The sequence below is a fragment of the Nicotiana attenuata genome, chromosome 11, assembly GCF_001879085.1.
Source record: "Nicotiana attenuata strain UT chromosome 11, NIATTr2, whole genome shotgun sequence".
In the NCBI taxonomy this organism is placed as follows: Eukaryota; Viridiplantae; Streptophyta; class Magnoliopsida; order Solanales; family Solanaceae; genus Nicotiana; species Nicotiana attenuata.
This window is the reverse complement of record NC_031999.1, coordinates 34,405,895-34,477,983: the sequence shown is the minus strand read 5'-3', so window position 1 is coordinate 34,477,983 and position 72,089 is coordinate 34,405,895. Positions and strand designations below refer to the sequence as shown.

The 72,089-nt window shown below is 36.0% G+C and overlaps 4 protein-coding genes across 9 annotated transcripts in view; 1 reads left to right on the top strand and 3 right to left on the bottom strand.

The window, feature by feature from the left end:
* LOC109234343 overlaps window positions 1-7,982 on the bottom strand; it is an 8,990-nt gene extending 1,008 nt beyond the window's left edge. The window contains exons 1-6 of the mRNA XM_019400300.1: window positions 7,582-7,982; window positions 7,287-7,357; window positions 6,405-6,524; window positions 6,221-6,299; window positions 5,914-6,000; window positions 4,042-4,104 (exon numbers count right to left, since the gene is read on the bottom strand). Coding sequence (XP_019255845.1) covers window positions 4,042-4,104; window positions 5,914-6,000; window positions 6,221-6,299; window positions 6,405-6,524; window positions 7,287-7,342 — 405 coding nt within the window. The 5' untranslated portion in view covers window positions 7,343-7,357; window positions 7,582-7,982. The remainder of the gene's footprint in view (window positions 1-4,041; window positions 4,105-5,913; window positions 6,001-6,220; window positions 6,300-6,404; window positions 6,525-7,286; window positions 7,358-7,581) is intronic.
* On the bottom strand, window positions 10,402-20,826 carry LOC109234342 (subtilisin-like protease SBT2.5). 2 transcript variants are annotated; one of them, XM_019400298.1, is made up of 11 exons: window positions 20,591-20,826; window positions 19,550-19,774; window positions 17,866-18,010; window positions 17,375-17,769; window positions 15,853-15,948; window positions 15,688-15,760; window positions 15,058-15,343; window positions 13,903-14,228; window positions 12,820-13,087; window positions 12,093-12,374; window positions 10,402-11,194 (listed from the first exon to the last, which is right to left on the bottom strand). In XM_019400298.1, exons 2-11 carry the CDS (start codon window positions 19,723-19,725, stop codon window positions 10,788-10,790), a joined length of 2,454 nt encoding a protein of 817 aa, XP_019255843.1. In that variant the 5' UTR covers window positions 19,726-19,774; window positions 20,591-20,826; the 3' UTR covers window positions 10,402-10,787. The 2 variants fall into 2 exon arrangements, with proteins under 2 accessions (XP_019255843.1, XP_019255844.1); XM_019400299.1 differs by lacking the exon at window positions 20,591-20,826 and adding an exon at window positions 20,329-20,513.
* On the top strand, window positions 45,275-49,927 carry LOC109234341 (pentatricopeptide repeat-containing protein At4g33170-like). 3 transcript variants are annotated; one of them, XM_019400294.1, is made up of 4 exons: window positions 45,275-45,509; window positions 46,416-48,558; window positions 48,632-48,702; window positions 49,606-49,927. In XM_019400294.1, exon 2 carries the CDS (start codon window positions 46,540-46,542, stop codon window positions 48,310-48,312), a length of 1,773 nt encoding a protein of 590 aa, XP_019255839.1. In that variant the 5' UTR covers window positions 45,275-45,509; window positions 46,416-46,539; the 3' UTR covers window positions 48,313-48,558; window positions 48,632-48,702; window positions 49,606-49,927. The 3 variants fall into 3 exon arrangements, with proteins under 3 accessions (XP_019255839.1, XP_019255841.1, XP_019255840.1); XM_019400295.1 differs by lacking the exon at window positions 45,275-45,509 and adding an exon at window positions 46,109-46,218; XM_019400296.1 differs by lacking the exon at window positions 48,632-48,702.
* On the bottom strand, window positions 50,268-67,766 carry LOC109234340 (pre-mRNA-processing-splicing factor 8A). 3 transcript variants are annotated; one of them, XM_019400292.1, is made up of 26 exons: window positions 67,289-67,765; window positions 61,547-61,670; window positions 61,349-61,441; window positions 60,872-61,262; window positions 59,894-60,374; window positions 59,013-59,803; window positions 58,822-58,907; window positions 58,542-58,724; window positions 58,099-58,413; window positions 57,015-57,319; window positions 56,466-56,920; window positions 56,187-56,313; window positions 55,615-55,856; window positions 55,388-55,511; window positions 55,103-55,292; window positions 54,914-55,021; window positions 54,330-54,583; window positions 53,565-54,181; window positions 53,381-53,487; window positions 53,023-53,277; window positions 52,454-52,927; window positions 52,100-52,261; window positions 51,817-52,014; window positions 51,410-51,688; window positions 51,039-51,281; window positions 50,268-50,903 (listed from the first exon to the last, which is right to left on the bottom strand). In XM_019400292.1, the coding sequence occupies exons 1-26, from the start codon at window positions 67,678-67,680 to the stop codon at window positions 50,712-50,714; spliced, it is 7,188 nt and encodes a 2,395-aa protein (XP_019255837.1). In that variant the 5' UTR covers window positions 67,681-67,765; the 3' UTR covers window positions 50,268-50,711. The 3 variants fall into 3 exon arrangements, with proteins under 3 accessions (XP_019255837.1, XP_019255835.1, XP_019255838.1); XM_019400290.1 differs by having other exon boundaries at window positions 58,822-59,803; window positions 67,289-67,766; XM_019400293.1 differs by lacking the exons at window positions 60,872-61,262; window positions 61,349-61,441; window positions 61,547-61,670; window positions 67,289-67,765 and adding an exon at window positions 60,463-60,537.

Below are 72,089 nucleotides of genomic sequence, written 5' to 3'. Positions count from 1 at the left end.
AGTACGCGACACACTACCCTCCCCAGACCCCAATTGTGGGATTTCACTGGGTCGTTGTTGTTGTTGTTGTAAAGTAAGCGACACCGCCGGACAGCAAGTGCATGACTCATGGCCTGCTGGTCAAGCACCCAATTGTGCACACGAAAGTCCAAGGTTCTAAACTGCATTGCAGGCGACAGAAGTGGTTTTAAAGTTTTTAAGCCTCTTCTGTTAAAACGTAAAGCCCCATTTGTATTTAAAAGTAGAGGCTGTAAAGATTCAAACAACAGACCGCATTTTCATCGGTAATAATCGACAAAACCAATGAGTCAAAGCTCTTCTTGGTCGCAGAAATGGTAAGGTTTAGCAGACATCTTGAGTTGCAACCAGAGGCGGATCCAGGATTTAAAGGTTGCAGGTGCCATATTATTTTGAACATAGACGTATTGTTATTTATACGGTACAAATAGAGTAAGTATTTAGTCGGTTTGATCAGCTTTGAACTTCCGCTCGAATTATTTGTCTTACGATTTATACAATCAAATCAATTAAGCGAAAAAATTAATCGTGACAACTTGTCGCGATGAGAGTTTTTGTTCTGATGGGAGAGAGAACTGAGAAGATCTTCAGAAGAAGGAAACTAATTATATATATATATATATATATAGTATACACACACACACACACACATATATATATATAGGCTAGTCGACTTTTTTTATCCTTTAAAAATAAATTTTATACTGTATAAAATTGTCATCAATTTCTTTTTAATAGTTAGAACTTTAAAATTAACTAAAAGTATGGTTGTTAACTCTTTTTTTATTTATTTGAGGTATGTAGAAAGTCCTAATATTTAGGACTTTAAATTCCAATAAGCTTACATAAATTATTTTCTTATTTAAGCTATGTAATATAGCTATAATATTTCGCATGCTCATTATCCTAATATTTATGTTATAATTCTAAGAGAATAAAATGAATTGACAATAACGAAGAATCATGAACTACCAGATACAGTGATACTCCTACTAATAATTATGAAGGTGTCCTTGATTAACCCAAATACAATTTTAAAAAAAAAAAAAAAGAAATTATAATTTTAAGATACTTTCATAGTTGTAGTCAAACTATCCTAGACATCAAACCTGTTGTGGCTATGCTGTCTATCTCATGTAGCAAGCGAAAACAGATAAAAAATGTAGCTAAGTGAGGTTCGATCCCGCGCCCTGAAGGCGGAAACTATCGGCCTCTACCACTCGCACCTTAGTACCATTTGTTATTCCGGGTGGCAACTTTTTATTTATCATATTTCTTGCATATATATATATAATTTTTACCGAAGCTTGCGGGTGGCGTACCACCCCCTCGGGCCTTAATAGATCCACCCCTGGTTGCAACATAGGCTCGTTCCCGACAACATATCTTGGGTTGCCTCTGGGTGCCAAACATAAGAACACTATAGTGTGGCAGGGAGTTGTCGAAAATTTTAAGAAGAGGCTAGCTACCTGGCAGACTCAGCACCTATCTTTTGGGGGCAAAGTTGCATTGATTAATAGTGTGTTGGATAGTATTCCAACATATTTTATGTCCCTATTCCCTATTCCATGCAAGGTTTTGCCACAGTTCGACAGAATAAGGAGAAGATTTTTGTGGGAGGGCAACAGTAATCAGCATAAATTTCATTTGGTGAGATGGAACAAAGTCACTATGCCTAAGGAAATGGGAGGAAGGGGCATCAGAAATTTACAGTTACATAATAAAAGCCTACTCATGAAGTGGTTATGGAGGTACAGCAATGACGAGAGGGCTTTATGGAGAAGAGTTGTAAAAGTTAAGCATGGAGCAGATACACATTGGCACTCTAGAATAACTTCCACCACTCATGGAGTAGGGTCTTGGAAACACATAAGTAAATTATGGCAGGAATTCAAGGAAAACACTCTGATACAGGTTGGCAATGGAGAGCACACTATGTTTTGGCTTGATAAGTGGACTGGAAATAGGTCCTTAAAGGAGGAACTCCCAAATGGCTTCAGCTTTATTAATAACCCTAATGCTACTGTGAAACAGCTTAGGGAAAATGACAACTGGAATGTCACTTCCAGAAGACAATGCCATGATTGGGAAATTGAAGAGATGCTGGAATCTTGGGCAAGGCTGCAAGATCTTAAGGTGCATATGCAGGAAAAGGACAGTATAATATGGGGCAGTAGAATTGCTATGTAGAATTGTAGAGATGATAGGCAGAGGCAACATCATTGAAGAATGGCCTTGGAAGCTTGTATGGAGAACAAAAATACCTACTAAAGTGGCCTGCTTTAGCTGGTTGGCAGTATTAGGTGCAATTTTAACAGAAGATGGTCTTCAAAAGAGAGGATTTCCTCTATGCAACAGATGCTATATGTGTGAACAAAATACTGAGAGTGTAGATCACATGTTTGTGCATTGTACAGCGGCTAGAAGTATATGGGTTTTATTCAGCAATAGTTTTGGTTTAAGTTCGGTACTGCCGAAAACTTTAAAGGAATTTTTTGTCATTTGGAGCAGTTGTGGAGTTGATAAGTCTATCAGAAGCACTTGGAAGATAATTCCCCAATGTGTAATCTGGACCATCTGGATGGAGAGGAATCAAAGATGCTTTGAAGGAAGATCAACTCCCATACATACACTAAAAGCTAGATGTTTACCAAATCTTTTGGCTTGGAGTAACCATTTTGATGCAAATAGCTCATTAGATCTATTAGATTTTGTAAGCTCCGAGCAGATAGGAGGTTTTTGCTTATCAGGAGAATTGACATTTTTGTAATCATTACATTCTCTAGATGATTGATTTAATGAAAGCTTACCTTACTTGATCAAAAAAGAATAATTTTATAGTATAAAAATAATTTTTTCGCACAATTAACTTGAGTTGATTTAGAACCCTAATGTTATTATAGTGGCTCGTTCATTTGGTCACTTCTTTAAATATTCGACACCGCTTGGAAAAATTCTGCTTACGCCCGTGGATGCGTGATGAAGCAACCGATGGATATGGAGAAGGTGGCACAAATAAGTTTTGTGAACCCGACACTAGACATTTTAAAATAACTAGTAACAAGTATGCACTCAATAGTAACAGCAACAATGACCACTCTTCTTGCAATAGGTAATATCGCAATGAGAACATGCATGGAAATGCAGGAGAAGAAAAGCGACAGTTGGACCAATTGGCAATAGAGGACTTAGCTATGCCCGAGCTAAGTTTTGGTTTGTATAGCTAAGAGTGTAGCCTAGTGGTCAATGAAGTGGATTGTGAACCATGAGGTCTCAAGGTTCCAATTCTGTGGATGCAAAAACACTAGGTGATTTCTTCCCGTCTGTCCAAGCCTTGGTCACAAAATTACGTACCTGTGCTGGTGGGAGGTAGCCGGTATCACATGGAATTAGCCGATGTGCGAGTAAGTTGGCGAACAATAAAAGATTTTTTTTTTTCATCTAAAAAAAAGTTGGTCATGGGTATCCAGTGGCTCTGTCAATAGGTGAATTTGGAAAAGCAACTAATATATTTTGTTATTTAACGTTTTACTTTGTCACTTTTATAGGAGTTGAATATCTGCTAGAATAAATGCAAGAAGGAATTACCAATCAAAATAAATAAATAAATAAATGCAAGTAGTTTTTTTTTTTGCTTAGCCACCTTTGTAGGACTTAAATTTCTGCTATAAATTTAAGTAACTGTTGATATAGCCGCAATGAATCTGATGACAAGTAAAGACATCCACAACAACTCTAGAATGCCAGTACCTAGCAATAACTCCCTAAGATGAAGAAAAAGAACAAGGCCGACTCTATAAACCATAAGGTAAGGTTTAAGACAGTGCTAACAACTCTGCTCAGTATGTGCTGATAGCTTATGGTAGTCACAATAGCTAACTTTTCAAGAGCAAGCACCATCACAAGCTAATGAAACAAATGATAGTAACTATAATTTCATGGTAGACATTGAAAAAATCTAACTTATGATAATATGTTTTACAAAAAAATCAAGGATAAAAACAATAAAAATTAAAAACTTACAGGTAAAACCTTGACAGCGTATTTGGTAATATTAGGATCAGCAACCCTTCCCTGAGCAGCTGCCTGGTAGAGAGCAAATCATAATCACTCAATTGACGACAAAAGTATAGAAAGAAATTTATGCTATCTGAAGCCACAAAGCTAACAAACATCGAAGCGGCGAGCCTCCGGTATTTACAAACCATGAGAAACATCAAAGAATGTCGCAGAGAAACATCCAATACACATGGAGAGAAAATAATAGTCTAAAATAATGCACAATTAATTTAAAACGGGGAAACAAAAAAAGGAGAAGAAATAAAAGAAATCACACTACCATTTCTGGATATAATTGAAAAGTCGACCACTCATAGTAAACGGTTAAGTATACCCCACACAAAATTCCAGCGACTCAAATTCGTTAAACAAGTTTCCCTACCAAAAAACCTAATGATCAATTCAATCATGTATTCTATGATACAGACATAAGATGAAGCTCTTAATCTTTTGTGCCCAATCAAACTAAGAAACATAAAAAGGATAAAGTGAGTAATTTTTTTATGCCGTGAAACTACAGACCAAAAAAAAAAAAAAGAGCAATCAATACATACTTGCAATTCTGTTTCAGATTATTAAGACTATTCCTTAGATAGAACAGAGAGGGAGGAGGGAATATGAGAATAACTACTGGAACTTCATGGCAATAACCTGCACAGGGAAGGCTGCTTTTAGCTCATCTTATGCTGCCTGTAGCTGGAGTTGGTAGATACAAGCTTTTAGTTTTAGGTTGGTTCGTTGTGCTTCAGCTAAGTTGCTTCTGAGGTCAAGAACATCATTGTTCTCAGCTAAGTTGCTTGGACACGGGTGCGGATCTAGAGGTCGGATCCTCGAGATTTAAATTCTAAAATTCGGGATATGGATCCTAATATGTATACGGGTGCAGGGATCCGGCTAAAAATAATTCAAAAAAATAGAAGTATAAAAATATCTCTAAATTATGAGAAATTTTGTGGAATACTTACGTATAGCTTGTAAAAGGTGGATTTCTTTTTTGTTCTCAAGTTTTAGATAAATAAAGGATTGATTTCCTAGATAAGGTATGCTATTTTCTTCAAATTTACCCTAGTTTTGATTCTGATTACGGGAATCAAATTGTATCTCGTCTCAAATTTTTTCGTCCATCGTGGTCAAAGTACCCAAAATTGTTTGAGCATATCCGGTAGGGATCCCATATCCACACCCATACTAGTGTCGTGTCGACACGGGTGCGGCACCTAAACTGCCATGTCGGATTAGACACAACAAAAGCCGACCTCTTTAAATGCTGCAGAATTCTGCATAACATAAGACATGTTTGCACCTCTTAACATTCTAACAAGTCAAGCCTTCACTGCATGCAGCATAAACAACATATGACAACCTATCATACTTCCACTACACACAAGTACAGAAGAATAAATCTACTCCCTCTCTTCACCCACAGTATTCGATATAGCCTGATACTATGCTCTATAAGTTACCCAGCACAAGGTCAATCACAAAGTAAATCTAGTAAATTCTCCCTATTGTAACATAGTGTACTTTAGCTATGCAAACCTCTCCTTCATCATGTACTTAGTTCTGAGAGACGTAAATCCGTCTGCTGCAGTTTGTACCTTTTTCACAAATTTCTTGTAAGGAATAAGTTTGTTTATAAAAAATACAACATCTCCCTTCAGTCAGTAGGCCAAATTTGAGCGCACTGATGAGGAAAGGAACCAAGATATAATCAGATTAAGGCAGTAATTTTCTATCAGATTGTAGAAAATGCATCTTATTCTCTACAACTCTCTATTAAGGCACTCATAAGCCACTTTAGTATAAACATATAATGCCATGACTCTACAGAAGTACCTGTTCTGGACTATGAAATATCTCTACAAATGGATATTCCTTTTGTTGTCTTGTTATGCAAAACCCAGGGTACTTCGGGCATTCGACCTGAAAAATACAAAATATAATGAAAACGTGCACAATGTTATGTATAAGCTGGGAAAACATCTTTATGCTATCAAAATTAGAAACAATGAGGCCTTTTGCATATCCCCAAGAGAGGTAATAAACTCATAGATGACCACAGTACAGACGCCTCAAAAGTTTTGCAGTAAACTAGCATTATATTCTATCTATACTCAAATGAGAGGTCCACGAAGTATCTTACACGTAAAAATTTTACATGTGGATAAAATTCAGCTGCAGACTCCTCTAGCACTTTGTCAAGATGTTTGGTGTAGTTACTCCTAAAGTAGCCAAAAATTTACATGAAAGATATTAATGCGATAAAACTACATAAGACAGGAGAGAAGACAGGAGAGCAGGGAAAAGAAATTACAAACTTTTATTACTTGATTGTAAATGCAACAACTACAGGGTAGCCTTGATGAAGAAGTTGGACAAATTCCCGTTCTGAGGTAAAGTGAATAACCCTCGATGGTCCAAGATCCTTAGGATAGCCTGTATAATACCTTCAAATACCAAAGACAAAGTTAACCCAGCATAAAATAACATCCAATTAAAAATAAAGCAAATGCAGCATGCGAAGGCCCAAACAATTTCTCTCCCTGCACCGCTAACACCGAGCAGCATGTCACCGCAGCAAAGCTAGCAACATTATGCAGACTACTAGACAGAGAAAGACTATCCGCCAAAAATTAACCAAGGAATAAGTGAAAGTAAACTCCCTGCCCAACCACATAAAAACGTATGCATATAATGCACTTGAGGAGCGGGTGCACAATATAAAATATGTACAACTATTAAATTTCGAACCAAGTAGCTTAAACCGCCAGTGGGTTCAGTGGCATCCCGAACTCATAAAGTTTAAATCTTGTATCCGCCTCTGATGCACTTATATCACCAATGATACTTCGTCTGTTGGCTAGTTGTCTAAGTTGGAGGTGCTGACCACAGTTTCACATCCCATCAATTACAGATTTATCACCATATTATATGCCGTTGTTCTCACTACTAGTATGCAATTGAGTTTAAGTTGTATGCACTGACATTTTAAAAAACATTTACACAATCAGATCACTTATAAGGTGATCCCAGGTAAATCTCATGATAAGCATCAACTGGTAATCTAATCTGGTAAAAATGGTAAATAACATGCTATCACACGTTAAAATTTTCTGTTAGTATAAAAAGTTCTTTACACTGTCAGCGCACATAACTTAAATCCATTAAAATTTAAAACATATACAAAAAGAGAAGGAAAAAAAACTTACTTGCAATTGGAACGAAGGTTGATAAGGAACTTGTTAAAGAATGATTGCTCCTCCATAGCGATATCCAAACCCTAATAGAAAAAACCACCAAAAATATAACAAGTGCACATGTTAATTCATCGAGCAAGCAACACTAAGAAAACAAAAATAAAAATACATTCAATTTATCTTAATTTGATGAATTAGAGACTAATAACTATAATAAGCAATTCCATTGAATACTAATACTTGGAAACTTTTGAAATTGCTGTTAGATATAAAGTTCAAGCACAGAGTTAATGGTCATGGTACTTACGGTGCTTTTGGGTGTAAGAGGCGGCGAAGAAGGTTGTGACGGTGGTCAGGGCGGAGGCAAAACCGCTTTGTCGAAAAAACCAGTTTAATATGTACCGACTAATTTGCAAATACAACTATTAAGAATAAAAACAAATGACACTATCTAATTTATAGACATCGTTGGCTTATTGGTAAAGCGCTTTAAAATTTTGTTGAGAGGTCAAGGGATCGAATCACTCATCTGATTCGAATTCTGCTATGCCGGTGCTCAAAACAAGGACGCATTGTTGATGTTATCATTGTTCATGTTGGGCTGACTCCTTTTTTTTAGGCAAGAGGACCCGACCCGATTGGCTCTCTTTCTGGTTTGGCGGAAAGGTAAAAAGCACTACATTTTTCTTCACGCTTGCTTTTACATTTTTGGGCTTTCTTCTCGAAAAATATTAAAGACAACAAGGATTGAACCCCCGACTCCTTACCCAAAACGTAATGTTGAACCTTGCACTCCAATATTTTGGCGACAAATAATTTATTATTTTAGGAATTGGATTATTCAAGCAACCCGTAAACTCTAATTTTGAAAAAATTCAGCGAGCAGAATAGTGGATGTGTATTTGAATTATGTTTTTTTAATTATAAATATAATGTGGTTGTGTAATTTATTCATTTATTTACTTTTTTTTAAATGTCGACGCCACTTAGGAAACACACTGCGTACACCCCTAACGATGAGTGTGTATTTGAATTATATTTTTTTAATTATAAATATGATGTTGTTGCCATGATTTATTTATTTATTTACTTTTTTACATATCTGACATCGCTTATGCCCCTAACGATGGTTACATGGCGGAGAATGGCGGACAGGCGAGAGAAATGACGATGGCCTAAAGGAGGAGACTAGCCGACGGCTACGTTGTAGGAAATGAGTTAGAACCAAGGGCACTTATGTCATTAGCTTAATCATAATGGATAGCGGACGAAAAATTTTGAAGAAGAAAAATCAAGGATGGTTTATGCGGGAAATATTTCATATTTTAATATTGCCAAGCAAACGATGCATTAGTTATTCAACGATAACTTTTCTTTTATATGAAATTTTTATTCAAGAATTAGTCATTCTAAACCATGACCAAACATCCCGCAAATCGTGATCTTATAGATAATATAATGGATAATAGTGTGGATAATTCTTTTAATGGAAGAGTTTTATGACCAAGGGGATATTGGTGTAACTGAGAAGAGAGAGACTGAGAATATCTACAAAAGAATTGATGATAATAAACAAATTCAAGATTAAGAATGGAGTTTCCCAATTTAGTAGATGCAAAATTTAAGTACTAAGTATCGAATAATTCTATCTATCAAGGCTTAGGTAGATAGAAAAAAATTATCTAGTATATTTTGCCTCCGTCATATTCTGAAGTTGAAACCTCATGATTCTCAACCCACTTTATTGATCACTAGTCTTACACCGAAGCAGGATTGGACAAATTGTCTGCAACATGCACAGTTGTGGCCATCATCATGCTAAAGAATAGAGAAGTAGAATCACTTTCAAAGGAATGCATCACTGGGCTGTCTGTCATTTTTGACGTCCCATATCCCACTAGTGAAATTATACTGGTTGTTATTGTTGTTGTAGACGTTCCATATCTGAAAATCTATTGGCCTAACTAATCCAGATAGACGTCAAATATTCCTGCTAATGGCTGAGTACACATTTTTCTCTAATTTATTTCAGTACATCAGAAATGCATTTTGTAAGAAGATAGGTATGCGGCCAGCCAAAGTTGCTACATAACCATTCAGTTTATGTGTATTTTGGTCTTCAGCATTATTTTCATTAAATTCAACATTCCTTACCTCTGACGCCCCACAAATTGGTCTACGAAGACTATTTCCCCTCTAGCAATATCATTGGACTTGTTAATATAAAGAACACAAAAAGGAAAGCAAGATCTGCAAAAGAATTGGTTTAGTGGTAATAGCGTAGTGCATGATGTATAAGTTAGGTGCACATCACGAGTTCGGACTCTACCTCGAACAATACCATGTATACGTCGAAATCGGGCTCATCTATTACATGACGGATCGGAACCGAAAACGTGATGGGTTGAAGATCGACCCCCGATTCCATCTAACCAAAGTACGAAGTCAGAACCTACGTCTTGAAGATCTTTGAGCCCGTCACTCTGGAATCGACCCCGACTTCGAATAAGCTCGAGGAAACATTATCGGACCCAATAACGGGAGGCCGGAACATCCGCAACCACTCGGATATCATCTCGGCACGTATCAATGAGAGACCGATTAATTAGTAAATCGTGAGATTTCTTACCTTTTATAGAATTGTACCTAAAGCAGGACTCCCCTACTATATAAAGGGGGTCTTATTCTTTGTAATACACATTGTAACACGCATCCAAAAGCAATACATTGTTGTTATTAGTTCTTATTATCTTATCATTTTGTCCCGGCATCGATTAAGGCACTTTTGACTCGAGTGTGACCAACCTTCAAGGCCAAAATTATCCAACTTGTGTGGTTTGCATTTACCTTTCTATCATTAATTTCAATACTAATCTGATTTCTCAATTTGTATCAAATTATCAAATTAGATCACGTATCTTTAAAACCGCGTATAAATTCAATTGTTATCCAATTTTGAGGATAAACAGCATTAAGTGGAGATAAGTACAGCGAGGAACCCATTATCCATCGAGTTTCGAATCGCTCGCGAGCTAACCCTCAAGGATTTCTCGATTATCAAGGTAAAAAATAATAGTAGACTAACAGACTAGCGGTAAATTACCAAGCCAACTCAGATGACAAGATATGTCTTAGTGGCAAATAATTAAATGCAATAAATTGGAAGCTTTGATTAGCTTATACAAGAGAAGTCAAAAATACAGTAGGGAAGATACAAACCTACCTACCTTCCCTTTTCTAAATCTTAAAAAGGCTTGAGGGCCTATATGCATACATACTAGAAGGGGAATAAAAGGCATTCATTCCCACCATGTTACAACACAGAATTAGCAAAACTTAATATGGGAAGAAACTACCTTCTCCCTTCATACTACTTAACCTTTACATAATTTTCACTTCATACCTTATATATTTGGAGAAACCACATCTAACCATATGCATCTTATTCTCACAGATCCAAAGAATATATAGCAAACGAGATATTTCAACTTTGGATAAAGCAAATGCCGGTGCCTATCGATCATAACCTGCAGCAACAACAGGGATCCTGACTTTGTGCCCTCTGCTGCCTTTCAGTAAAACCTCTCCGAAACTGTACGCTCCTGTTACTGATCGGACAGTGAGTGTTACTGTGAATTTCCTTGACGCGCCATGCCTTAAAGTCATTGCAGGAGGATTAGTTTCAATAGCAATTTCTGGAGCCATTCTTGCTGTTATAACATAAGTTTCTTCCTCAGCAACATTTATCACTGTGCGTGTGACTGTTCGAGTTCCCACAAGATGTGCAACTGCAATTGAGGGTGAGTTGAAATTTGATGGGTGACCAAGGGTGTAGTTGCATGGGGAATGCGTGAAGTTCTTTATCTCATGAGGATCAATTCCGGGCACAGTGCACAAGAACCCCAAATAATCTTGATAACCTAAATTCAATCAAGAAAAAGTTAAAGCTATTACAGCATATTGAAAACTCTTTTATCAAGAGTCAGAATGGATCTCAGGAACAGTGTTTGCATTTGGTATTTAACCCTATATAATGTTACATCGACTACAGAGCTCCAAAAGTTTTGGATAAACTATGTTTTATATAACATTCCTGAGAACCAAAAGAAAAATCATACTCTCGCAAGTACAAAGACAGAATACTATCTCCCATCATACTACAAGTTTCTCTTCTTCTTCTCGTCCAATATAGGTATCTTAAAGGCAGGTTTGGCCACTAAAATTTCTTATAAAATCTACTTTTTTGAATTCTCATTCTCTTTTAGGGGAAGATGTTTAGATAATTCCATAGAGAAGACAAGAGGTACATGTGAACCTACAGAAGAATCACTGCCAGTACATAAAGACGAAAACACATAGCTGAAATGTCAAGTTGGACTTCGACCAACTAAAAATAATGTTAAACAAGAGACAGTATCTTGGATGGCTTGGCCGTTTCCCACGAAGTCTAGAATGGACAAATTATCATAACTCAACAAGTGAATGAGAGAACAGTCATGATTATGTGCTCAAGAATTATTCCAAATTCAAAAGAAAACATGATAGAAGAGAAGAAAATTTAGCAACTAGACCATACAAGTCATGATTATGTGCTCAAGTATTATTCCAAATTCAAAAGAAAACATGATAGAAGAGAAGAAAATTTAGCAACTAGACCATACAAGTCAATTGTATCAAAAGCAATTAGTCAAATAGAAAGTAATTGTTAAAGACAGTAACTGTTATAAATTAGCAACAGGATTATCTTAGTAGTATTTAAATCTGGTTAGACACAATAAGCTATATCAAAAGGAGAGGGGAAAAAGAAGAGAAGATAACCTGCATTAAAAATGAGTCCAGGATCCAGAGCTGCTCTAGGATTAACATGTCCGCTTCCATAGTCAAACGGAGTAGCTGGAACGAGCTTCATGGTCTCAGATCCAGAATATTGTTGCGCTTGAAGTGGTCTCTCTGCTCTATCAATAGTTGATGACGTTGTCATTAATGCTGATTTAATAGCAGCAGGGCTCCAATGAGGGTGGTGCTGCTTGATAAGCGCTGCTATTCCTGCTATATGGGGTGCTGCCATGCTAGTTCCAGAGATCAATGCAAATCCTTCACCTGCTTCAACTAAATGTTTATAAGTATGTGTAATACACTTTTACCATGGTTAACTTATGTCTCTTGCTCATAGCATTTCTTTACCACTATCACTTAAAATCGTTTGATCATTTTAGTTTGAACTTGAAGCCAACCAAATGGACAAAAATGATAAGATCTCTTGGTTTCAGATTATATTTCAAGTCCTAAGCAAGTGGAGCATCAAATTCAGGATACAAGGCATCTATTATATTTCAAAATGGGTAAAAAGGCTCCAAGAAGACACAAACAAAACTGATGGTTCATTGTTTGTGGCTAAGTCCAAAATAGGCCTGAAATTTAAAAAATGACTTTTTTAAACATATAAATCTGCCATCTAATTCTCCTTTAAAATGGTACTACCATCTAACAGGAAAGCACAGACATTGCACATTTACCTATAAACAATAATATGACGGATACATACCACAAAAATTGGCTTCATCTGTCCCATTCGGAGCCCAGGCAGCCCAAATAAGAGAACCAGGAGCCAGTATATCCGGTTTCAGGAGATCGGCATCTTGAAAGCTGTAATCTTTGATATTAGGTCCTCTAGCAGAGAAGATAGCTACTTGAGGTGCAGACTTGTGGAGTATTGGCCGCAACCCATTTCCAATGCTACCTGTTGATTTAAAGCTCTTAACTCGTCCAGTCCAATCTCTTGAAGTGGTGATGTTGTAATAATCTACAAGCTCCTGAAAATAGAGCCGAGCATACAAGTTTAACTAACATAAGCAAAATGAGAGACTTCTACTTTATGCATGCTAACTGAAAGAGCATTTCTAGTGTGACCTACAAGTTGAACAAAACACTGATTTATGTTATCAGAAGGGACAGCGATCAAGCTTTTTTCCTTTGGATGCTATATAAGACCAGTTACTTTTTTTTCAAGATGTGTGATTCTATTCACCTAAGTGGTAGGGACACAAAGATCAGTGTTGTGTTGGACACAAACACATAAATCATACATCACACAAGCAGGAGACAGAACTACCATTTTCCGGACATGATATTTCATATAACCAAGAAAAGATTAAAAACCAAGAAATGTTTATTTTAATACATGATTCCTAGCTCTTGAAACGAACTAGAATAATTTCTTAATCTTTATTGTCACATCCATCAACTTCATCAATATATATGATGTTGGAAATTTAGAGGCACCCTCTGTTTCCTTCTCTTTTTAAGTTGATATTCTAAACCAGGAGACTTGTGGCACCTACACACAAGAGCTTTCGTTGACGTCTTACTGGTATTGGTTCAAATGTACCTTTAAACACATCCGTGCTTCTTAGTATTAACTTTCTACCTTTTCAGAAAAAGCAATTACTTCTCCATTAAGGAACCTATCACGGCCAAAATATGCAACTTAGAATAATTTCACATAAATTTGTCTATTGCAAGAAACAAGAAGCCTAAAAGGAGACAAAAAACTATGAATTTCCTACTTAAAGCTCCAAGACAATAGTAATGACACCAATAAAAGAGTACAGAGCGTGTTGATACTTGCCATTGACTGGGAAGCATCTGTTATGAGAATCCCAGGAATACTAACAGGAACAGGATCAAACTTTGTTCCTGGTGAAGCATTTTCTACAGCAAGAACAAAGCCAGCTGCACCAAGAGCCTTTGCTGTTTCCGCGACTTTTTTAATCGAGGCCGTGCCAACTACGAAATTGAAAGAATAACCACAAAGAAGGATGTTTCCCTCCACCAAATTCTTGTTTAAAACTTCTGGCCTTTGACAGTCAGCAGGACTGTACTTCGTAACCGAAGAATCCAAAAGAACATCATTGGCTGCTACCATGGTGAATGTCCGGTTAGGATGTGTAGAAGCTGTAAAAAACCAAGAAGTGCTCAGTAGTGGCAGAGATTTAAAACACAAAACTAAGTCTACATCTCATCATAAGTATCTGATTATTCCCATCATTTCTTCACTTTCTTTCATTTATTCAGTCCAGTTTAGCCCCGTTCAGTTCATTGCACTATTTTGGGGGATGTGAAATTTCAAAAGTTTCAAAAGCCGTTGAAATTTGTGAAGCCAGACGGAGAAGAGGGAACGGGTGAGGATATAACATGACGTCAGCAAGTCTGATGTTACACAATACCAATGACATGGCAATTGAGGACATGGAAAATCCATCATGGCGTGAAGTCATGAGCGACAAAACAAATTCTAAAGGGTGGATTACAAGGAAATGATGCCAGCTACAGTAAAACTGACACAGTAAGCTATTCTGCATGTATGCTGGTATAATGGATATGATACTTTCAACACAAATACCATAAATTGGTCATTACTCTAACAAGTTGATGAATCAAGAGCATTGTTCAAAACAAAAACAAAAAACAAAAAAACAAAAAACCAAAAAAAAAAAGAGGTAGGTGAATCGTGGGCACTTATCCAGGAAATAATAAACAAAGAAGTACAAAAGGAAAGAAAAAGAAAAATGACTCAAGGACACAATCATAAATTTCCTGCAACACCGAACATGTCAAAGTTTCTGAATTAAACAGGGCTGAGAATCAGCCATTTGTAATTTTGGGTAAAAACAAAAGGCCATGGTGTCTAAAAATGATTTAGACTTTCAATGAACGGATGAGAGTAAGATCTACTGATTGAGGGGCATCAATTAGAGTATGTCAAAAGGCATAAACCACTTACGTGATAACCCAATTCCAGGTAAGATTTTCCCATTCCCCAAGGTCAAATGATTCTTGTATCTACGATCATCAACTGCAGCAGCCACTGATACTATCCATGGACTATAAGACAATAAAGTTTTAGGGAAAGGACCTCCATTTCCAGCAGCCTGTGCAACAAATACACCGGCTTTCACAGCTGAAAGAAGTGTAGCATCAAAAGGGTTCAAAAATGTTGTCTTTGTGGTTGCTGGTGGACTGTTTGGCCCCACGGAAAGATTAAGAATGTCCACACCATCACGAACAGCCTGTAATAGAAATAAATTTATCAAACAGAGCTATTTTGGATAAGTTACTCTTTTTTTTTTTTACAGTGTAAAAGATGACGTTATAACTGCAAGACCATTATCACATTTCACCAAATTTTATAACTTCTTATTTAAGAATTAAGACTTTCCAAACAAGAGTAACCTAATCACAACACTTCACTGATCATGCCTCAGAAATACTTGCCAATACTAAGTTGACTTCAGATTGATCGTAACAACTATGCTTGAAATCTCAGTGCCACTCAAATCCATATTGCAAAAGTTTCTGTATTAAAACTTACGTGCATATTTTTTATCCACATTATCAATTTCGTTGGGCATACCTGTTCAATAGCAGCAACTACATCTGCAACAAACCCTCCAAATAGCCTGTACAGTGCCTTGTATACGGCAATTCTACAAGGAATAAGAATTTCAACTTTTACTTTCTAGTACTAAGAGATAGGACAATATGATTGTCAAATCTTGGAAGAATTATTTTAACTTACCTTGCACGAGGTGCCATACCACTTGCTCTTCCGAATTCAAATCCGTGCATTCTAACAGGAATCCCATTGTTTCCAGCAGCGATAGCTGCCGTATGGCTGACAAAAGTATCACTGACATCAGTCTGGGTACATATTTTGTTAAAAGACAGGAGTGAAAATTAATAAAACGAGAAATATAGTCTATATGAGAAAAAGTAGTTCTGAAACTAGAAGCTTTAAAGGAAAAAAGAACTCTGGTTTTATAAAGCAGTTCCACTTGCATTGAAGCAAGTTCAAAAATGACAATGACATAAGAATGATTTCTCCTTACATTAGCTCTATTTATTGATGTTGCTAAACAGAGGAAAAACTAGAACTTCCAGAAGATGACAATAATTTTATTGTTAGAAGTTATCAATAAGACTGTCATTTCGGTAATTTGACAATCAAATGTACATTGGTGTACTGTTCTCTTCTTCCACCAAACCACCATCTGGAGATGACTCATCACATCCACCTATGGGATTTGGAAGTTTCTTTTCTTTTCTTTTCTTTTCTTTTCTTTTTTGGATATGCAGACAGTAACTTTAGTGGTCTCAGAAAGCATGAGATGTTCGCAACAAGTTACAACCAAAAGTATAAGAACGTAAGAAATTGGGATTTTGGCATTAATTCCAAAATCTCTTTTCTTTTTCCTTCCTTGCTAGGTCATATAATCCACAATCCCTAAGGAAGTACCGCAAACACTTAGATCTGAAATGACATTGCTAAAGTGGAACTTTGAAATCATCATCCTGAATCATAACGCACATGCATAGCTGAGCTTCACCACGCCTAAACTTTTGGAGGAATATCCCAACCCTGTGCTCAACTGGTTCACTAGAACTATCATTTTGAGAAGGTGTATGGTTGTCAGCACTCCGCATTACCCTTATAAGAGGGTTTACATTACAAGGAATCTCCCTCTATGAAGCACAGAATCATGAGAAAAGCCTAAGGTGTTTAGTATAGTATCTCTTCAGTTTGTTCCCTTTCATAACTCTTACACCACCAATGGTTACTATCAATGGTCCTACGTCAACTGTATATTGTCTGTGCACGTGGGTACTTGAGCATGGACCTATATACCACCCAATTTCCTATCATTCAATCTGAGGCACGGACGAGTAGGAAATTCACCTCTTATGTAAACAACATCCTTTACAAAATGCAAGAACTTCACTTTCCTCTTAAAGAACAATCACTCAATGTTTCCTTACGTGAGACAATGATGTCATAGCCTGACAGAACAAAAGTAAACTCGTCCGGGATATCCAAGCGTATCAATCACAATATTCCACATTAAAACATGGCATCACACACTGAAGAATAGGAGTTCTGTTCCACAGACAACTATACTTCTGAACTCCCACCAGTGCTATATTTCTTTTAGCATGCGCAACTGTGTATCGATTAAGTCTACCAACAGAATGGAAGTAGGAAAAAACCATTAGTTATCTTTAGAACATACTCAAGTTAACATCATAAATAATTGAGTTCAAACCTTCCATGTCCATCACCATCTATAGGAGAATCATAATCAATTGTAGGATTAAATGCGCCAGCTGCTTTGGCAGCTTCTGCAAAATGTTGAGCACCTATAATCTTTCCATTACAATAGTCTTTCTTGGTGTTTGGATCAACTTCACATTTTCCTCTATATTTTGGAAGAGGTCCATAAGGTTCAGTGTTGTGGCTTGAAAAACTTGGGTGGTGCGGATAGATGCCAGAGTCGACGAAGCCAATTACAATATCCTCGCCTGCCCGGTCAAACCCACCACCTGTCGGCCATACTCCTGTAGGAAGCCCCAAAAACTGCGGCGTGTGAGTTGTTAGCCTCCTGACCTTCCAATCTCTCTCCACAGACTTCACACCAGGAGCTTGTCTGAGGATTTCTGCCTACTAATATATTCTTTGTGTAAGACAATACAGATAGAAGAATAAACAAGAAATAGAAGGAAAAAAGAAGAGCCGTCTGAAAGAGCAGAATGTCACCTGCTCATGTGAAATGTGAGCGGCAAAGCCATTAATTAGATGATGGTAGCTGTAGATTTTCTTGTAGGTCCCACGGTCAAATAGCAAAGCTAGAAGCATATCATGCTTCTTTTCCAGATGTCGGGCATAGGATGTAACCAATTCACTAAAAAGCAAAATGAAAATAAGAGTAAGCATACATTTCACCATCACAGGCCGCCCTCTGCAAGAGAGAACTATAGGGTTGTGACATTCTAATATCCAATGAGAACAAAGCTTGGGCTGAAAACTGAGAACTCTTCACATGTTTGGCACGAAGGAAAACATTTTCCTCGAAAATATTCCTATGATGAATTTATTTTCTGGTTTTTGATTCTGTGAAAACATTTTCGAAGGAGAATAGTTTCCATCAAATGACTTCCCCCTCACTTACGGGCAAAGGGCCTTTTTCTTTACAAATATCTCAACTTTTGCTCCGATTAATTGCTCCGACCAACAACCACCCAGTGTAATCCCACAAGTGGTGCCTGGGGAGGGTAAAATGTACGCAGCCTTACCCCTATCCTCCCTGGAAGGAAGGGCAGAGAGACTGTTTCCGATAGACCCTCGGCGAAAGAAGATGGAAGAAGCGCTAAAAGTTTAGCTCCAACCAACACTTCGATATTTCTATCAATCTTTCAGGCTCAAAGTTTTCATCAGATTTTCAACGCCAAACACTACCCCATTGCTGAGATTATTAGCAACCTCCAATAAAATTTTCCAGAAATATTTTCACTCATTAACCAAACACTAGAAAACATTTTTAAGGATAACTTTTATTTTCGAGACAAACATTTTCCTTCTTTTTGAGAATGACAAACATTTTCCTTCTTACCACAAACATTTCCGCTATTCGTCTTTTTCTTAAGTATGTCATAATATTATTGTTTACAAGTGAGAATCATGGAAGAAAGTGAACATTGTACAAAATGCAAATGCAAGGAGAATTGACCATTTATGGAAAAAAGAATCTCAATGCAGTAACATTAAAATGTCATACTGATTATATTGCCAAGTTGTACCAAGTCCAAAACTATCACATTTCTGTCCCAACCAATTGTAATACCACTTTCTTTTCTAAAATATACCTAAAACCGAAAGAGAAAATTAAATGATTGAAAATTTCACAGAATTTCCTATTTAAAGAGAAATAGTAGCAAAACTGAAAAAATTAATTAAAACTTAGCTTAGGTCAGAAACAGATTTCAAGAAAAAACCGCTGACTAAAAAATGGTCATGCAATCTCTCCTAGGTACTCTAGTTTTAGCTTTAAGCAAATGCATTTTGGACAAATGTAATTTATTTTATTTTTATTTTTCCTCGAATGAGAAAGACAATTCACAGACCCCACTTGTGTAATTTCACTAGGTAGTTGTTGTTGTTTGAACGAGAAAGACAATGAAAAATACTATACATGTTAGTTATTTTCTCATTAAGTACACCTTCTAAAAAAGAATATTTGGGATAACAGGTGGAACCTAACAGCTTTTACATGATTATTTATTTGCTCATTAAGTATAAAAAGTCAGCAAAAGATATCAAATGAACCATGTAGCCACATAAACAGACTAATCAATTGAAGTTTTCGCACTTCACCTGCCTAAGAGCATGAAGTTCAAACACCTAATGGAAAAAGGTGAAACAAGAAAAAAGAAACTGGAGATACCTAGTGGTATCAATTTTCTCATCAGACTCTGAAGCAGTGGCTTCAAAACCATCAATGCCGCCTTTATAACTTATAACAGGCTCTCCTTCAACTGTTATTATGTAGATTTCAGCCTTCCCAACATTCAAGATTCCCAATAACAATACAATAACAAGGCCAAAACACATCCCTCTCATTTCAGCACAGTCTCGTCAGACACCTCCAAATCCAAGATGCCTACAGTATCTGCTTCAATAATCCACACCAAAATCATTAAATATTCACCAACCACAAAAATTATATCCAAGATCCCAAAAGTAAAATTACTATTCCAAAGTTTCACACAAACACACACAGTAGTACACACGTGTAATTTTGTAATTTACTAAGCCAAATACTGAGCAAACTAGTGGTAGTACTCTATGCATCATTTCTTGTACCCACCAAACAAAACACAAAGAGGAACTCATTCCAGCTCAAAAAACTCAAAGGGATTCATAACTGCATTTTTTTAAGGCAAATATTAAAAAAAATATGTAGTACTTAATACAGAAACCCCCAGATGTACACTTGTGTTGTACCCTATGCATCACTGCTTGTACCCACCTCATAAAGCAAGCAAAACACAGAGTAAGAATTTTCTCCAGCTCAAGAAACTTAAAGGGTATTCACAATGAACTAAGTAAATCCAAACACTCAAAAAATAATAAAAAAAATAAAAATACCCAGATGCCAAATTAGCTAAGATAATGCAAATATTTTCATATATACATTCAAAACAAAAGGAATTAAATTCTTACAAGTATATAGTTACACTAATAAGCTGATCCAAAAGCTTAAGCAAACCCCTTATTCCTCTACATTACTTGAAGAAAAATGTGTTTAACTTAGAAGTGAAGTAGCTGAAGCAAATCAAGAAAAAAGCACTAAAGCTGAGATCTTTACTCAGAAATGATCCAAGAAAAGAATCAAATCAACAAATGCTAAACTAATTTAAACCAGATAAAGCAAAGCTTAAGGAATAAAAAACAAAAGATAAAAATAGGAATAAGTATATTATACTTTTTAAGGGAAAAGCAGAGGCAGCATGAAAAATGCAAATAAGGATCACAAAATGATTTAAGATGTAAGTTGCTTTTTTCTTGGAGGGTCTCTCTCACTCAAAGAGAGTAAAGAGTAGAGAATGCTCAAAGCTATAGATACAGAGAGGTGTATGTTTTTGTAGAGAGAGAGAGAGAGAGAGAGAGAGAGAGAGAGAGAGAGAGAGAGTGAGTGATGTGTGAAAGGAGAGAAGTGAAAAATAAACTAGTGGAGTGCAGTGTGCAGGTAGTTAGGGTTCTTTTTCATTTCCAATTTCTGTTAATTTCTTTTTAGTTCTCTAGTTTTTCCCACCTACAAGGACAACGAGGGTCGTGCATAATTTGGTAAATACCGAATTACCGTATCGAAATCAAAAGTTTTGGTATTCGGTATTTGATATTCGATATTTTAGTATTCGGTATGGTATTTGATTTAAATTTTTAAAAAAATGGTATTAGGTATGATATTTGATATTTTAAAATGAAATACCAAAATATCGATATCGTACCGAAATATATATTATATTACACAATACACATTTTATTAATTATAACATAAGTATAAGAAATCCAAATTTTAATTTCCTTTTATTCTCTAAGTTCATCAATTAACTCTAAGCAAGTAACAAGACATTTCTCTAAGTTTTCTCTCTCTAGGTTGGTATATGTTAGTTTTGGAAAAAAGTTTTGTCAACAAGCCTTTTTAGTTTTGTACTTTTGAGTACTTTAATTAAGAATAATATTACCGTTTATGACTCTATGCACTAGTTAATATTCAAACTGAATAAATCGAAGTTACCGAACCGAAACCGAATCCGAAAGGAGAAAAATCGAACCATTCCGAATTTAATTAGGTACGGTATTGGTATAGCATTTTACGAAACCGAATACCAAATATACCGAATCGAAATGTCTAAATACCATACCGTACCGACCGATGAGCACCCCTAACAACAACGACACAGTAAAATTCCATTAGTGAGATCCGCGAGGGTAGTGTGTACGTAGACCTTACCCCTACCCTGAGGGAATAGAGAGACTGTTTCTGAAAGACGTTCGGCTCAAGAAGACGACAAGAGACAATATCAGTACCACCAATAGAAACCATAGGAAAAATAACGTCATGAAAATGAGAAAGTAGATACAAAGCAAAAGCGATAGACATTACATAGACCCAGCATTATGGAAAATGAAAGAGTAGTAAGATACAACATTGCTACTAACTGAATTCGACATAAAACCCTAGCAGACTATCCTCACAAAGGTACGAAGTAAGGAAAGATTCAACTACCTCATAACCTACAATCGTAATACTCGACCTCCACAACTTCTTATCAAGGGCCATGTCCTCGGATATCTGAAGCCTCGCCATGTCCTGCCTGATCGCCTCTACCCAATACTTCTTAGGCCATCCTCTACCTCTTCCCGTGCCCTCCAAAGCCAGCTGCTTACACCTCCTTACCGGAGCTCTGGGCTTCTCCTTTATACGTGTCCGGACCATCTGAGTCTCGCTTCCCGCATGTTGTCATCAATGGAAACCACGCCCACCTTCTCCCGAATATCTTCATTCTTAATGTTATCCTTCTCCCAAATATCTTCATTCCTAATCTTCTAGTGCCATCCTAGTTTTTCCCACCTAATGTCTACTAATTCAGACTCATATTATATACGGTTATTAAAAGGAAAAAAATTATACTTAGAACTTGAACCCAATGATTAAGAATGGAAGAATTTTATTCATCTCACCACAACTTTCACTACCAAAATAAATCACAATTTTTTGCTTAATTTTTAACTATTTAATATTTTAAACCAATTGGTCCAACTAATTTAAATTCTTGTCACATAAAGTATGTTGAGCGTAAAAGCTATGATTAAAGGTGAAGGGATCATATGTAACCTATCATATTATGTGTGGAATGTAGTCAAAATATCAATTTTTTGGATAAAAACTTGACAAATCTTTTTTTATCTTTTAAAATATTTCTACGTAATTTTTACATATTAATGTCGTATAATTCTCTTCTCCTCAGCATATGTGAATTTTTACCAAGCATAATAGGTCTAGAATTTGAATAAAAGAGAATGGTTGCATTAAGAAATACAAACGATTTATATAGTTGATCCCAATTAATTAATTTTATAACAATTTTAAAATATCGATTTTAACTTTATTTCAATCTGTGTGAGTTACACAATGTATAACTGATCTCACCTATAAATAATGGATGATGGTCGTATAATTATAATCTTATAACCTCTAGTAAGAATAGATAATTTATACTGTATTAGTGACTCCAACTAATTCTGATTGCAACACAGTTTTTTTAATAGTTGATTGAAAGTCCCTATAACTTTTTCATATATATGATTTTATTATTATCTTTGTTTTTTTTTGTTTTATCTTTACTTTGCATTTAGTTTTTATATATTTGGACACTTTTCTATATGACTGTTGAAACGCGCTTAGACAAATCACCGAAAATGGAGGAGTCCATGAAATCATTATTAAATGTTTACTAGATTTTTGTAATAATTACGATAGGACCATCTTTCTTTTATGAAATAATAGTTTTACCCATGAAAAGTTGAAAATGTTAATATTTGAACATAAATCCTCTAAAATCTATAATCTAAAGCATTTATAATCAAAAGCCAGATTTTGGTTCTTGGGCAATACACTAATAGCAAAATTTATTGCTAGAGATTAGATGTCACAAGGTGAGAGTCTCTATGTAATTTTTCTTTTTATTCTTTTTTGTTTTCAAAAAGCATCTTATTGTAGATTGAGATTGCACTTATATCCATATTAGGGATAAGTAATCTTAAAGCCATATCATGTGACTTTTAATGCTTGCCCTTAGTTAAACTTGATAGTATTAGATTTTTATAGCATTAATTCAGGATTTTATATTCGCTTGGCTGGAATTATTCATTACTCATTTGTGACGACAAGTGTAAATAAAGTATAAATATATTTGTGTGTTTGCGCATGTGTATTATAACATTTATATCTTTGTGTGTGTCCGTGGTCAAGTAAAAAGAAATGAATGTGCCTGCACCACAATTGCTATATTTATTTGTGGTTGCTTTAAGGGATTGTTTGCTTTTAATTGTTTAACAATTGTCTATTTTGCTAATTAGTATTGATTTTTTAGTAGTGTAAAACATAAATGTTCAGAGTTAGTAAATAAGACTTTCTCAATTACATAGCTTGTCTTATTTAATAAAGTACTTATTCCAATTATTTTAAAGTCTTATAGACCGTCAAATTTGTAGATTGCGAAAGTGTGGACTTAATTACATATTCAAAAATATTAAGGGCATGATTATGACTTTTTTATTTAATGTTTGCGTTCCCTTTCTTATTTTATTATTTTCGTAGCTGTAAAAAGGTTCACGCCATTAATTAATTCCTCAAAAAGTCATTTCATTATGACACATACTTTTGAAGATTGAGTAATAAGAGACAATTGTTTATTTTATTTTACTTTTAGATTTTGGAGTCAAAAAAGTAAGAATAAAAAATATATTACTTACAAACAATTTGGCTTGTTTTAGTCTAAGTCATAAAGTTGATGTTCTAAAATTTTGACTATTCTGCAATGTATTTTATCTTTCCTCGTAACAAGGTAATTTATATACGGTCGTATTTGTTGAATTGTCATCTAAAATTTCATTCATTTACTTAATTAAAATTTTAAAATGCCCACTCGTGCATAAGTCTGATTATTTTTCACGGAGTCAAGTACGAGAATTTTTTTTTATGTTAATGTGTGATAAATTGAGATTTAAACTCAAAACGAATACATGCTTCGAGTATTATGTTAAACTGTGTAACCATCTCGACTTTTGTGGTAGTACAATAACAATTCAGCACTATTTAATAAATTTTCTAAACTAGCTATGTTTTTTTAACAAATGAACCACGTAAACACATGGTGCAAATGGCGTAATAACAAAAATAAAAATCGAATTGGACCCCTCCTCCAGTTGGATTTATTCATTGAAGAGTCATTATTATTTCATGTGTTTTGACTATACAAAAGAACTTGAATAAGTCCCTACAATGGATTGTGGTTTGATTTTTGTATTATTATTACTTATTAATTTCTACTTTAAGAAAAACATCTTCCCTTTTCTTCATATCATTCCAGAAATGCCAAAACTTGCATTACTTTGTGTTCGTTCTCTCTTACTTTGTTTTTCCAACAGTAGAAACTTTATTGTTTTCTAAAGGTGGCTACTATTTATTCAAGAATTACTATGTTGCTTTCGTTTTGATTAATGATATAAAATACTATGGAGTTAGTAAGATATCTAATATATCTCATTGTCGAAAGCTTTACAATCTTTTTAGTAAAGAATGTCGTAACATTAGTTTTCTTTATAAAGTTTTTAAAAAGTGCTAAGGAGAGCTTGACCCAAAAAAAACCTTATTTTACCTATTTAAATTTTTGCCGATTCAGGAAAAATGAAATCATATCACGTCTCTCAGAATTAACCAATAGAACAGTGATCGAAGCTCCACTGTAGCTCGAAGCTGAGCTTCAATGGTGATGGAGCTGAGATTTTCATATCATAGGCATTCAAGGAGAAGAAGAGAAAGCATGTTGGGAGAAGAATCTAGAATCTTAGGAAAATGAATTCACGCACTCAAATGAAGTGAGTGGAACCACCACTATATACAAAATCCAAGACTAAAACACTAACTAACAAGCTGATTGGTACAGCTGTGTACAGCTGTCATAACTAACTAACTAATTGAAATAATTAGATTTCTTAACACCACCACCCCCCTCAAGTTGGAGGTGTAGCAAACACAGACAACTTGCCCAATGTAGCACTGTGTTTAATCCCTGTCAGGGCCTTAGTTAGAACATCTGCGAGTTGGTCATCAGTTCTGATATAATGAAGAGAGATCAGGCCAGCTTGTAGTTGATCACGCACAAAGTGACAATCGACCTCTATATGTTTGGTTCTCTCATGAAATACTGGATTCCTGACAATGTGTAATGCAGACTGACTATCGGAGTAGACTGAAATAAGTAAAGTGAAAGGAACAGTCAGCTCTTCGAATAACCTGCGCAGCCACACTAATTCTCCTACAACCTTTCTTAAAGCTCTATACTCTGCCTTTGCAGAAGACAGTGATATAGTCTCTTGCTTCTTAGACTTCCAGCTGATGGGGTTGTTGCCTAACAAGACCAAATAACCACTGATGGACCTCCTGGAGTCTGGACATGCAACCCAATCAGAGTCACAATAAGCTCTGACTGTGTGATCTTCATCCTTTGACATGAAAATTCCCAAGGTAGGATCATTCTTTAGGTACCATAGTAGATGAAATGCTGCCTTCAGATGGGGTTCCCTGGGCTCCTGCATAAACTGACTTAAATGTTGGACACCATATGCTATGTCCAGCCTGGTATTGGTCAAAAAATTTAGTTTTCCCACTAATTTCTTATAATAAGTAGGATCCTGCAGTATTGTTCCCTCCTTGGCCTTTAGTTTTACATTGGGATCCAGAGGTGAAGTGCAGGCTTTGTGCTCCAGGCAATCATACTCCTTTAGTAAGTCCAGAGTACAAATTTCCTCTGTGATATAATGATTCCATCTTCCTTATACATAATTTCTAGCCCCGGGAAATAATGAAGCTGTCCCAGATCCTTAATTTTGAACTGCTCATGCAGGAAACTTTTGAGCTTGTTAATCTTCTGTTGATCAGTCCCAGTTAATAACACATCATCCACATATACAACAACATACACTGAAGCACTTTCATTCCTCTTATAGAAAAGTGAGTAGTCATACATGGAGTGTGTATATCCTCTTGAACAAAGTGCCTCAGTCAATTTTGCATACCATTGTCTACTTGCATGCTTTAAACCATAAAGGGATTTGTTCAGTTTGCATACTAGACCTGGCTTCTCTATCACTAGCCCAGGTGGTGCCTACATGTATACTTCCTCATTGAGATCTCCATGTAAGAAGGCATTGTTTACATCCAGCTGTGAAATAAGCCATCCCTTCTTGACTGTTGTAGCTATTAAGGCCCTGACTGTTGTCATTTTCACAACTGGTGAAAAAGTTTCTGTATAGTCTATTCCTGCCTGCTGAGTGTACCCTTTAACAACCAACCTATCCTTGAATCTCTCAATGCTACCATCTACCTTGTGTTTCACCTTGTATACCCATCTACAGCCAACTGTTTGCTTCCCAGGTGGCAGCATCACTAAATCCCAAGTATGGTTGGAATGTAATGCATCAAATTCCAGTGTCATAGCAGCTTGCCACGCAGGATCAATAGCTGCCTCCTTATATGATGATGGTTCCCTGTCATGACAAACATTTCTCACAAGAGCCTGACTATCAGGAGTTAGTAAATCAGAGGCAATGTGATGATTTACAGAAAACAAGGCATTTAGAGAAGTTGAATTATTCTTGAGCTGAGGTAGGGAATGGACATAATCTTATAAGTATGTGGGGAGTTTGTGAGCCCTGTGTGACTGTCTAGTTGGGTGGATTTGTTCAATGATATGTTCTGATGGTGTATTATATGGCGAAGGACTAAGAGTTCCAGGAGATAAAGGACTGGTTGTATGTACAGGTGACATAGAAACAGGTGTGCTATCTACATTTCTTTGATCACTCAAGATCTCAATGGTCTGTATGGTGTCTGTGTTTTTAGGAGGTTGTTCATTAAGAGAGTCAATGAAAGGAATTGGATAAAAGACATGTGACTTAGAAGACTTATTTATGCTAAAGTTGAAAGGAAAAACAGACTCATTAAACACTACATCTCTGGAAATGTGAATCTTTTTAGTGGCTAGGTTCAGAACTTTGTACCCCTCTGTGTTGAAAGGATACCCAAAAAAGACATGAAGGTATTGGCATAGTGGGATAGCATAAGCAACCAAAGCTCTTGAGATGGGAATATTTTGGTTTGCTCTTATACAGTATCCCATATGGTGTTTTGTTGTTGATGGAATTGGATGGTAATCTGTTTATTATATATGTGGCACAAAGGACACATTCACCCCAATATCTTAGAGGTAGCTTGGATTGGAAAAGAAAGGCTCTAGCTGTTTCAAGGAGGTATTTATGTTTTCTCTCCACCACACCATTCTGTTGTGGTGTGTATGGGCAAGTTCTCTGATGGGTGATCCCTTTGGATTGGAATAGCATGTTTGCTTCTCTACTGATAAATTCCGGTCCATTATCAGATCTTATGGACTTAATGTTGACACCAAACTGGTTTTCTACCAAAATCATGAAGCTTTTAAGAATATCAATGGCATTACTTTTACTGGATAGGAGGTGAGTCCATATAGACCTGCTATAATCATCCACTATGGTGATAAAATACTTATGTTTATCATAAGTAGGAACATGATATGGACCCCACATGTCAACATGCAAAAGATCAAAGATTCTACTAGTTGTACTGGTTTTCTGAGGAAAGGGTAATCTTTCTTGTCTAGCCATTGGACAAATGGTGCAACTGAAGGGTTGTTTGGGGGAGAAATTAGCAGGTATGGAGGCAATCCTTTTCATTTTCACAAAGGGGACATGTCCAAGTCTGTTATGCCACAGTATATTCACATTATCTTCAGACCAAGTGTGAGAGAAAGAGCTAGGTAATTCAGAAGGCAAGTTTTCAAAAAGAGCATGTTTATTAGCACTTGCACATGAACTATTTACAATTGGAAAAGGAACACACTTATTTGTATGAGCTGGTATATCTACAATAGAATGAGAGGAACAGTGTGTGTCACAAGTGCAACAAGTAGAGATGACAGGAAGTTCAGAGTTGTTCTTCTCTGCAAGGCTTGCATTGTCTTTCCTCAAACAGCTTGGGCATAGGATGTACAGCCCATCCCTCACTTTACCAATCACCAGAGGCCTCTTCATTGAAGGGGCCTGCAACACACAATAAAGTTTGAAAAAGGCAACAAGGCAGTTTAGGTGAGATTATAAAGAGTGAACAGAGATTAGATTATATCTGAAAGTGGGAACATACATCACCTTATCTAGAGTGATCTTAGAGTTGAGAATTACACTACCTATTTCTATCACCTTTACTTTGTAGCCGTTTGGAAGTATAACTAGCAGGGGATAAGGTAAGCTAGTTATATTAGTTAATAGGGATCTGTTAAAGGTCATATTGTTTGATGCCCCTGAGTCTATAATCCATGAGTCAGCCTTGTTTTTGAAACATTCACATGAGAGTTTACCAAAGTCAATTGAGGAAGTGCAGGCTATCATACCTGCAAAGTTTGCTGTTCCTAAAGTAGTATTGACACCAGTTCCATGGTCTCCTATCCCCGATGACTGAAACTGTTGAAGTAGATTCACCAATTGACTATACTCCTCTTAAGTAAGACTCACATTCTGAGGATTATCACTCTCTGCAGGTTGAGTATCAGTGGTTGCTACATGTGCATTGGCCAGTGTCCTGTTGCTCTTGTTGAATCTGTTAGTATTGTTGTTGTTTGAGTTGTAGTTGTAGTTGTAGTTGGAACTTTGCCTTGTATTTTGATTGAAGCTGCTTTGACCTATGTTTGGAGTCTGTTGTGGCCAAAATTATGTGGATATCCATGAAGCTTGTAACATTTTTCTTTGACATGCCCTGGCCTCTTACAGTAGTCACAGAAAGGTCTATTTTTGTTGTTGTGGCTATTGTTGGGAGAGTAATTTGTTCTGAATATCCCAGGTCTGATTGTGTTGGCATTCAAAGCTGATGACTCCAGTGCCAAATGGCCAGTAGGTTTGATTTCCCTCTGCCTTTCTTCTTGAATCAACAGAGAAATGCCCGAGCATTTGAGGAAAGGGGATTCATCATTAATATGTTGCCTCGAACGATAGTATATGTCTCATTCTATCCCATAAGGAATTGTATGAGCCTTCTATCTTGTTCAGCTTTATGCATACTCTCCTTGGCTCCACATGAACAGTTGCAGGTGCAGTGAGATTTAACAATCAAAGTATTGAGTTCCTCCCATAGCTTTTTCATTTTTGTGTAATAACTAGTAACATCAAATGATCCTTGAGATAAATCATTTATCTCCTTCTGAATTTGGTATAGCTTTGTCCCATTTGTTTGGTCATATCGATCCTCAAGTTCTCTCCACAATTCGAATGCATCAGCTACGTACTCAACACTGTCTGCAATTTCTTTAGTCAAAGAGTTTAAGATCCATGATGTGACCATGTCATCACACCTCTCCCACAAGCGAAATTTTGAGTAATCTAGATCTGGTCTTTTACACTCTCCGTTAATAAATTCTAATTTATTCTTCACAGTTAATGCTCGCATCACACCTCTTCTCCATGATCGATAACCAAAGCCGTCAAATGGAGTAGGAACTAAGGCTGTTCCAGGATTATCAGACGGACGCATGTACAGAGGACTACTAGTGTCTATACCTGACTGAGTTAGAGGTTCATTCACAGATGGTGCTGGTTGATTGTCGTTCTCACAAGATGTCATATTTGTGATTTACAAAAAATCTAAGGGATTTTGATAACTAGAACATAAGATGACTAAGAGCTTAACAATAACTTTCAAAACAATTGTGAATTAGAAGTAAGAACAAAACATGTCCTCAAGCTATAACTCGAGATCCATGGAGAAATGGAACTGCATGTGTGCGATTCTGTTCAAAAATCACCAACAGAGAAAGGACTGATAAATTTCGTGAATCGAATCCAAAATTGAAGCTTCTTGCTCTGATACCATCTCAGAATTAACCAATAGAACAGTGATCAAAGCTCCACTGTAGCTCGAAGCTGAGCTTCAATGGTGATGGAGCTGAGATTTTCGTATCATAGGCATTCAATGAGAACAAGAGAGAGCATGTTGGGAGAAGAATCTAGAATCTTAGGAAAATAAATTCACGCACTCAAATGAAGTGAGTGGAACCACCACTATATACAAAATCCAAGACTAAAACACTAACTAACAAGCTGATTGGTACAACTGTGTACAACTGTCATAACTAACTAACTAACTAATTGAAATAATTAGATTTTTTAACAACGTCTTTAAAATGTATATTTTGCCTTTTCCGATATGAAAAAGAAGTAAAAGCATTGTTATAAAATTTTGTTATATATATATATATATATATATATATATATATATAAAGAGAGAGAGAGGTGATGTTTTTTTTCTTTTCCTCAGATGTTGCTTATTCAACATCGGTCATCTTTGTGGTAAGATTTAGTCAACATAGTCAACATAGTAACGTCTTTAAGGGTCGATGTAACATATGACATTACAATTTTCTCATGTTTGGTTATTGGTATTAACCAAAATTAATATAAATTTTATGCCAAATTTTAGAACTATTTATCCCATATAAGATATGAAATTATAATCTCAAAATACCCTTATTCTTAACCAAATGACACCTTAAGAATTGGAGCACATGCTTAACTCCTTCGCGGATCCAGAAGCGGCTCAATGGTATTGGTGGCCTAAAGCCAAGATGTAATAAGAGGCCTTAAACTTGTTTAATAATTTTAGATATTTTTGTTGAAGTTTATTATTTTTACTTTTTGAGATGCAATTTCATCTTGACGATGTAACCAACTCCTTTAATCTTTGTTGAAACATTACTAACCTTTGATAAAATTTTATTAAGTTTAATTTTTTTTTTTTCTTTTCACATGACCGTCAACATAACTCACTATATAGCATTGCCTCCCAAAGTAACAATTATGTAGGAATTAGATTTAATTGTCTTTCACTTTTATTTGAATTTTCCCACCAACTCCCCAAAAAGACGACATAAAATTTAAAGTTGTGTTATTAACAATTGGTTACAAGGTAGCAAAAGATGGTTTAAAAAATTCTTATCACTATTTAATAATAAATATTTAAATTACATATAAAAAGAATAGCTTTTGGGGCCTCTAATTTTGTGAGGCCTAAAGCGGCCGCTTTAGTGGCCTGGGGGTTAAGCCGCCTCTGCGCTGATCCATTAAGTTATGTTCTGGCGTGAATGGCAAAGATAAGACACTTTGGCACCACTATTAATTTTTTTTCATACCGATAAGAAACGTCTTGGTAAAATAGCCTCTGCCAAAATTTTGGAAAGCGCTCATGGTAATTGTCAAAAAAATTGATATGGTGATCCCCATGACTTGGTACAAAAACATAGCAGTCGCCAGAAATTTTTATATGGTGGTCACCAGAGTTTGCAAAAATATGAAAATTGTCAGAATTGGATATCTGAAACATGGATAATATAAGACGAGAGACCAATATCGGGTTAATAATAAATTGAGATGGACCTGACTTTAATATCATAATAAAAAATAAATATTAGCTTTAACTTAACCTCAAGATTTAGCTCAAAAGATGAAAAGTATCAAGACCATAGAAAGAATGAGATCAAATTATCCATCTTGAGTCTATGTGGGACTCAATAATGAGATCAAATTATCCATCTTGAGTCTATGTGGGACTCAATAATTTTTCTGTCAATACTCCACTCTAGCTAAACTTCACTACACTCAGTCAAAGTTACAGATGATTAACCTAGGCTGACTTTGTTGTTTGATTGGTGGGATTTTCGCTAGTGTGGATAGTGATTGTGAACCGTTGATGATGTAGATCAAAATTGACGTTCAAATTTTTCCTAATATGTTAGCTATGATTTTTACGAATATTTCAACCACCGATGAAACATGCGAATTTATGGTAGATTTTAAAGACCTAAAACGCCTGTGAAAATTTTCTAGTGGCGCATTTTTTATTACCACCAACTAAGTGAAATTTTCGTTGTCAATATCAATGGGACTACTAAAAATGTAATCAACTTTCATATGGCAATTGATAGTTTTAGAGTAGAAAAATCATCATTTTAGAGCAATTTTACTATAAAAAAAAAAATACTTTATGTAATGCTTTGTGATGCAAAAAAAATTGTTGAACAACTAACGTTAGCATCATTATTCTATTTCAATTTTAGAAATTGGGAGACATAAAGATGGTTCCAATATTTTTAAGTATCCAAATTCCATGTAAGGTTAAAGTGGCTAATTTTTAAGTAGCCATTAATTACTTTCCTCCTTTTTTCCCATTTCAACCAATTAATTAACGTTGAATAATGGATACTAGATTTTCGATTTTTAATCAAATCCATGCATTGTCTTCCCGTTCTGACAATTAGCATTGTAAGAATTTTGCTAACGGTAACATTGCCAGGACCAAATATTTAAGTTCTGAAACATCATTAAAATTCAATAGGAGCAGTTTTCCTTAGTGGGTCTGCACGAAATTAGTTGAACCAATATATTTCTGCTATCAAATACCTAAAGTAAAAAGAAAAAAAACCAACATATATAAATACCCGACTTCTCTCTATTGCTTTTTATAAAAGTATCCATCACCATAAAAGACCCGTGAAACATTTAATTCAATGTATATGAATGCATTCATGTCACATAAAAAAGTCCAAAGATAAAAGTAGAGGTTGAATCAACTGATCTCTAATTGTTAGGGTAAAAGGAGAAAAAAAGGTTAGAAGAACCAATCTCAGGGGCGAAGTTAGAGTGTCGGGAGTAGGTTCGGCCGAACTCAGTAACTTTTGTTCGAACTATGTATTTATTTTAAAAAATTCATTAAATATATATAAATTATTAAGTTAGAACCTAGTAATTTAAAATAATTAGAATTCTGAACCCATAAACTTAAAATTCTGGCCCCGCCTTTCAGAACCATATCTCTAGTGTCTCAAATAAAACTAAATAAAATACTGACACGGACAAACCACAGACAAAGACACAAACTATGTAGTACAGTACTAGTATATTTCAAGTAATATTTAAGAAACTTATATTTAAATTGTTAGCTATCAATATCCTCTGAATTTTGTTTTTTCAATTAGTATTAAATATATGGGGGAACATGTGAGTGTAGGGCCCTTTTCACACAAGATTGTCAATTGTCCATATGCTCGTACATAGCATGTGCCTTTTGAGTTAGACCTTTTCCTTTGTTGGACAGCAACTCAAAACTGAAGATTCCAAACGCAAAGGGGAAAATAAGTCTATGGTTCGGACTTTACTGAGATCATGGCCGCCAGATGTCTTAGGTTCGAGCCATGCGAATAAAAAACTTTTTAGTAGGAGATATTTCTCTTTTAATGAGTTTTACACAACACGAATATAAATTAACCAGGACTCCAATACGAATGTCGAATGGTAGATATGAAATATTGTCTTTCTCTCAATATTGTTGTCCGCTGAGCAGCGACAGAGGGAGAATATAAGCTATGAGTTCAGGCGAACTCAGTAGCTTTGGTTCAAATTATGTATTTGTCTTAAAAAATTCATTGAATATGCATAAATTATTAACAATATTAAAATTAAACGTATAAATTTTAAATTCTAATTCCGCTTGGAAGAAAATTAAAGTAGGGCTGCTTCCGTGACCGAAGAAGGTCAAACTCTAGATGAGCTGCCAAATTTCATGTACACCTTTTCTTCTTCAAATATGCATTTGATATTTTAAGATAAGATTTACAAATTAGAAAGTAAACAAAAAGTACTTCATATTGCTAAAAAAATTTAGAAAATCATACTGCTAAAGAAAATAATAATTTAAATCTCGGTTGAAGTCAAAAATTGAGAGTACTATCAAGTATCAACAATTCTGATTGATTTTTCAAGATATTCATTGCTGTTATAAATAGAATTTTATTTATGTGAATGTCTATGTTTAGAGAGATTCTAGGGTTTATTACTTGGTGGCTAAGTCACTCTCTCCCTATAAATAGAGGGTTATATTCCATTGTAATTCATCCCAAATCAATAAGAATTCTCTCTCCCTACTTTTCTCTACAATAGTCTTCTTCTTCTTTTATTGTTCATAACACGTTATCAGCACGAGACTCTAACCAATTGAGTAGAAACTTTGGGATTGAGCATAAAGATTGTCAATTGTTCCGTGAACTTCCTTCGTGATTATATTCTGGATTTAAAGTAAGTATTTTACCGTATTTTTCTCTTTCATTCTATAATTTGATTTTAAATGCAATGAAAGACAATCAAATTTGATTATAACTCTAATGGAGTTAGTAAGAAATTATAACCACTCGAAATGGTAAAATTTCTATGTCTTGCCATGATTAAATTTATGTATGATTATGGGCACAAGAAGTGCATACCCGTCTCATTGAATTTGCTCAATTCTCATTCCCTCAAGAGAATGTGATAGCAGTATGTGATAAGTCTGAAAGTAGACAAAATTATTACTATGAATGTATCAATGGATGTGGACGTGGCAATAGACGAAATTATAATCGTCATCATTGTGGTAATGAGAACAATAAGGATTCTCAAAATAATCCTTCACTTTATGAAAGTAATAGTTGCCATCGATTTGACATGCGATTTTGTAAAGCATATATAGATGATTATGGTCCATTCATGATTTGAACGTGACAACACGTGATTTATGAATACGTATTCATTATTGGAAGAATATGAACGTGCTAGTGGTAGTAAATATACCACACTCACCTCTAAAATGAGGTTTGAGAGAAAATAAGAAAATAATATCATTATTATGGCATGAATGGTCATTGGTCACGTACCTATTGTATGCCAAAATATTTTGGTAATGTGATTATTAAAGAATAACATTGATGCAAGAAACATATCTTGTATATAATTTTGACCATAACCATAATGGTATAACTTTCTCTTTAAAAGAGATATTCACTACATGGATGTTGATGAATATGTGGTAGTACAAAATTAATTGAGAACTCTGCAAGCCAATTATATTATTTTGAAGAAAAAAAAAACATAATTGATTACCAATAGGGTATTGTGTGTTGTAGTAAGTCTAAAAGAAACTTATTCAGTTTCCAAAGTATACGCGAAAGCGATTGATTATATTGAGACTATAAATAAAGGAAAGATTTAATATCTTCTATTACTATAACTTGTAGCGGGGTAATATGTATGTGAAAAGTTACCCGCTTGATTCTTCATTTTATACTACACAAATAAAAGAATACCACAATAAAGTGGATGTTTATTGATATAAAAACCCATATCATAATAAACTTGGAGTTTATTGATAATTGCACACGTCATGGTGTAAATCTGAAGTTTATCAATATTGATAATTTATTCAGTTGGCATAATTGGTTTAGCCGTATCAATTTAAGTATGATATGCAAAAATAATAGAGAATTCACATGGGTAAATATTAAAGAACTAGAAAGTTCTTTACGAATTGTCTTATATTGCTTGTTCTCATTAATTAATATATCAACTAAAATTGGGATTAAATCCCATGAATGCTGGAAATATCAAAGGTGAATATGGGCTCATTCACCTTCCATGTATACCACATAAGATGCATATATAAGATGGTTACATGTGCGATTATTATTAACCCGCAACATGGTGTTTGCGAGGTAACTTGCTCAATAATTTGATTTAGAGCATAATTTCCAGATTTTTTATTCAAGATAATTCATCTTGATAAGTTGGTTTACATAACAGTTGGTTTAGAAAAATAATTTATTGAGTGCCTCCACTTAATAGCTAAACAATTGATTATGAGAACAAATTTTTGTATATCAGTTTGATATACGTTATATACAAAAGTATATTATTTTCTCCCCTCACAAGTGGTTCGGGGTCAGGAACCAAATAATTCCATCTTATAATTATTGATGTGCGGTGTATATTTTGATTAACACCATAACGCACAAAGATGGATTTTCAAAATTGAGGAAGCAAGTTAGTTTTTCTAACATGAGGGGGAGACAAGATAAACAGTTGAGAAAAAGTTACGTGTAATGAATTATCATGTGTACATCTAGATCCTCGAATAAGATAATATGAACTTGAAGTTCATAAAAGATAATTCCTTTTGAAATATATTGCAAAGCATGCCAGACGCATTTGCTAACCCAAAGAAAGTAACTATATTCTCATTGCAAATGCTCCTATTAAGTCCTACAAGGACAAAGTCTATGGTAAGCTTAAAGCGTATAGACAATCAGTTTCAAATAAACTTCTTGATAAAGAAGATGAGCAAATGATCAAAATGATCATAATAAAGGAGGCAAGTGATCTGAAGATCACATGACATAACACTTCATAAAATCTCATGAGAGATTCAGGTACCTGAAGATATGAATGAAGAGATCTCTATATTATGTCTTTATGAAAAATAAGGAGGTTGGAACGGATATAAAATGTTTGTCGGCGACATTGATTAATAGCACTAAATATATATGAGGATCTTAAGTTTGGAGAAACAATTCAAGTAGAATTTGGTTTCATATGAAAGACAAGTAGTTTTGGACCTGCAGTTCAAACACTTAAAAATATAAAGACAATGGTGTGCGCTATCACCTTTATGTATCTTATATGTCTGGCATGACATGAAAACTTGATGCAAATCTAAAGTCTATTTATATGGCTTATTGACTATACTTATATGGCAATCCATGAACGATTTAAAATGCTGATAGCATATGCAATTCTTGGAGAATTTTTTGGTCACGAATGACCACATCCTAAGTGTAATTTGTGCACAAAGATATCTTGCTATAACTATTAGCATGATAATGTGATAGCGAGGATTTTCAAGGTGCAACATATTCATTGGAGTTAATATGGCGGATTTATTCACCAAATCTTTGCCGATGTCAATCTTCAAGAAGCTAGTGCACAAGATTGGGATGCGAAGGCTCAAGGATGTGAATTGATGCTCTCATCAGGGGGAGTTAATGCGCGTTGCACTTTTTCCCTTACAAGGTTTTGTCCCACTGGGTTTTCCTTGCAAGGTTTTTAACGAGGCAACGAAAAGGCGTATTGTTAGATATGTGTACTCTTTTTCCTTCTCTATAATTTTTTCCCACTGGGTTTTATGTAGTTAAGGTTTTGACGAGGCACATTATCTGTTGAATAGACATTCAAGGGGGAGTGTTATAAATAGAATTTTATTTATGGTGAATGTCTATATTTAGAGAGATTCTAGGGTTTATTACTTGGTGGCTAAGTCACTCTCTCCCTATAAATAGAGGGTTATATTCCATTGTAATTCATCCCAAATCAATAAGAATTCTCTCTCCCTACTTTTCTCTACGATATTCTTCTTCTTTTATTGTTCATAACAATTGCTATATTTTCAAAAATATTGCAACCAATATTATATTTTCTGTCACAATTTATGTATCATATTTTTCTTTTTCTGTCCAAAAGAATGTCATATTTTCTTATTTGAAATAATTTATCTTTAAACTTCTACTTTGCCCTCAATGAGATGATGTATAGCCACATAAATATTTATGGTATATTTTAGGCTATAAAATTTTAAAAGTCTTTATTTCTTTTATAACTTTATATGAAGTCAAATACCATCATATAAATTGAGACAGAATGAGTAAGATTTAATGGCAAAAAGTCGAATTGTGTTATATAAATTTACACCTTAAAAAAAAAAAGGAAGGAGAAAAAGAAGCACAAAACGTGAACTCCTTTTCTATTTTTCCTTTTTACTTATGTCGTTTTCTACATATTTTCTGCAGGTGTTGCCAATTTCCAAATTTCAAGAATAGTTCCTTAGTGGGAATCTAGTGTGTGCAGCCATATGCTAAATGCCATGTGCACCCCAACAACCTTCCCCACCACTGAACATTGAACAGGACAGAGTAACAGACTAACGCTATGCATATAGTCTTGGTTTCTGTTCTTACATGGAGTTTATGAGCCAAAAGATCATATAAAGAATTGTCACAAAGTTTTATAGATTAATTCAGGCTTTAAATTTTATTAATTTAATTACAGAATTCTATCATAACTCATTTGATTTATTGGGTTTAAATTCTTTCGTTTATGCTGAATTGGTGAATATTTTAATACATATACAATTTGAACATTCGAACGAACCCATAATTAATATTGAATAATGCACTAGCCCCCCCCCCCCCTCCCCCCCCTCTCCCCCTCTGTGAAATTAGAGGGAGGTAGCAAGTGTTAATGATTTCAGGTTATAGTTTTTTAAAGTTAATGAGTTCGGGTCTAAATTAATAATATTTAAGTTTTTAATGATTAGACAAATATAAAATTTGAACTAAAGTTACTAGGTTCGGACGAACCCTTGACCGACATTGCTAGCTCCGCTCCCGTGTTCCTAAGACTTTAGTACATGAAGCCTCAGGTATGATTATTTTTCCGCTTGACTTACAATTTTACGATGTCTAGCAGCCCAATTTCTAAATTTGCTATTAATCTGCTATGATTGAGAAATGTTCTACACGTGCTTGAATTAAAGACTTCTTATAGTTGAGGTTGTCCAGAGGCAAATACCAAATTCTGATGAACTACAATTCCATGCTTTTAATTCTTTAATTGCAGTAAATGACTAAATGTTATAGTATATATATAGTGAGCTTGTTCAGTTTTGACTTTAGTCAACGACTGATTATCAAATAACTGATTTTTGCTAGCGTTTGCACGTAGATTTGATTGAAACTTGAAAAATGAGTTTTTGAAATTGTGTTAGAAAAATAAATTTTGAAAGTTTAAATTGTGTTTGGATATGCATTTTAATTTTTTAAAAAAGGTTGAACTTTTATGAATGGAAGAAACAATTCTCCCAAAAACAACTCTAAACCAGATTTTAATTTGGGAACTTGGAAAAAAAAATCAATTTTGTTCCAGAAACTGATCATATTCCATAAACAAGTAATGTTTTCAAAAAAAAAATGAAAAAAAAATTATGACCATACGGGAGCGTATCATATATACAGTAAGTCAATAGACGAACAATATTTAGGATTAAAGAAAATGATTAAATCCGGAACAATTCAGCGGTCCTTAATTTTAATTACTTTTCTGAACCTGAATTAGAGCATAATCATTGCCACCGAGAAATTAACGTTCGGACTTCGGACCAAAAAAGCAAAAAAACAGAAGAAAAAGAAATATTGTACTAACTACATTTCCTCCACCTTAAAAACTGTTCATGAATAGATTACACGAATATTTTATCTGCAAATTACCAAAAAAAGAATATTTTATCTGCGTGCTACATATCTCTGAGCACACTCGTGAATGTTTGTCCGATTACATAATGAGAAAATATTTTTTTCACTTACTTTCTCTCTCTTTTAATTTTTATTTTTATTTTTGGGGTGGGGAAGGGTAAGATCGGTAGTGGCATAGCCATTTTTGTGTCAATTGAGCCGGAATATTATAATTTTTAGTTACGTAATTTTTTTATGTCTCTATAATTTCCTGGAATTATTCGTATATTTACCTCATTATACTTCGACTTCTCTTGGTCATTGAAGAGCGGATATTTTATTTTATTTGAGAAAGGATTTAAATACAAACAAATAACTTTATATGAAAAGGACTGAAATTTATTATATTGCAAGATGGGGAGCAATTGTTGCTATCACAATGCGACATCGCTCATGGAACGTTTTGGCTGTTTCATCAATGTTTAATAGGAGTACTAGTTTTCACGTTCAAGTGGCATATGTTTATTTTTCTTTTTCTTTTTGTCCCTTATCCAGAATACTATTAATCAGATATTTTGACTTCTTGTCATGAAAATAAAACAACTTTTAGTATGGTAAAAGATTTTAACGTTTCAATATTTTTTCAAACTCGATATATAATATATATTTTATTATTACAAATTCATTCGATCCGTTTTTTTATAAATAAAATTATACACATACCTTAATTATTCGGTAAGATTATAAATTTATATTTTTATTAAAGTAACTTAACAACCGATTTGGTATCGGCTGGTTCGACCGATTTTTAAAAGATTATTGACATGAGTGCCAAAATCTATGTTAAAATAGTATTAATGCACCCATTGTCTGCAAAATTTTGATTCGCCTATGGTTTCACGGGAGAGCAGCATTTTTAACAAGGGATATGAATATATAAATAAAAATCAATAAATTTCAGCAAATATTTGAATTACTTTTGCTCACTTATAAATCACGTAATTATTTCAAAATGCGATTGTGACTCATGAATAGGGGAAAAGTGTGAGTATGATGATCAATTAGTTGAATTACCTATTCTACAACTGTTATGATCGCATTGTCTTTGACTTTCCTTACACCATTAAAATCACCAAAAAAGTTACTTTTTGCAATAAAAGCGATAAATAATTGTTTTCTTTTTCACATCACTATGTAAAATTTATAATTTTTGGAATTTAGTCATCTCTTTTCGTTTCAATTTGACCAAGATACAGGAAGAGAGTAAATAGTATCTTTTTTTGTCCACGGACGGTCTTGCGTCAAGTTTTTAAGTAGTGGCCATAAATAAATTATACAATTGAATTGGTTCATTGTACAGTAAAATATTACTTTGTAAATCTCCTTCAAATAGGAAACCTAAAATTCATTTCTTTGATGTCTCTTTTAAAGAAAGTAAAATTATTACTCCGTCAATTTCGAAGTAATAGCACGATTAGCCATTTTTCAGCCACATATAATTTGAAACTACAGGAGATTGTTATGGAGTTATATCTGTAAATTTAAAACTTTATGAAAATAATTATTTTTCAATTACAAGGGCTACAAAATAAATATTTGTGAATTTATCCCAAAAAAAATGCGGGTACAGAAATTCGGGAGGGGGGGGGGGGGTAAGGGGGGAGGTTGCACAGTTAGCCACTAATTAGAGATTTTACTCTTTAGCCACTGTTTAAAATCTATTTACTTTTTAGCCAATGCTTAATAAATTTTTACCCGTCCGGGCGAAAATACCCCTGTGCTAGACATGAGTGTTGTGTAAATATTAAGGACATGATGTCCTTAACTTCATGAATGATGTAAATATTAAGGACAAAGTGCACCTTCTGTTGTTAAACTTTAGGACATCATGTCCTTAACTTCATACGTGCAGTGTAAACGTTAAGGACATGGCATCCTTAACTTCATGTGTGCAGTGTAAATGTTAAGGACACCATGTCCTTAATATTTACACAGCACTCATGAAGAAAGGGTAAAAATATCTTTTCGTATTAATTTTAATAGAGTAGTGACTATATTTGCTCAACATTAAAAATACTGAATAAAAACTAATACCATGTTAAAAAATGGCTATCCCACGCCATTTCTACAAATTTTGGCATGTAGGTGTAGCTTTACACATTAAGCCCGTGGCTACAAAAAGAAATAAAAATCTTAACTCCTGCATTGCATGTCACAACAACAACAACAACAACAACAACCCAGTAAAATTCCATTAATGGGGTCTGGAGAGGGTAGTGTGTACGCAGACTTTGTCCCTACCCCGAAGGGATAGAGAGGTTGTTTCCGAAAGACCCTCGGCTCAAGAAAACAAAAAGACAAAAAGGAGACAATATTAGTATCAACAAAGAAATCATACGAAAAACAGGAACAACATAAAATTGAGAAGAAGCATTTGCATGTCACCTTAAAGTGATATAGGTTAAGACGTGAAATTGATCATTTTGTCAAGTGCTATTCGATATATGAAAGATTTAAATATGAATTAAAGTAAGGATGTACCAATCTATGATAAGACCACTATTCATTAATCAATAAATTATGCCTTAATGTAACATTTAGTTGGATCGATTATATGAATCTATGTATTCTACTATATTTCATAATAAAATATGAGATTTTTTCATTTCTATATTTCTAAGGAGGAAAAGGGAATTTTTTGTCTCTCTAGATTGATAACTAACGTAACCAACTCATAATAGTACTTCCTTTTGTGTGCCTATGAACAAAATATATTACTTCCTTTTATATTTGGAATCAATATTATTTGGAGGGCAAATAACTAAACAAAATCCAAAACCTCTTGGCTAGAATTTTTCATCTTTTCCTGTGCGTCCTCAGTCTTCTCATACGTATGTTACCAGGTTCAGGAAGTTCAGTTCAGTCAAGTGATATATTTCATTTTTGAGGTTTTGGGAGGAAAACAAGAGCGCACTTAAATACAAGTTATACTGCTTGTGTTTATAACTTATCTACAATTTTCATACATTATTTCTACCCAGTTATATACAACTACAATATCATACCACTTAAATACAATTTTTATACAAATTTTATACATTATGTCTTTTATATATTTTGTATCTGATTTATACATAGTAAAAACAAATTTCATACAACTAATTATATATTATACAATTTATCTACAACCTATCTACAACTTAGCTATAACTTTCATACATTATTTCTACTCAGTTATATACAACTACAATATCATACAACTTAAATATAATTTTAATACAATATTGTTCAACTTTCATACAATAGTTAAATAAATAAATAACAATATATAAACAACAGAATATAAATTTTCTACAATTTTACTATAATTTCGTAAATATAATGTATATCATGTCTTCTTCTTCTTCGAGTTTCAATCTGAAATTCAACCAAAAACAAGTCTAATCTTCACCAAAACCCCTCAAAATTGAGATATAAACTCCAAATCATATTCCCAATTGTTTGCAACAACAGCCAATCCAAACAAATAATAATTTTCGAAAATCCAAATTCGAATTCAAAGCTTCAAAGCTTTTTAATGGCTGTCAATGGTGGAATTGCTGCTCTCTTTTCCTTTGCTTTACATTACTGAAATTAGGGATTGAGAGATAGAGAGAGTTGTAGAGAGAATTCTCAACTCTTTGCAACAACATCCAATTCAAACAAATAATGTTTTTTAAAAACCCAAATTCGAATTCAAAGCTTCAAAGCTTTTTAATGGTTGTCAAAGGTGGAATCGTGGGTGGGTGCAAGATACGTGGGGGAGGGGGATGGGATGTGGAGAGAGAAATGTGTGGGGGGGGGGGGGGGAGGTTATGTTAGAGTAATTTTAGGACACTAATTATTATCATTAATTCTCTTAAAATGTACATAAATGGTAATTGGGTATATAAAATGTAATTATAGTAAAACTTAAGTAGAGAAGGTAATATAGTTTCATATAGTGTATAGGAATATAAAAATCTCATAAAATATTATTAGATTGTTAGATATACTCTAAATCATTTGATGGTTGCAGAATTATTTTATTAGATTGTTAGATATACTCTAAATCATTTGATGGTTGCAGAATTTTGATCACATATGCATGTTAAGGCAATTGATATATAATGAATAGGACTGTCTATTAAGCTTGAGAGTTGAGTAAAGTGAAAATCCATTTGGGAACATGTATTGAAAAAAGCTACAAAAAAAAAACCCTAATAAAACATGAAAGCAAGGGCAAAATATTCCTTAAAATCCTAGACGAGCCCAATTTTCTTTTAATTTTAATTTCTAGGCATTAAGGACATGTTTGGACATAAATTCTCAAATATTTTTTTGAAAAAGCAGATTTGGGTTAAATTTGATTTGAAAATGTATTTGAACATGAATTTGGGCAAGTTTTGAGGGGCATTTGCATTTACACTCGCTTTCTGGGTCACGTTTTAACTTGTGTCCGCTTTGCAAAAAAATTGCAAGCGTACCCACTTTTTCGCGTAACTTCAGCATACGGGGCTGAAGTAGCAAAGGCAATCACGCAAAACTTCAGCATTCTAGTAGACGGGACTAAAGTAGCAAGTGTGCTGAACCAAGTGTGCTGAAGTTTTTGTTTGTAATTGCTGAACTTAAGCATAGTAGCTGAAGTTTTATTCTCTATTTGCTGAAGTTTTTGTTTGTAATTGCTGAAGTTTTTTGTTTTGTAACTTGGGCAACGTTTCAGTCTCGTAAGNNATGTCAATTACTGGAACATTTTCATAATCAGCGACTTCAGAAAGGAGTGGCCTATCGGATTGAGGGCGGATATAACTTTGAGGAGGAGGATGAGGAGGAGAAATGGAGCTGAAGTTGTTCAAAAAGTGGGTACAAGTTAAAACTTTTAAAAAAAAAATGCGTATAGGTTAAATGGGGGCGACCAAATAGGGCGCCCCGTGCAATTTTTACAAGTTTTGACACGCTAAAACGTCCCAAATGGTTATAATTTGGCCCAAAAAGACGTCTTAAGCTATATTTGGGATTTAAAATTTTGTTTTTCAAAATCTCCCAAAACTAGATTAATTCTATAAACAAACACATACTTGAAATTTTTTCTTGAAAAATAAAAGTTCCAAAACTTATGGCCAAAGGCCTACTAAATATGTAAAAATATTTGCACAATCATATTATTTATAAGTCAATTACAAGCAAATATTTACAGTAAATGATAACGGGCAACAAATTAGATATGATAACTAAACTACTATCACAAGTTAACCTATACTAGCAGTGTAAAAAATCAGTATATATAGCTCGAATATGTTTTTTTTTTGAATTTAAGTTATATACATCCAACAATGTGTAATTTTTTCACGCTATCAATGAATCTTTATATGTAATAGAAAGTTGGTAACCATTTTAATTAGATAATTAATTAATATTTTAATAAATTTACTTATAATAACCTAACCTGATTGTCTAAATCTTTTTTTTACAGCATCTGTGCGTAGAATTTTGTGAATAGGCTAAATGTGGACAACTATTCAGCCCATATTATGTGGACAACTATTCAGCCCATGATATCCACATTACAGGTCTGCTTTTACGGCCCATATATGATTTTCAAATATTTAGAGAAAACTCTTTTCATTATTATTAAAAATGAACTGAAAATAAGGGGGAGAAATAAATAAAGATACAAACATTTAAAAAAGAAATAGTAGTAAATCTTCTAATAATGATCCAAGATTAGGTTTTTAGTATCAAACTTAATTCCAGTGAAAAGGGTTTTGGAGAAATTCTTGAAATTGTGCTTAGGTTAGCTTTCTGGGAAGAAGAAAGAAGGAAGAAATATAAGATTTGACCCAAGTTGAATTCTTGTTCCACCTTACTTCATAGGTAATTTTCTGGTGGTACCCCACAACTTTTATGTTTATTATGAAGAAAAAGGTTGAATATTTTTTGATGGGGTTTATAATTTCTTGAAGATGGAGTGCAATTAACTTTTCTATATGTTATGATATTTGCTTGTACATTTTAATAGAATTATTTGGTCAAGTTGCATAAGTCCTTCTGTTTCAAAGAACTTGTGCTGTTTGGTTTGATTACTGTATGTTGGACAATTTTGTGAATGCATTAGTAAGGTTATTAATTTTATTTCTTACTTATTAAGAAGATGCTTGATTTTTTTTTAATGTGTGTGTGTACTATATAATGCATGAAATGTCAAGATTCAGCTTTTTCTCATCTTAAAAGTAATTAAAATGTTCAAGGAGTTAATGACAAATAACATTGAAGTTTGATTTTCAAAAGCGAGAAAATGACATTCAATGTGGTAAAGAGAGCTTTTGAATGGCTTGGATTTGCAGCATTTTCCACTTCACCATGTGTCTTTCCTCTTGTCTTTCATTCTTTACTAGATTGTCTTTTGCCTTTGTCTTTGTTCTTTTTTCTTTTTTTGGGTTGTTACTATTTTCTTTATTGGAGTGTAGTTATGCTGTTTGGAGAAGATAAGAAGGAAAATAGGACCAATTTAGGAGTTAATGCCGATATGAAGCTAATTATGAAAACAAAATGGAGAAAGGATAAGGGTAACACAGAAGCTCGAGTAAGTGGTTTTATTGGACAAACTATGGTTTTCTTTTATGTGAAGGATGTTTTTGAAATATTTGCCGTTATGTGGGGCTTCCATGTGATTGACCTGATAATGAAAGAACAGAAACTTGTACTTTAATTTGAATTGGCTATGATCATCAATTGAGTCATTTTTGTCCTCTGCCCTTATTCACCGAACCTTTCGTGCAGGTTTATTTGCTTGCTGAGACGTCCGTGTTTAAGTTGTTTAGTAGATGAAATTCTTGAATGGAGGACCTTTCTGATATAAGAAGAGATGCATATTACGTAAGAACTTCACTTAGTGCTGCCGTAAATGGTACCAGAAATTCTTGGTTCACTATTGCATCATTGCTCTAAGACCAAGGGATTCTGTTATGGCCTCTCTCTTCATGCTGCGGCGATCAAGTCAGGCTTGCGAGATGACGTTGTCATATCCAATCACATCCTCAACATGTATGCCAAGTGTGGAAATATCAACTTTGCCAGTCAAGTTTTTAATGAGATGTCCGAGAGAAATCTCATTACCTGGTCAGCCATGATCTCTGGTTATAGCCAAGACGGGAAGCATCTCATGGCTATCAACCTTTACTCCCAAATGCCACTAGAGCCCAATGAATTTGTCCTTGCTAGTGCTCTTAGTTCATGTTCTAACCTCTTGGCCCTGAAACTTGGTAGACAAATACACGCCCAGTCTATCAAATTAGGCTGTTCGTCCATTTCGTTTGTGTCCAACTCTCTGATCTCAATGTACATGAAAAATGGTCAATGTGGTGATGCTCTATCAGTTTTTGCAAGAACACCTAATCTAACTGATGTCTCTTATAACGCAATCATTATGGGTTTGGTAGAAAGTAATCAAAGAGAGAAAGCATTTGAAGTATACAAATGTATGTGCCGACAAGGGTTGCTGCCAGACTGCTTCACCTTTGTGGGGTTATTAGGAACCTGCAATTCTGAAGATGATTTGGGGAAAGGAATGCAATTGCATAGCCAAACGATGAAGCTCAAACTTGACGGGACTGCTTTTATAGGCAATGTAATAATGATAATGTACTCAAATATAAACTTGTTAGACGAAGCTGAAAAAGTTTTCAGATCAATCAAAGAGAAAGATGTCATTTCATGGAATACTCTCATTGCTGCTTGTTCTCGTTGTGATGATCATTCTAAGGCATTGCGCGTTTTTAGAGAGATGTTGGAGTATTTTGACGGAAGGCCTGATGAGTTTACCTATGCTAGTGTGCTTTCTGCATCTGCTGGCATGGGTTCTATGCAATTTGGGCGGCAAATACATGCACATATCATTAGAACAAGCCCAAGTGTAGACATTGGTGTTGGCAATGCACTTGTGAACATGTATGCTAAATGTGGCTGTATTCAGTATGCATATACAGCTTTTAGGCTAATGACTTGTCATAATCTTGTCTCATGGAATAGTGTCATTGCTGGATTTGCTAACCATGGCCATGGAAAAGAAGTTATAAAATTGTTCGAGGAGATGAGGAATGTCGGTTTAAAGCCTGATTCTGTCACATTTCTTGGACTTCTAATCGCTTGCAATCATGCAGGGCTTGTAGATGAGGGCCTAGATTACTTCAATACCATGAACGAGATTTATGGGGTTACTCCTGATATTGAACATTTCTCTTGCCTCATTGATCTACTAGGACGAGCTGGGAGACTGAAAGATGCTGAAGAATACATGCAAAGATACCCTTTTGGGCATGATCCAGTTGTTTTAGGTTGCTTACTTTCAGCTTGTCGGCTGCATGGTGATGTTGTAATAGGGGAAAGAATGGCTAAAAAGCTCCTACAGCTTCGGCCAGTTTCAACTTCACCTTATGTTTTGTTATCAAACTTGTATGCTTCAGACGAGAAGTGGGATAGTGTAGCAGAGGCAAGGAAAATGTTAAAGGGCTGCGGCTTAAAGAAGGAGGCTGGTCATAGTCTCATTGAAGTGAAGGGTTCTGTTGAAAAGTTCACAATTGGCGATTTCTCTAATTCAAGGATCGAGGAAATCATGAAAGTGCTTGGTGCTTTAGGCTGTGGATGGGATGAAGAAACTTTTCTCCTTGATTCAGCATAAGAAAAGGAGTTTTGTTCCTCATTCCACTCCTTCAGCACTATTGCAACAGCTCGGTTATGCCTATAGTTGCAAGCATGCTGTTTTGGTTTTCTGTACATGCCGGAACGGAAGAGAAGCGTATCAGACATGTTCTTGTGCAGTGGAGAGGAGTGGTCACAGTCTGCTTAATCTGATGTTTTTTGGAATTTTAAGCTCGGCATGCACGAAGAGCTTCTGAAATGACAGATTTTACTGAACTAACAAAAGGTATAGACTTAATCCACTTCTTTCAAACTGCTTTTGGTCTTTATAAATTTGACCTTGGAGATGAATGTTGCAGTGGCTTCATGATGTAATTGGAAGGCTTGGTTTTCGAGCTGTTGTTCTGGAGATTAATTTGAAATTGCTTAGGTAACAGCTGATTTTGTTGCCCTCATTCTTTAGGGATAGATTTGGCATTATGATACCCACTGACAGAAGTTTGCTTCTAAAACTGCAAGAAAAATATTAAGTTATTTGACCTTTCTGTTTCAGGTATGCATCTGGTAGAACGAATAAAATGTTTTTTTCTTTTTGAAACTAGTTTTCTCTATTGAGATCCAGTTGTCTTTACCTTGCATTCCATACTTGAATTCCTAGGATCTTATGTATATTTAGAAATACCGTTGACAGACTGAACGGAATGAGGTTTGCTTTTGAAATTTGTTCTTTTCTATGACTATCAACTTTGAGCTAGAAGAGCATGTATACTTTTCCAGGTCGCATAGGAATAGTGTATGTTTCATATCACTTTTGAAAGCTTAAATATCTGCTCTAACTTCTTAAATATCATGTAATGTGATGGAATAAGTGGTTTGTTGGCTATCTATCTAATCTCCTGTGGAGAAGAGCAATCACGTGGTTTAGTTCTCTTTACACAACTGAAGTGAATTTATGATAGTCTCTTTTTGTGTGTTACATTACAATAGTAAGTTTTGGTAGAAGGTTATGTCCAATGGATTTGCCATTTCTCTAGCATATGTTTTTCAGAGAGTAAGTTATTCCATCCCAGAATGTATCTCTGGCCCTATGTGAGCATCTAACAACCTATTTGTCGAACTGGAACTATCCCACCTTTCCTAATTTTCTCGACTAAGCAACGTCAAACACAATGAAACTGATAAAATGATGTGCTTCCCTCTCCTGCCTCTTAAGTGTCTGTATAATCTTTGCTTATCTCTCATGATTTCGATATTAATGTTGATCTGAACATTATTGTTGGAATTGATATCTCCACTCATACCTGCTTCTCTTATTTGTCACTTTTCTTACCAGCTGAGTCGATGTAGAAGCAAATAGAGACCACTTTGTTCTGCATATTGGATGTTCAGATTATTGTTGTGGAAGTTGAGATGCATAGCTTTTGCCTTTGCAAGTGGCATTTCCATCCAAGTTCTTGGAAACTATCCTGGACAGCTAATACAAGCAGGAAGCTGCGCTGACATTTTTGCGGAGGAGAATCCAAGATTAAATTTGTTAGGTTTAACTTTAGGTTCTTACTACTGAATTATTACCACTTATTATGGGCCCAAAATTTAACTTTTTCTGAAATCCCATAATTTAAATTTCTTATTTGAAATTATAGTAGACTTCTATCTATGCACCGTGTTGAAAATGCACGGTTCAGTTAGACCAGTTACTTCAGCGACATACAATGCTTTGTAGCTTAACGTCAACGTACTTAAAAGTAACGTACTTCAGTTTGACAACATGCAACAATTTTTTTGAAAATTGCCAGAATTTGTGCTGCCAAATAATCAAATCCATTACGCCTTACGCTCCCATATAAGTCGGCTTCTGGAAGTTGAAGGAAACAAAGGAAGCTCGAGTCACATTTAGTAAAGATTGCTGTAAACGATACATAGGGAAGTTCAAATGAGACGAGCAAATGACAAATATCACCTTTTTCAGGAGTTATACATGTCCGAAAACACATGCAACGATGCAACATCTCAAACCTTTAATATGAATAAAGACATTACTAGCGTTTAATTCATTAACATTCTAAACCTTACACTGTTCAGTTGCATTGCTCTCGGCGTAGAATAAGGCAACAGGATTAAGGGAAAAATCAAAACACCAAAAACACGATTTCCTTTCTCTTAGTGTACAAACATCTGTTTGTTTTGCCGCATCTAAAAGGTGCGAGCTAAATGCTAAACCACAAAGCCGAGCCACAACATCCGCCCTTCGATAAAAAGTATACAGTGGCATCAAGCTACAAATTCATCTCATATATTTACAACTTGTAGGTTCCATCTAATATCATCAGCCACAACACTATGGACTATAGCTGAGACATACCACAACAAAGTCACCACTTGATTAGACTTCCCAGACCTGAGGGTAATCTTACCACCATATATTTGAATGGCAATGTATTATGTAAATGTATCTTCCCGATCTGCCTCAGCAGTGTCGCCTTCCTCCATATTGCTGAATTCCAGGAAATGTGTTGGTCGGTGATCCTCATTGTAGTACTCCCGAGGTGTACCTAACTTCACCCCGTACTTCATGCTAACAGTGTGCTTCACTCCCATGAAGTTGTAATTCCATGGACCATTATCAGGTATCTGCACAACGAAGTTACATTAAGATTCAGTTCTAGACGGAAGTGGCATGGAAGGAAGCAGGGAGATGCAGGAAACATGGGACGGGAGCAGCAATCAAAAATCCACCTGAATAATCCACAAGACTAGCAAACTTACCATGTAAAAGCCAAGGAATCGGTCACTCAACAGCATCTGGACCTTCTCATAATGAGTCGGCAGGTAACCATGAGGGTTGCTTCCTGTATCTTTGTTAGCACGTCCCCATTCATACCCTGTTGGCGTTAGCTTATATGCAGTTAACGAACAAGACCCTGGTGTGAAACTGCATGTCAATATAATACACTTCTCTCCATCCCAGTGTTTGTTGTTCTCCAGGATCCGAGCATGTGAAGTAACATCCTGTTATTCAGAAGACTTGCACATCAGAAGAGCTATGCACAGAGCAATTGGCTAAACAAACCCCACCTAACCCCTGGAATATAACTCATTACAGCTGCACAATAAAACAAAGATGAATAGAAGTTAACCTGCGGAGACAACTGAGGAAGTTCATTTGGTTGTGTGTGCATCCATCCCAAAGGCTCCAAGTCATTGAGAAAATCATGCTCCGGAAGACCGGAAGGTAGATGCACCTGCTGATGTGTCCCCCACTGTGGAGGCATTGCAATACACCGGATTTCCTTCACCTGAGGATTATCTGGTGGACTTACACCATATAAGTAACCAGCAATTTGTGTCCGCAGATCAGCAATGCAAATGAATTTCTTCAGAATATTCTTTGGCATGATGTACGTATATCCAGTCTCCTGCACAAACAGTTAAAAACCAAAATATTAACACTGAATTTTTTTCCATTGTAACAGTGATTCTACTAACAAGGTGCTAAAGGTATAGTATGTCTAGTTAAAACAACATATTGCAAAGCCAGTTTTACCTTTATGTCCTCTGAATTTACATATATGTGGTTCACACGGAGATAGAGATTTGTTGCAGAAATTGCTCTCACACGCCAATCTGTTTTAGAGCCAAAGGCAGCTTGCTCATAGGGACTTGTGGTAGTAACAATCAACTCGTCACCGTGGACATTAGTGGTCTTTGTGGTAACCGCTGTCAGTTGACTTGCTTCCTTGGCCTGAAAAGATGATGCACATTAGCAACTGAAGCTCTAAAAACAAAGGGGTGACATTGATATGTACCAGAAGGACCAAGATTATTACCTGTTTCTCAATCTCAGCTATCTGTTGTCGCTGCTGGGATGGAGGAGTAATCTCAGCTCCAAGTATAATATCACGGATCTCAGACTGTGTCAATGCTGATGTGTTGACATTGTTCTTTTTTGCATAGTCTGAGAGAATGAGATCTCTAAGCGCTACTTCGACCTGCACCATGCACAGTTTAGAATCAGAAAGGATTCCACCAAATTAAAATCAACACAATCTCACAGGTGTGCCGCTGAACAAGCCAAAGAGAAGATTAACTTTATGAGTATAAAGCCACTAACAAAAGTTTCTTTCACAATATCACGGTCTGGCAATATTCGAGGAGACATAGGTACATTTTCCTAAACATACCTTCATCCACTGGTCATCTGTAAGTGAAGGCCAGATGTGGTGAGGCTCAGTAACGACCGACTTGTCAGGCTTGAGTAGCATCTTAGCCTTTTCATTGTTCACATGAAGTGCACGCAGGATGAGGATGAGCCTGGAGAATGCTGTATAGGACGAGATGCTCTTCAACCAATCATCATATATGTTGAACAGAACCATTTGTGGCTCCGTAGCCTTCAGTATAAGATCACCGAATTTTTCTATCTTCAAACAGGCCTGGAACGGTAACTGCAGCTCACTTCCTTTGATAACAATATTCGGAAAATCGAGCAAGTGGACCTCCAGAGGATCAAGCATTCCTTTCCTAGTCACAATAATTTGCTTAGGTTGTTCTTCAACTGGCAAAGACCTTACAAGCGCAGCCACTTCTTCGGCTGTTTTCCACTTGGCCAGCTGGCCAAGACGCTTTTGCCCTGCCCACACACTTGTGTGAATGACCTGTAAATGAAAAGCACAGCACACACATCAGTTAGAGGACAATGGAGTTTGCCCAAGAGTAAACAAGAAAATTACGATCGAACAACTGCATTTACCTTCAAAAACAGTTGTCCTGTCCTAGGATTGAAAATGAAAATTGCACCATTTATGGGCTTTGTCGTCAGATTTCCCTCAAAGGTCTTGTGGATGGTCACTCGGTACACATTTGTGTCATCGACAAACCATATAATTTGATTGCTGAAAATCTCTCCATAATTCTGAGATGATAAGTATGGTTCTGTGGGCTCTGAAGAATACAATTGCAACCCTTTCCTTATGCGTTCCCTCAGAACATAGAGTGCAGGATTTGACTGCATAATGGAACATAAGGATGTTAAGAAACTTTCAGCTGCAACATATACTACACGCAAACCAGTTCATGAAAATAATGGATGATTGAAAGGGGAAAAGTACCTTCATAATCTTGTTCATGGCTTGGGCAAGCAATGGTTTTGAACCAGGGAACCAGTTACCAAAGGCGGAATGCAAGTTGTAAGCAAGGTCAAGTCCAATCATTACACCTGCAAAAAGAAATAACTATAACTTCTCTGAAAAAGGGAATAAATTCAGTTGATCACTATATGCACATGTGACATACCAGTAGGAGATGGATAAATAGACATGTTGTCCGTTGTGTAATCCATGAACTTTGCTCGTGTATAACGCTCAATATCATGAGAATCATAGTCACCCCATCGAAGCTGCACATCTATCCAGTATTTGTTACTAGCCTTCTGGTCAAACACATCCTTCGATTCGGCCACAAGACTAGGTTTTGACATTGGCCATCTATGTGCAGCAAAAAGGAGGATGTCAGCGCACGAGCTATTCATTTTGTAACTCTTTCTTGGATGAATTGTTTCCTTCTGTACAGTCTCAATTTCCAACGCATCCAACTCTTGATCCAAAACTTGGCAAAGATCCATGACAACACTCTCATGGATCTTCTGCCACAAATGTGCACGGAAGATCTGTATCAGAGATATCTTCAGAGTTGGAATCTTTCCATGCATAAATATCCCAGTCAGGTCCAGCTGTACTTGGAAACCAACATAGACATTGGCCCTATTTATTGTTGGCGACCACCACAGAGTAAACCTACGATTAGGAATTTGATTAAGCCCAGATCGTTGAGCATTAGTCAGTTTCTTGTACTTCATAGATTCCTCAAAACCTGAAGCTTTCTCCCAGAAAAGACCCTCCCAAGTAGGGAAACTGAAATATCAAGGAAATTAAAGTTAGTAAAGCCTGCACCAAAAGGTTATGCAAACTGAAACCACACAATCCAGTTCAGAGAGTAAAACATTTTGGCTCCCCAATAATATTAAAAGAAACACAAAGAGCAATGAGGAAGAGAGCATACTATGTTCCTTTGAATAATGTGTGCTCAAGAATTCCTTCAACTCCTCCAAGAGCTTGTATCACATCAGTACGATAGTTATTCAGGTTCCATAGCTTTCCATCATGCCTCTGGTGTGTCCACCAGAATGGATTCTGCTTAAGAACTTGGTACTGTTTAAAGTCTGTTCTCACTCTCCATCCTTTGTCATATGCTAGGGTGTGGCGATCCTTCTGGAACAATGTATTGATTCGAGGTATTCCACGATCCCATGAATCCTAATGAATCACAAGAGGGGAAAGTTAACGAAACCAGCAAACAATCAATCGCCAAAATAACATGAAAGCTGCAAGTAACACATATCACACACGCACGCACACACACACACACACCCCAACCCAAAAAAAAACCTAAAAAAAGCTAACTAGCTTATGATTTGCTTCTGTATTTTGTATTTTTCTTTTCGGCGCCACAATGAAAGGAAACTCCAGATATCACAAATGATGTATCTCGCCTCGGCCTACAAACCACTTAAGAAGTACAGCAGACAATGTAGAATAATCGCAAAGGATGAAAGAGAAAGTTATCAATATAGGAAGGTTACTCACTTCCAGATCTTCAAGAGTCAAACGCCTATTCTGTGCCTGGGCTTCCTGCCTTTTCAAAGCATATTCGGCCCAAACTCTCTGAGAGTCAATGAACTCACTCTCCCACGGCTGTCAAGGAGTAATAAGTTAGTATTAGTAAAACTAATTTAAATAGACAAGAGAAAAGTCAAAGCCAGCATCAAAAGTCACCTGTATGTATCGATAAAGATTTGGAATCAATTGGTCCTCTTCGTGGCTCATTCCACTTCTGAAATGTGTCACACCAACATCTGTTTGCTGACTATATCTAAGATCACTCTGCGGGATCAATATGTGACCCATTGACAACATTCCCAGCCCTCCAATTTCCTTTGGTGTGTAGAAAATAACAGGAGGAAACCTAAAGCATATTCATCATTAGAAGAGATGTTGAAAATATATTTACTGAGAATTAAAATAATTCCACCATACGCTCACACGTATTCAAGAACTTACCTACTGGGCATTTTTGAGTTCAAACCAATCTTTATACGAGTTTGTATCTTGTTTTCACATTTGACCAGCAGGTCCAGTAATTCTTGGGTATGCACTGTTGCTTCACGGAAATATGTCATGAGGCCTACAAGAGTAAACCAAAAACCTTAGTGACAAGGATCCACTAGCAAGAGCCAAAGTTCATGTTTGAAACAATTAATAGGCAGAAACTCGGGACAAGATGTTACCAATAAGAGCAGTGTTCCATTTGTTAACAATCTTTGTGAATGTTGTAGAACCAGAGGACATGAGGATCTGCCTAACACGATTCTCAAACACCTTCATGTGCTCATCATCTACACGCAAGAAGGCAACAGCTGTGCGTTCCTTAGTCTGCTCATTTTGTAGATTCCAGACTCCATCTCTTGTATTGCTGAATGCCTCTTGGGTCATTCTTATCTTAGGCAGTATCCGAACTTCAAATCCACACCTACACAAGTATGTCGAGGTTAGCTCATTAAATAAGATCCTCAGCACTTCGAACTTTAATAGAAAGTGTGCATTAACAGCTCATCACGAATGAATATTCCGGCGAACTTTTAGCCGGTCTAAAATTTGGAAGAGTAAGGCACAAATAAGTTCTAACTCCTATCCCAAGATATTAGCCACAAAGGATTCTGGGGTAGTATTCAAAATATGGAATTATCCGGTCCTCACCACCCAACCCCGAGAATATCATTCAAGTAATCAACAGGATTCTCTAAATAGATATCACCACGAAAAAAGCTATAACAAACAACAAACAGAAAGATGTACGTACATGCTGAAGAGCAAGTTTGGGTTATCTTTGCTATAAACAGAGACAAAGCTGTTTTCCCACTCCAATGTAGTAATACTTCTAGGCAGCCGATTCTTCATGTCCCAGAAGACACTTCTCCCAAGATTAACTGAAATTGAATTTAACCAAAAAGAAAGACAAGTTTCACAGTAAAATGAAAATAAATCAACTCTCATTAAATTTACCTGTAATCAGGAAAAAACACCAATTATAGAAACTCAAAATTAAGGCACAACATAAAATAGCCTAAATGACAATTACCATCATGCTTCATGAGCCTCATTCTTGCGTCCCTTGGCCAGCATTTCTTGTTGTTATAACCAACCATGTTTTCATTGTTGGGATCAGGATGCTCAGTAAGATATCTTTGGATAAGGTCGCGAGCCTCTTCATGAGTGAAGCGAAATAATATATGCACCTTGTCAATGTAGCGAGAGTACAACCGGATAGGATGCCTCGTTTCCACTCTAGTATCACTAAAGGTTATGAATTCATTAGGCATCTGTGGTGGACCAGCAATTTCACTAGCTCGAGTTAAACCTAGGAGCAAAAGATCCAACACAAGCCCATAGTACTGTACAACAAACGAAGCAAATTGAAGACCACGTATCAGCCCGTATGAGTTTGTGTGGCTCATATCTTTGTAAGACAGCACAACATTGTTTTTTGCAGTAACATAATCAGCAATATTGTGGTCCAGCACCAAACGCAGAAGCCTGCAAGAACATGAAAGTAGGTCAACACAATACCCAAAAAGGAAAAGAGAACCGTTACAAAATCTAAATACCAGCAGCTCTCAACAACAAATACCTGTTCAACATGGTCAGGTCAATCTTTTCAAAGAATTTCTCAAACTTTGTCTGCAGCATCACGACACACTGTCCTTCACTGGTATCCCATACTCCTTGCAAATTGTTTATGCCTTGACACCATTTATATACTAATAGTGGTGGTGGCTCTGAATCAGCAGGCTTAATCCAATTTGGGAAGAGATGGCGCTTATCACCTTCATACCATAGGTACTGGTCCAGGTACGCATCAGTAATCTTCTCAAGTGGTTCGATCTCATAAACAGGAATCAGGTAACTGTACAAGTCCATGAACTCGATGCCAACCTGTGAAATGCAATCATCAGTTCATGCTTAAAGAAAGACATTCTTACAGATACTACCAAACTGAATTAGAAGCTCTCTCTTCAGCAACTTCCAGGAAATGATCAGAGCACACGTCTTATCTTGTTTCTCTAACCCAAATTTCAAATAACTAATACATGTGTGTGTGTGTGTGTGTGTAAATATAGAGAGCAAGAGGGGTAACTCCAATTTATATTTAATCCTAGCAAGGAATTTTTCCAACATATCATAGACCTAGGTTTTTTCAGCAGAATTTACATGATACCAAATCTCTCACTCTCAGTGTGCAAAATTATGGGAAAATTGGACCATGGTATGGCAGCAGTAGCAAGAGTGGTCTAACTATCTGATATCCCTGATTCTTGTATGACCTTTCAGCAACCTCGTTTAGGCTATTTGGATTAAGTAAATACTTAGGAGTCGTTTGGTATGATGGATAAGCAAAAATAATCCTGGGATAAAAATAATCTCAGGAATCAGGATTAAGAATAGTACCGAGATAACTTATATCTACCCGATAGTGGAATAGTAATCCAAAGATAAAGCAGTAAAATTGATACCAAACAGTCAATAAGAAATAATACCAGGATTACTAGTCACAGCATAACTAATCCCAGCATAACTTGTCTTAAAAATAAAAACCCCATAGGATATAAACTTTATAAACCTAGGATAATGCAACAAGATCATAGTTGCTCCCCTCAAATCAGTACATTGAGCTCCTCAACACTCAAAAATGTATTTCAAATAGTAACACTTACTTCTTTGAAGGCACGCTGAGTAAGTAGGTGACGCTTTATCCTTGATAATGCCTCATGCGGATTATCATAAGCTTGCTCAATGAGGCCCAACTCTTCTCTTTGCTGCTGGTTTAACCTCACAGCCACACTGTAAGATTCTTTCAGTCTCTCAAGAGCAAGGATAAGTAGCTTCGTATCATGCTTGTATGACAATGGAGGGAATGGAATAGGAGAAAACTTCCTCGACTCCAACCAATGCACAGTGGTAGTATAAATAGCTACTGCTTCTTCTGGAGTAACATATGGGCCGTCTTTCAAGTAGTTATGTTGCCGCTCCTGTTAATTGAAGGAAACCACAAAGCAACATGAATTACCACCAAGCTTGTCTACAATAAGCAGATATTATAACACCAATGCAATTTTTTGAGTAAAAGAAAACCCACAGATAATATCAGTAAGCTCACCTGTTCAGCCTTCAGCCAAAGGCGAGTCAATCTTCCAAGGTTTTTACGACACACAGTCTTGTCAACAGTTGCTCCTCTTCTTATACGTTCACGGTTGTAGTGAGCAACATTTGTCCACCAATCAGCTTTTGATTTGACATAGCGGAGAATCATGTTCTCAATAGGAACAGGCAAACCTGGGACCTAATAAAACAAATAGCCAAAAGAATTAATTAAATAGATGTGTAGTCTTAAGCGAAACTCATTGTTACAGAAGAGGGGAAAAGGAGAAGAATAGTACCTTCCAAGGAATATTTGCCTTCCAACAACGCCATGCTTCACTTAGATGCTGCAAAATGGTTCTCGCTTTATTTTGCTTGATACCCTCTAAAGTAAAGAGGCACAATATTAGCAAAAAGATTTGGTTCGAGTAATGTAAAGAAACGAAAGCATCCGAAGAAAGACGGACAATCAATAATAGAAGATTATCACCTGGCATAGCATCAAGGACATCATGCATTACTGCAGCACGGAGCTCCAAGTCAAAGTGACTTTCAACACGTTGCTTTGTGACAGTTTTGGCCACCCCCTTTGAATGGCGACCCTCAAATTGCCTCGCCAGTAAATTTCCTAACCATCGTTCCAAAAGTGGCACTATACCACGAAGGAAGAATAACCACACCCTCCACATAGGTGCCCAGAAACCACAACCAGGACCTTTTCCAACTGGCCCAGTATTGAATCTATAATAGATCAAATGTTTCAAATCCTTACACATTCGAATCTGCCTCATAAGCCTGTACTTGTAACGGTACATACCCGTCAACTGACCCACATGTGAAAAAATGTATTGCAAGCCATCTGCCAGCTGAAATGCATCAACATTTCCCAGACGGAACTGAACATTGGCATCAACAACTAACTTTGTCAAACGCAGAATTTCACGACAAAGGTGGAAAGCATTACCAAACCGGGATTTCTTACGTTCCTTTGTAGTTAGCGTCTTAACAGGCTTCAAATTAAAATTGTAATCAAGGTGAAGATAATTCAGGTTTTTCCTATGGATCAAGAGATTCAGCATATTGTATCCCTGCTTGCAAACTTGGAGACCAGCTTCAGCCCAATCAAGTTCTGTGGTTTGGAAAAATTTTGTGGCTTGAAGTGAGCGGAAGAGATGCTTCTTCTTCTGGGCCTTGGGAGGTCTGTGATGCAGCTCATTCAACACAAAACATTTCAATAACTTCTGATAACTGACACGCACCTTGACAGGATATGATGGAGGACTGGAGGAAATCAAAATAGATAGTTAGATACATTCACGATATAAAGATTAGCTTGCTACAACAAAAGTAAAAGTGAAGATGGAACCATACCAATGCTCCTTAAACCAATCTGACACAAGGGGTATATCTTCAGCACGTCTTGTCCGACCAGATCTCATGTTAAATGGGCGTGGGGCAAACAACAGGGAAATACCAGCAGCAGTAGTATCAGTATAGATTGGAGTCTCATTCAGCAATGGCTCAACACACTCAGGCAAGGTAAAGTCATCATCATCGTCATCCTCATGAACTTTCTTCTCTCGCCGGTCCTTGGTGACTATGGGATGTATAAGCGGATCATAATAGAAAGCAGGTAGATCTGGATCCTCTGTTTTTATGTACATGATCATCGGAGTGTGATATATACCAAGCTTCACCTTTCTTGGTCTGTTGTTATAGAGGTGAGGGAAGGCAATTCTGTACTCTGTCCTCAGCGGTGACCTGATGATCAATTTGTTGATATCATTAAACTCATTCCAGTCTTCATCTCCTTTCTCCATGTCACGATATAAAGGTTCAAACTTGGGCCCACCTGCAGCAGAAAAGAAGCTACTTAATGGAAACAGTCCACCAACCATGAAGATTCAATACAACAAAAATAACTACGCCTCAACACATACCATGAAAATTTATTCCCTAATCCAGCCACCCAAGGCCAGGAAAAAATGGACAAAAAGTGATGCTAGAAGGCGATCCTGTTGGAATGTCACACATTACCTAAATTAGGAGAGGATAGCCAAATATGCAGGGCGAACATGGAAATACCCAAACAAATACTGAACAGATGGGAGAACTCACCAATATCATAATTGGTTCCTGAACTACCTAGCACTCAGGTATACCTTCTCGATAAGATTACACAGATACTAGGCAGAAAAAGAAAACTTAAAATTTAATGGGAGGATACTGATCTTCAGCTAGGCAAGCTGAAGCAGTTCAGACCACTAGCATTTTATGGGCACACCAAATAGCTAAGAACTTAGAAGACGGAAACATATAACTAATGACTCAATTGAGCATATCCCTTACCAGGTATGCACATATTCAATGCTTTAGCAGTGAAAAAGGACTCCATATCAAATAAGTAGAAGTAATTGCGATCAGTAAGATCTGAAAGCAGCTGTCCAGCCAGCCGGTGAAGTGTAGCCATTATAGGGAGGGACAAATGCCACCTGCGGTAACTAGGACCGTTAATAAGCTTTGTTTTCACAAGTGGCTTATGGTCATAAAACCAGTTATAAACAGCTGAATCTTCTTCTTCATCCAACTCCAACTGGATAGGCTCTAACGGATCAACATCCAAAAGATTATCAGCATAATCTAACGGAGGCTCCTCATCGTCAAAAGGAGGAAAACGCATTCTCTTGAAATGCCGCCGGTCTCTCTTCTCCCTCCTCATCATGATCCACATAGTGCCCCACTGCAGATTTCATGATTATGAATCAGTCCAAAATATATCGTTTAGTGGAGTAAGAAAGAAACCAAAGCAGGGGTCCAGTAGCATACCTGAGCCAGATATATAGGTTCAACAACCCATGGTATCTCATTAACAAATGTAATAGCACCAGTAATATGGTACAGGATTTTCACATCTCGAACCTGTTAAAACAAAAGCATTACAGAACAAAATGAGGATTCAACTACTAGAACAAGACACGGCACGATTTGTCAAAATAAAACAATCAGCAAGACAGTAGGAAGTACCTGCTCCCACGGCATAGGCATGTTCTCAAGAAGTTTGTAAACAGCATGAGGGACAAATTTAAGAGCTCCGAGATACACACGTTTATCATGACGATATTTTTTTGATGACATATCCCCATGGTCCCTGTAAGATGTATGAGCTCGATAAGCAAAGGAGAGAAAAACACAACAATATCACACTTCATAAAGCTGAGCAAATGAGGGTGAGGAGGTCTGTGTCTATATCCCAGAACCAATTCGGATTCATGGTTGTTCAACTACGGAAGCTATCCATCTTATCAAGAGGTTGGTGGAACAGTACAAGATAGAAAGAAGGATTTGCACATGGTGTTTATTGACCAAGAGAAAGCGTAAGACAAGGTCCCAAGGGAGGTTCTTTGGAGATGCTTGGAGGTAAAAGGTGTTTTGGTAGCATACATTAGTGTGATTAAGGACATGTATGATGGAGCCAAGACTTGGGTTAGGATAGTAGGAGGAGACTCGAAGCATTTTCCGGTGGTGATGGGATTACACCAAGGATCTGCACTTAGCCCTTTCTTATATTTGCCCTGGCGATGGACGCATTAACACACCATACCAAGGGGAGGTGCCATGGTGTATGTTATTTGCTAATGATATAGTTCTGATTAATGAGACACAAGGCGGTGTTGACGAGAGGCTGGAGGTTTGGACACATACCCTTGAGTCTAAGGGTTTCAAGTCGAACAGAACTAAGACAGAGTACTTGGAGTGCAAGTTCAGGGTCGCGACGGGAGGAGCGGACAGGGACATGAGGCTTGATTCACAAGTCATCTCCAAGAAAGAAATTTTAAGTACCTTGGGCCGATTATCCAGGGGAACGGGAGATTGACGGGGATGTCACACACTGTATAGGGGCAGGATGGATGAAATGAAGGTTAGCAACTAGCATTTTGTGTGACAAGAAGGTGCCCCCGGAACTTAAAGGCAAGTTCTATAGAGCGGTGGTTAGGCCAGTCATGTTATATAGGGCAGAGTGTTGGCCGGTCAAGATACCAGAAAATGAAAGCAGTAGAAATGAGGATGTTGAGATGGATGTACGGGCACACTAGGTTGGATAAGATTAGGAATGAAGATATTCGGACAAAGGTGGGTGTGGCTCCCATAGAAGACAAAATGCGGGAAGCGAGGGTTAAATGGTTCAGGTACGTGCAGAGGAGATGCCTAGATGCCCCGATTAGGAGGTGCGAGCGGTTGGCCTTGACAGGTATGAGAAGACGTAGCGGGCGGCCTAAGAAGTATTAAGGAAAGGTGATCAGGCAGGACATGGCGTGATTCCAGCTCACCGAGTACATGACCCTTAATAGGAAGATGTGGAGGGCGAGCATTAGGATTGAAGGTTAGTAGGTAGTTGAGCGTTTTTCTACTCCGTTCTGGGTTTAAGGGTACTCGGTCAGTGTCTTGTTTTTTAACTATATAATAAGCAGAAGTTCTTCGTACGACGAAGGGCATTTCTGTTAATATGACTTGAAGTGTGGGCATTTTAATAAACTATGTGGCTCTTTTGTCTTTTCCGAAATTGTTACGTGTCATTTATTAGAGACCAACGTGGGTCAGATCTTTGGTACGTCTTTATCTCTCTCCGTCGTTTTTTCTTCCTCCCCTATGTCTGCTTTTTGGTGAGTCTTCCCCCCTGCTCTTTCATTTCTGTTCAATTTTGTTTCAATTTTTTTGGTTTTTCGGGTTATATTTTGCAGCCTCTATTTCATTCGCTACATCTGGTAAGTTTTCTCCTGTTTGTTTCCTCTTGCACCGATTTCTGCTCATCACTTTTGGATTTCTTTGAAGGTTTTATCCCTTTTTTTTTCTAGATTTTGATTTTCCCAATCTTTCTCATAATTTCTTGCTAGATCTTTTGCATGCATGTCTTTTATTCTATCTGATCCCCAAAATAGATGACTGGTGCATTTAATAGTGTTATTTTGGATTACTGATCATTGACGTCTTTTCTGACTTTTGCGTAATAATATTTTGTGAATCGAAACGTCATATGCAGTGTGTTGAAATTTTAAATTATGAAGACTAATGAACCCAAGGTGTTCGGTGATATGCCTGAAACAACTTAACTATTTGCTAAGAATTTCTTTTGTTTCTCTTATGCTATTAGCAAGTAAATTAGGATTGTCTTCAACGATGTAAACTTGTGCATTCCCGTGAATTGGGGGAAAATTTTCATAATATTTCATTCAAAGTATAATTATTGATGTAAAATTGCGCATTCCTGTCTTAGACGTTCGTAAATCAACCATTGGTGCTCTAACTTGGAAAGAATGTAAGCTATACCAGAAGCTGCAAACACGCTTTCCCATGTAAGGTAATACCTTCATAGGATCCTTAAATATAACATATGGAGGAAATTGCAACTTAAGGAATCCGAAAGCTTGCTTTTAGACTTTCAGGTTGAGCAGAATTAAGAGATAAACTCTACCAATATTATCCTTCGGGTGGTAATAATATGGTCATCACTGAAGCTTGAATTGATCGGTAGAGTAAATCGAACATTGAGGTTGTAATTTTAGGTATCAAATTGCGACTACCCTTGAATACGACTGTTTAATGCATTTTATTATTTTCAGTGATTACAGGAAGTCCTATAATTGTTTATAGAACAAAGTTGCATTTTGATGCAATGATTGGCTATCTGAAGATTGAAGTGTTCTTTCGTAAAACTGGACAGATTCCTGCGAGATATGAGATATAAGTTCATGGGTTTGACCGAAGAGAACAAATTTCTTATCTCAGAGTTAATGCTTGCAAATATTATACTGACTCTTCAATTTTTATTCGATTTTTACTTTATCTTCTTTGGGTAAATAGGGAAGCCGTTGACATTGGTGAATCAAGTGAGCATGTAGTAGGAAAAGAATAAGCATTATGGGTAGTGAAATTGGTACTTTTTTTATAATGAGTATCTTTAGAAAATCAGAGCCTCTTATTTTTCGAGATCCTACAACCCCCAATGAAGGTAAAGAAAAGATCAAAAAATTTCCATTTGAATTCTTCGTCTTCTTTATAACTCTTTCATCTCATTTCAATTTATTTTCTCAATCTTGTAAAACTTGTGGATGAAAGATGGCAGCTCTTCTATTTGTTTTGGCTCAGTTTGACAGCTTCATATCAATTGGAAACTGTGTAAATTGGGTAAGTTTTTCTACATCTAATATATCTACATAATTCAGAGTGACTTCTTTTGATTTGACATGCCATAATTTTCCTCTCTGTGTTATGGTTTTTTTGCTTCCATATCTAAGATTCAGATACAGGATAACTTCTGACATTTTTCTTAGTTTCCTGTGAAATTTGAAACTGATTGGATGACATACGAGTTTCTCGCTAAGTTTATGAATAAATTATTTTTTCCAGGTTGTAAAGGGGTGGTAGAGAAATATTGTCATAATTTGTTGCGACTTGAAAATTGTGTATAGTGTAGGTCATAACTCATTTCTGTTTCTGCCCAGATTGCTAGAGCTATTCTTCAAAAGTATAAGGACAAGAAAAGATATGAGGACATTCTTTTGAGGTAATTTTATCTTCCATGACATTTGATTGGAGCAGATTGTTGATTGTTAAATAAAAACAAGATATAAATTATAAAAGGTAATGTTACAGAAAAAGTTTAAACTTCTTTCAAACGTCTTATGAGCTGAGTTGTGTAGAATATGAAGAATTATTTGTCTTAAGAAGAAGTTACTACTTAGTTGATTATATTTAGCACATGATCATAAAAAAAATTTCAAGAAAACCTATATTAGTCTTCTTTGAATGTAGTGCAGTCGCTTAACCTATAAATTGCAAGAGTTATAACTCAAATATGTTTGAAAATACAGTCCAATTAGGAACAAGAAGTATCAGATGAATTCAAAGTTCAGATATCATTTGTCTGTAAGGATTGAGACTCAAGCCCAAACTATCAGTAGGCACTGGAACAAATACAATCCCATTATTAATAGTCCACTTGAGATATCTCAAGTGCAAAACCAAATGTGTTGGCCAGTCCAGTATTGCATATCAAATCTCCAATTTACATGATCATGCATTTACCACTTGAGATATCTCAAGTGCAAAACCAAATGTGTTTGCCAGTCCAGTATTGCATATCAAGTCTCCAATTTACATGATCATGCATTTCATGGACTATAGTAGCTAATTATCTGTTGTCCACCATATTTTTGGTTTTAAAACATACTACTAATATTTTTTCAGCATTAACTTATATTTATCAGGAGTAGCAGTAGTAAGTTACTATCTAAAACAATTTGAAATATATATTGTTGTTTGCTGAAATTCAGGAAATTATGCTTATTAGATAAAAATTGCATATGCATTTATTATTTGGATTAAATTTTTTTGGCATACATGTCCAAACAGAAAGTTGCATGTCCATAAATGAATAATGTTTTCTTTGTTTAGCCAACAACATGAGGTGTTTTCATTTGTTCTCAATGTTTAGATTTTAATATGTATCTTTTTGCTCTTTTACTTAAACGAGCTTAGCAAAAGCAAGGTTATGATGTTTCAGTCTCCATAGGGAGATATTGCAAAAGGATGGCTTATAACCTCGAAGGACCTTCAAAAAGGATGTTTTTTCTTGGTGCAGTAATGTCAGCAGGTTTTTTCGTGGAAGCAAGTTGAACGATGAGAGTATGATAAACATTGTACTATGTTGCAAATACATCTGTCATAATTTTTTGGATTCTTATTGGATGTATTTAGTAAGTCGTGTTGGCATGTTATCGATATAAATGTTTGATCAGCTTAATAGTATGAAACAAACGTGAAATTATTTTCACAATAAACCTTTATGTAGTTTTATGCCATCTATATTAATACAAACAGCGATGTTGAGCTTACACCCGTGCTGTGCACGGGCACCGGCCATCTAGTAGTATTCTAGAGGTACAAGTTGTGTTCGTACTATTTTTCCGCTTCGGTTTCCTAGTACCTTGCCACTGTACTGATTATTGATGTTGCTTTTTCCATTTATTTTTCTGATTCTTAGCTCGCTGGTACGATCTTTCTGGCGTATGTTGTTGTTACTGATCTATTGTCTTATTTTATCTTCTTGTGCCGAAGGTCTATCGGAAACAACCTCTCTACCCCAAGGGTATGGGTAAGGTTTGGGGACGCTCTACCCTCCTCAGACCCCACTTGTGGGATCATACTGGGTTGTTGTTGTTGTTGTTGTTTATAAAGCTGAGCAAACATCATCACCAAAGTCATGATTTATAAAAGTAAAGGTGATGTTGAGACAATGTAGAAAACCCCAGTTCTTCTATACTGACATCTGAACTTAATATAGGTATGGATTAAGGCACTTGGACTACTATCCTATCAGAATTCACTCGGGTAAGTTGCTTTTTACTTTATTCTATCTTTTTAATTTACTTGAATGATTTCAGGTTCTACTTTCCAGGTGCTCGAGAAGCTGGTTGCTCCCATTGTGCAAGTGTTTAAATTCATTTAAACACAATTTGAAACAACAAAGATAGTCCCAAATATTAGAACTCCAGAAACCACATTGTTAATTTAAACACCTCCTATATATGTGTGTGTGTATATGCACTATTTTCTGATTTAACTCACACCAACTAATGCACTTACTCACGACGCAAAGAATTACCTAATAAACTAAACCACAACACCTAAGAAATAGATTGCCTGTATTTTCAGATAAAGTACACCTAAAATGCACAAATTTAACTAGCAAAAAGGAAAAAAAATTACCTAATAATCTTGCGAACATGCTCCGGAGGCATATCTTCCTTTTGCGTCTCCACAAATCCAAATTTGCGTTTATCACTATACCGCTTAGAGTTAAGCTGCATCCATTTCCTAGCTTTCTCTTCAAGCTGAGCCTCCGTCGGCAAAACAGTATAAGAGGGCGGTGGCAGAGGCGGAGCCGGTCCTCCGCTACTACCGCTTGTACCAGGAGGCATCATTGCTGGTCCTGAGTTTGTACCTGGAGGCGGCGGCATCAAGGGCGGCAAAACAGTATAAGAAGGCGGTGGCAGAGGCGGAGCCGGTCCTCCGCTACTACCGCTTGTACCAGGAGGCATCATCGCCGGTCCTGAGCTTGTACCTGGAGCCGGCGGTACCTCACCAAATCGAAACTCCATTCAAAACTCGGATCGAGGATCCACACCTTCCCAAGTTCGACTTCCTTCCTCGGAACCCTTGCCTTAAACCCCTAAATAATTAAGGCACCAAAAATACCAAGCGCTACTATAACATTATACTAATATATATAATATATAATTTATATTTATATAATTATTGATAGGATATTTCAATTTTTAATCTCTTAGGAAGGCCTTAGTGAAATATCCTTAGCTTTTTTTATCCTTTAAAAATAAACTTAACATTAGATAAAATGATAATTTAGTTATTATCCTAATATATAGGACTTTAAATTTAATTAAATTTTTTATTATTAAATTTTTCCTTATTTGAATTATGTACGAAGTCCTAATATTTAGGACTTTAAAGTAGATATTATTTGGGAAAATAGAAGTAATATTACGTTTCTTTTCCTTGTACATTAGACCGCAATTTCAATGGAAATATATTTCAGATTCATTCTTGTTATATTGGGAACTTATAATTCTAATAAGATATACTACAGAAAAGTAAGAGATTTGGTACCTAACTAAATATATATTTTAATTATTAAATATAATTTTTAAATATTACACAAATTGACAAAGATAATAATATATTATTTGAACAGGAAAAAGTTCGAAAATAATTTGTATGTTCTATCATTTGCACATGTACCTATACCAATAAATATTAAATTTTAAAAATTACGTTAATATTATTAAATGATGTGTTTTGAGTTATTGAATAAATATTAAAAATTATAAGGTCCTAAAAATAACGAATTTTAATCTCACTAAGCTAGTTCTGTCAATAATATTTGTTCAATAACTCAAACACATTATTTAATAATATTTATATAATTTTAAAAATTATATATTTACTGATATAGGTACACGTGCAAAGCGCGTACCCTAAGACTAGTATTTTCTAATGTTTGGTAGAAGTAGGATTGAGCAGGGGTGGGTATTGATCGGTTCGGTTCGGTTGTGAATGTTATCGGTTCGGTATATCCGTTATTGGTTTATAAATATGCTAAACCGATAATCGAGCCTAAAATATCAGTTATCGGGTATCAATTAATCAGTTATTGGTTAGTATCGATTTAGTTATCGGTATACCCGATAAGATAACTTAATTTAGAGGGAAAAGTATAGTGCATAATGCTAATTAATCTTATGAAATGAAAGAGGATAGATTCACAATATTAACTTGTATCCTACCAAGACAATAACTAAATAACTCATTATTAATTTTTTTTTCATCAAAAGCAACAATAATTGTTTAAGAGAGAAATGTACTTATCCAACAATTGTAGTAAGAGCAACAACATATTCTGAAAAAGTGGTATGCATACTCTGTATTGGGAAAAATTGAGTTTACATAAAGATGATGTGTCATGACACGTGGATCGATCAAGGAATTATGAACAGCAAAGAGGTACGAGTTGCAACAGGTACGAGCAGAGGCATGAAAAGAGGCACGAGCAGCTATTCGAAAGATTCAGCGTCCGTACCTATTTAAGTCCAAGAATTAAAGAGAATGAACCTGACAGTACAAAGGAGTACAGATACAATACTTGATGAGCCTTTAATATTAAAAACGTTAGAGAATCTGTATTAAATACAATGATTGGGTAACGTAGCATTAAATGCCTTTAATTGTCTATAATGACTTTATTATGAAAAAGGCAAAACGCGTATCTCCAAAATAGCTATAAAGGGGGAGAGAATGGATCAATTGTAGGGACACGAAATATCAACTGAATTACTCTATTTTCTGTTACCTATTCTATTGCTCTCAAAGTCGATTATTCTTATTCATTTCCGATTATCAGTAGCCCGTGTTCTTCTTAAAATAAAGCTTTGACTGAAATTCTATTTTTTGGTTAAACAAATTGGTTCCGTTACCGGGAATCTGATAATCTATTCTTTTTAGCTTAACTTTCCTTATTACATCAACCACGTCGAACAATAATGACAACACTCAAGGAAATCAAGAAAACCAACAACTTCAGGGGAATCAACAAGATAATCATACTCCTGTTCCTTCTCCACAAAGCTCTCCTCGACGGTCTCGAGAAGGCACTCCTGATGGATCTCATGCACATGGAAACGCTCAATTTGAAAATGTTGAAGCTATCGATCAAGCTTTGCAAAAATTAATTGCTGCACAAGTTAATAAAGCTCTTGAAGCTTTTGCTAGCCAGTTACCTGTTGCACCACTCACACCCACTCCAAATAACAACACTTTGGAGAATCCTCGTTCTGGGCTTGTAAATTCAGGAAGTGGTGAAACCCCCAGCGAATCACAAGAAGGAATACCAGGTAACTTAGTCAATTCTGATCTACAAAATTTAGTACTCACATTGCAGAAACAGCTTAAGGAGCAAAATGACCGCATAGAGCAAATACCCAGGGTGCCACTTGTGATCAAAGGGATAGATATGGATAAATATTCGCAACAACCCTGGAAGCCAAGTGCTGCTCCCCTCCCAATTCCAAAGAAATTTAAAATGCCTGCTATTCCAAAATATGATGGAACAACTGATCCACGAGACCACGTGACTGCATTCACAACAGGCGTCAAAGGCAATGACTTGACCAAACAGGAGATTGAATCTGTATTGGTCAAGAAATTTGGTGAAACATTCACTAAGGGTGCATTAACATGGTATTCTCTTTTACCCGAAAATTCTATAAATTCTTTTGCTGAGCTTGCAGATTCTTTTGTCAAAGCACACTCGGGAGCTCAGAAAGTTGAAAAAAGAATGGAGGATATTTTCAAAATCAAGCAAGGGGATTCAGAATTGCTCAGAGAGTTCGTAGATAGATTCCAACGTGAAAGAATGACATTACCACGCGTACCTGACAATTGGGCAGCTATAGCATTCACAAGTAACTTGAATGAAAAAAGCTCAGAAGCTACGAGGCGACCCAAGGAAAGTCTTCGTGAATTCCTAACGATGACATGGAATGACGTTTATAACAGGTATAGCACGAAGCTGAGGATTAAAGAAGACATTATTTCACGGCATCAAAAAGAAGACAAGGTAAGTTCGAGACAGGCAGACACCGAAAAAAGGTCCGGTAAAAATAGGTACGAGCCATACATGAGACCTGCGGGAAAAGACTCACGGTCAAAGCAGGATAATCAGAGGTACGATCACAGATCGAGAAATAGAGAGTCGGGCTCGTCTTCAAGATTTGGGAATGATCGAAGCACACGTGAGTCATGAGATGATGATAGAAACTTAAAGGCGAGGTTTGGTGGTTATAATTTCAATGTGAGCACTTCCGAACTCGTGGCTGTCCTGAGAAGCATGGGAGACAAGGTACGATGGCCAAAGGAGATGAGATCGAATCCAAACAGGCGAAACCTTGATCATTGGTGCGAATTTCATAATGATCACGGGCATAAAACGGCAGACTGTAGGTTCTTGAAAAGTGAAGTTGATCATTTATTAAAGCAGGGGTATCTCACCGAGTTGTTCAGTGAGAAAGGTAAACAAGCATACATGAAGAATAGGCAGGAGCCCCCCAAACCAGCTTCACCCAAAAGAACCGTCAATGTTATCAGCGGAGGAGAAGAAATCAATGGTATGACGTATAACGCAGCCAATAAGATTTCCAAAGTAACGATTACCCACGGGAAGCAGTTGCGGCATGTTTTAGAAGAAGAAAATATTACGTTCGATGACGCGGATGCGGATGGCTTATTAACTCCACATAACGACGCACTGGTAATATCTTTACTTATACATGACACTAATGTGAAATGAGTTTTGATTGATCCAGTAAGTTCCGTGAACATTATTTTGTTACGAGTACTACACGAGATGCATACTCAGGATACAACCAAATCAGGATGGATCCCGCAGATGAAGAAAAAACTTCGTTTATAACCGACAAGGGGACTTACTGTTACAAAGTAATGCCTTTTGGTCTTAAAAATGCAGGTGCAACATATCAAAGACTGGTAACCAAAATGTTCCAAGAACATTTGGGAAAAACTATGGAGGTCTATATAGATGATATGCTCGTTAAAACTGAGCATTCAGGAGATCATATATCGCATCTGTCTGAAACGTTTAAAATTTTGCGGAAATTTAATATGAAATTGAATCTTGAAAAATGTGCATTCGGTGTTGCATCAGGTAAGTTTTCGGGTTTTTTTGTTCTAATCGTGGTATTGAAGTAAATCCCGCGCAGATTAAGGCCATAGAAGAAATTCCTGACATACCTACAAGTAAAAAAGAAGTGCAAAGGCTAACGGGAAGAATTGCAGCATTGGGGAGATTCATTTCTAAATCATCGGAAAAGTGTTTTGAATTCTTTTCAGCTCTTAAAAAGCACGATCATTTTGAATGGAATGAGGAATGTCAACAGGCACTCAAAAATTTGAAGACATATTTATCAAATCCGTCGTT

Bases quoted from the DNA above. Each gene is read 5' to 3' on its own strand.
- LOC109234342 (XM_019400298.1), bottom strand. From the start codon at position 19,725: ATGAGAGGGATGTGTTTTGGCCTTGTTATTGTATTGTTATTGGGAATC. The intron at 17,770-17,865 runs GTGACATTCTGC...ATATATTAGTAG, and splicing joins CTCACATTTCACATGAGCAG to GCAGAAATCCTCAGACAAGC. The intron at 13,088-13,902 runs GCAAGTATCAAC...CTCTATTTTCAG, and splicing joins CAGATGCTTCCCAGTCAATG to GAGCTTGTAGATTATTACAA.
- LOC109234340 (XM_019400290.1), bottom strand. From the start codon at position 67,680: ATGGAGTTTCGATTTGGTGAGGTACCGCCGGCTCCAGGTACAAGCTCA. The intron at 58,725-58,821 runs GTACTATTCTTC...TTGTTTTATTAG, and splicing joins AGGCAAATATTCCTTGGAAG to GTCCCAGGTTTGCCTGTTCC. The intron at 51,282-51,409 runs GTTAACTTCTAT...TCTGAATAACAG, and splicing joins TTCCTCAGTTGTCTCCGCAG to GATGTTACTTCACATGCTCG.
- LOC109234341 (XM_019400296.1), top strand. From the start codon at position 46,540: ATGGTACCAGAAATTCTTGGTTCACTATTGCATCATTGCTCTAAGACC.